Genomic DNA, 72089 nt, shown 5'->3' on the forward strand with positions numbered 1-72089 from the left:
TGCTTGAAGCATTGTAGGTTACTATCTAAAATGCTTTTACCCGCAAATAATGTCCTTTCTACATCAACAAATTAGGTAAAGAAGATGTTGACCAAGTTTGAAGTCGACTACAACATAAGACACACATGTATAAAGGTTGTCTTTTATATAGAGGTGAATATGAGAGCAAGGATAGATGCCCAAAATGTGAAACACCTTGTTATAAATATATGAGTAGAAAGACTTCTCACAATGTACTTTGGTATTTTCCATTGACATCCCATATACAACATATATTTTGAGCCCCAAATAACAACACTAATTGAATGGGGAGCAAAGAATATGAGAGCCAACATGTTCTTCCTCTTCTTATTGATGGTTGCCTAATGAGTGGTATTCGAGAACCAACATGTTCTGCCTCTTCTTATTGTTGGTTTCCTAATGAGTTTTATTTGAGATGTTACCATCTAGAGAAGCTAGAAAGGTATGCATGTCACTTGCACATGGTTATACATGTGATTTTAGTAAAGATTTCACATTATTCACTTCTATTTTTCTATAGATGGATCATATCTAAGGAGATTTATATGAAGAAAATATTTCAAAAGAAAAAGGAGTCCATTGAGCTCCTTTCCTTGTCAAAGAATCAGCTTCCAACTTCTCTTTTGGATATTCAAGTCCATATACTCATTCATCTAGTGGATGAGATATAGATTGCGGGCATTGTTAGCACTGTAAAAGTTACAGGGCAACAAATAGAATTTGAGCAAGAGATAAAGAAAGAGAGTACACAATAGATAAGATGAGGGGAAAAAAATCATTTAAATCCAAACAAATTGATACAATGTCCACTCGTATAGTTCCATAGCTTTCTCTTGTTTTGTTGAATGCTGAAATGACTTGGTTTTTTGGCTAATTTTTGTTGTTTCTGAGGCCTGAATGGTTGGTTTTTGAAGGATTTTGAGTGATGACTAGTTTTTTTGGAAGTTTTTAAGAATATTTTGGATGATATTGATTATGTTTTGAAAGATCATGATGATTTTCAATAGAGATATGAGGCTCTGTGATGTTTTAATAGGTTCTGTTGAGGTTTTGATTGGTTCTATTTAGCTTCTATTTTGTGATGTTTTTCTTATGTATGAAGCATGGATTAATGATTAATGAATTTTGAGGTTGTTTGAAAGCTCATTGAATGGTTTTTGCTAGTTTGGGATGGTTTTAGTATGAGTTATGTGGTTTTGATGCTCTCTGTTGACCTTCTATCAACCCTCTGTTGAGCTTCTATAGAGCCTCTATTCGTGTTCTATTCTGTTTTATATGCCCCTTTGTAAGTGTTTTATGGAATGCATATGTGACTTTGGGAAAGTTTTCTATCCTTGGAAAGAGGTGAAGGTAAGTTCAAAAGAGCTCAAGGAAGTGGAAGAAGTAGCTACTAAAGACTCAAGAGAAGACTGGAGTGAAGTGACAGTGATGAGTTATGAAGAGTCACTGTAGTGGCTCTAGTGACCTTTCATATCAGACACACATTTTCGAAGGGTCATCCACGACCAAAGAAGTATTATTATGAGTGATTATTGAGTATTATAGTGAGGAGATGATATACTATTGATTGAGACAGAAAGAGTGAGTCAGATATAGCAAATTCTATGTTAGACAATGTATCTATCCATGAGAGACTGTGAGAGAAAACTATGAAGACAATGAAGAAGAATACTATTGATCTTATTTGAATTCAAAGTGGTGTTTATTTTGTGTTCTCTTTATTTTTCAAAGAATTCTATGAGGAATATTAAGAGAATGATGAATTTTGTTGAAGTTAAAGCCATGGGAGAATTATTTCTATGATGCTGCATCAAGATTTCTTGCTAATGGTGTTATTTTCCTTGTTATGTTTCTCTAAAGAATGAAACAAAAGCTTTTTGATGTTACAAGATAGATTTTCTTGCAGTTGAAACCCATTTTTCCTTGGCGTCTCTCTTGGAGGTCCATGCTTTTGGTGCACAATCGGGGAAACTTGCTATCAACAAGCATTAGAAGAGGCTGAAAATGAAGGAAATGGCATTGACAAGAAGAGAAGAATTCAATGGATGTTTGCAAAGTTTTTTCTTCCACTAAAGAATTGGAGATTTTTATTATCCAAGCCACTTTCCATAAGAATTTTATTCCACAATGGTGAAAACATTTTACCATCATGATGTAGGCTCTATGTGGTGAACTATTTCCTCTTTCTGTTGAAGCAACAGAGATGTGCATCTTGATGGCAAATTGTTTGGGAACAAAATGAAGTGCAAAAACAGAGAGAATGACCATTTATGAAAGATTTGGCATTTACTGAGAAGTTTGTAGACATCATAAAGTAGGAGATCGTGAAGAAGCTTCAGGAGTCATGGTCAATGAAGGTTCACGAAAACAAGAAAGAAAAGAGTTAGAATTTGTTTGTAGATGCTCAATAGTAGGACACGTGGGGTGCCTGGTGCACTGGCAATCTCCTGTTTATCCAATTAGCAACCCATTTGAAGTTGGTGGATAGAGTATTCTTCACAATATACACTATTAAAACCATCAGAAGTTGGAATTATTACGATGATGGCACAACAACAATCCTCAGAAGAATGAGTTTTGATACCTTGAGAATTGAATACCTCCCTCTCTATAGTGGTTTGAAAGATGAATTCAAAGACGTAGAAAAGAAGGAAGTAAATGAGATGTTGGCTAGAGTGTCCTCCAGAGACAGAAGCCCCTTTGATTCTATTTAGTTGAGTACAGACTAATTGGTTGGAGTCAACCCCCTAATGAATGATGCAATCAAGAGGGAAACACTAGAACCAGTCCAAAGATACTTGAGAAGAGAGAAGGTAAAAATCAAGGCTGAGAACAAGCTTGCAATAGAAGCCTCCTTTGATGCCCTAAAAGCACTCTTTACAGAAGTCCTTTTGGCAACTCAAGGACCTCTTCCTAGTCAAATTCATCTTAGAAATATTAATGGTAGGCCAGCAAATGTAGTCCCAGTACCCCATTTTAAGGGAGAGTACAATGAAGATCCCGATCTTCATGTAGCATAGTTTATGGTAGCATGTGTGGCTAACAATGCTAGAACCCTTAAGCATTGGTTAGAAATATTCCCCGCCAATTTCAAAGGCGTGGCATTTCAGTGGTATGAGAGACAAGAAGCATGCAATTTTGGCGCATAGAAAAGTTGGCATTCCTCACTAAATTTAGGTATGAAGGTTTTGTAGAGCGGATGTGAGAAGAGTTCATGAACCTAAATCAGAACCTAATTCAGCCTCTAGAGAAAGAGTAGAAGCTTATGTCTCGCGAATGGAATCTATCCTAAAGAGATGGACCAATCATCATTTGGATAAAGGCATCCAGAAATGAGTGTTTCTCAGAGGCCTACAACCAAAAGTTTGCAAGTTCGTGGAATTGAGAAGACCAGTCAATTTGCAAGCTGCAATGGAAGGTGCAAGACTGTATGAAAAATTTGAAGCAAGGTTGTCAATGACCTTAGGAAGAGGAGTCTTGCCTCCTTCCATGCCAGGAATGGTATACCCACCAAATGCAGTTCCAGGGATAGTTCCCTACCCCTACTCCCAGATGCAAACAATGTCGTTGTACAATGCACCTAATCCACTGTGATCGGAAATGATGATGTCTCAAATGATGGTTCAACTACAATAGCAATGGTCTCAAATGGTTTCTCCAATGGCGACTCAACAACAGTGGAATCCTACCCACTAGAATCAACAACCCCAACTCTCAACAGGAGCTCTAAATCAAAATCAAAACACATGACCTCCTGGATTAACCCAACCAGTGTATGCAGTAATCACAGAAACTTCCCAAAATCCTACTTCAAGTAATCCACAAGGTGAAAATTTGAAGGATTACCTATCCAACTCAGGCAAGTATCAAGAAAGAGCTTATGGATGTGATTACTGAACAACTACAGACGGTGAAGGTGAATACCGCTAATATATCCACTACTGCGGGAGGTGGAAGAGATGTGATGCGTTCCAATACATGGTGCGGAAAGTGCCATCAAGCGAGACATTTAGCCTCTGAATTTACCTGAAAACCAACCATTCATAGAGTCTTTTGTTCATACTATTTGAGGAAAAACCATAAGAGGATATTTTCTCTCTGAAAGAGATGCACGAACAAAGAAAGAAAGATGAAGATGAGAGATTCAACTTGTTAGAATCCAAAATGACAACACAGGACATTGGACCAAAGCCTAGGGATTTTGGTCCTAATTTTTTGTCCAAGGAGGTTTCCCTCTCAAAGCTACAGAGGACGACAGTGTGGCACTGGTCATAGATCAGAGGTGGAGTGTTAAAAATGTGGAGAAAAGAGTCATATCTCACTGAACTATCCAAGCCCTAGAAGGTCTATGGACTACAAGCCCTTATGCAGTCAATGCAAAGGAGAAGGCCACACTACAAAAGATTTTCCAAGTCTAGCTCCTATGAAATCTACTCTTGATATCCAATAGAAAACCCAAGTATCTGCTTCCAATTTGGTGGAATTAGAAGTGGCTGCAATGACGGGGGCAAAGAAAGGAGAACCCATAGTTCCAAAAGAGAACATTCTCTCTACCAAAACTATGAAGTTCAACCTTCCTCAGGAAAAGTGGAATAATGCAGTCTAGAACAACCAAGTACAGAGTACTACAGAGCCACAGAGAACCACAAAGACAGTTGCAGAGGCAGAATTAGAGATCCAAGAGATAGAGGATACCGAAGTACCTCCTCATGAAGAAGAAGCACAGATGTTGCCACTCTTAGAAGAAAAAGGGAAGATAAAAGTGAGTGTGGCCCCATTTTTCAGCCGATTGGAAAAGCCTATGGATCCTATGAAAGAGTATGGTTTGGTCAAAGACTTAGACACTTTTAAACCAAACTTAACATTCCAACAATTGTTGATGTTGTCTCCTAACTATCGAAAGAAATTCAAAAGCATACTAACTAGAAGAAGAGGCTTAAGAATTATTCCCTCCGCGGCAACCAAGTCCAATAGAGCCTTAAAACCTATGAAGGAAGTAGATGTGCTTAGCGCCTTCCTAGATCTGAGAGATTGGCGTATGGATTGAAGGAGCTTTATTGCAGATGCATTGATTGATTGAGGCTCATCAGTAAACAGAATGAAAGATGTGACAATGAAGGATCTAGGCTTGCAAGGAATGCAGCCTATGGAGTGGCTTATTGGATTGGCAGATCAAAGTAGAATCAAACTATTGGGCATTCTCCCATACATAAAGACAACCCTTGGAGAAAGAGACTATTGGTTGACATATATGGTTGTCAAACCAAATTCTTACGGGACCTCATACCCTCTACTATTGGGAAGACCTTGGCTTTTTGAATCAGGAGCAAGGATGGATTGGTTCGAAGGAACCCTAACCCTAGGCAAAGGACCTAATAAAGTGGTGTTGAAGTTGTATGGATCATAAAAAGACAATGGATCCATGTCAATCAAAGTCGTAATTGACTCCTCCTATGAAATAGCAGATGGTACATCAGGAGAGACAAAGAGGCTATCAAACAGATCTTTCCCAAGAAAATAGAGGCATAATCCCTAATAGTGGGCACTGTAAGCTAACTACTGAAAGAAGCAAATTCCTCGTTCATGGGAGAATACCTCTTGGCTGAACCCGAATTGACTTCTAAAATCACCTCTGACAGTGAAATAGAAGCATGGATATACTGTTCTCCTTGTTACATGGTAGTCACAGAGACAGAGCCAGAGATAGAGACAAGAGTAGACACAATGACAGAACTAGAAATAGAAGACATAATAGAGAGCTCGTTCTTCTCTTACTGAGTCTCCATAGAGATAGAAGTAGAATCTAAAGCAGACAAAGGTAATAATGCAGAAGAAGTTTATGAAAGCAAGCTAGAAGGATCTATCCTACTCATAGAAGGCGAAGATAAGGAAGAAGTCCTTGAAGTTCCTAAAGCCTCAAAAGTAGAATATTCATTTCTTATTGAAAAAATGATTATGGTATCCTTTGGACTGATCAATGAATCATGTCATGAGCAAAGCCTTTACAAAAAATGGATTAAGAAGAATAGACATTCCTTCAACAGTGGCTCTTGTTTCCTTAAAGAATATGTCTTGCAACAGTGGCTCTTGTTTCCTTAAAGAATAGACATTCCTTAAAGAATATGATGATGATGAACCTTACCAACAATCCCCAGCCTTGCAGTTTAAATAAAACCTAGAAAGTTTCTGTTATGTGACATTCTTGGATGCATCTTCAGAAGATGAATCCTTGAGCTAAGAAACAATTCATCCCCAATCCAAACTTGATTTTACCTCCATGATACCCTTTCAGCCTCCCAAAGAGAAAGCTAAGCCTTCATTAAAAGACAACACTAGTTCTAATGCAATATCAGAAGATGAGACCACTCCCTTGAAGGAGTCGGATCTTTAGCCAGAAGCAGTCCGTGGGATATTTATTTGTGAAGTAGAAGGTGAGAGAAAATTGACGTTTGTGGATGTTGAGGTACTGAACATCACGTATAGGTGGGTCTAAATCTTCCAAAAGAGAAACTATTGAACTTGCAAGACCTACTAAAGGAGAACTTAGACGTGTTTGCATGGTCATACAAAGATCTAAAGGGGATTGATCCCACAATATGTCAACTCCACATAGACCTAGAGCCTGATGCTAGACATGTGAGGCAAAGATAGAGGTGCACGAATCCAAATTACTCAACCTTAGTGAAGGCCGAATTATTGAAGCTCCTTGAAGCTGAGTTCATTTATCTAGTGGCTAATAGTGAACAGGTTTCACCCATTGTGGTAGTTCCCAAGAAGAATGGGAAACTGCGAATATATGTGGACTTCCAAAAGCTAAATTCCAAGATAAAGAATGATAATTTCCCTATTCCTTTCACAAACCAACTACTAGACACAGTGGTAGGCCATGAGCTTTATTCCCTCTTGAATGGATTCAGCGGATACCATCAAGTCCAAATCGTAGAAGAGGATCAATCCAAAATAACCTTCACAAATGAATGGGAAACCTATGCATACAAAGTGATGTCATTTTGGCTCAGTAACGCCCCTGGTACCTTCCAATGAGTGATGATGGTTGCCTTTCAAAACCATCTACATGATTTCTTTGAGGTGTACCTTGATGACTTTTGTGTCTATAGCCTAATTCGTGAGCATTGGGGACACCTAGAGCAATGTTTTGACAAATGTTGAGATTATGGAATTTCTCTCAACCCCAACAAATGTATATTTGGCATCTCATCAGGAGTTCTTTTGGGCCACATTGTCTCTGCACAAGGGATAGCAACAGATCTTGCTAAGATTGAGAAGATTGCCACCTTAACAGCCCCAACTAACCTTGAGCAATTGAGGGGATTTCTTGGCCATGTGGGTAATTACAGAAGATTCATGCTTTGCGACGAAGGAAGCCCCTTTGCGTAAACTCCTGAGAAAAGATGCCGAGTTTACATGGATGACTAATTGTGACGAGCATTCAACATCGTGAAGTAGTGTTTGATTGAAGCACCTATCCTGCAACCTCTTGATTGGACAAAGGAGTTCCATGTGCACATTGATGCATCGGTTGAAGGCTTAAGGTGTAGTCTTATGCCAAAAGGGCCCCTCTAAGTTAGATCAACCAATCTATTATACAAATCAGAAAGTAACTGACAGAGAGCGAAATTAAATAGTGATGAAGCTTAGTGTCTGGCAATGGTGTTTTCTTTGGAGAAGTTTCGACATTATCTATTATCAACACCTTTCAAATTCTACATGGACCATGAAGCCTTGACTTGATGAACAAGACCGACGTGAAGGAAAGAATGATGCGATGGCTCCTTCTATTTCAAGAGTTCGAATTTGAAGTGGTTACCAAACCTAGTCACTCTCATGTTTTGGCTGATCACCTTTCGCAGATCCCTCAAAGTGATGATGAAGAAGAGCAAGATGATCCAGACCTTCCTGATGCTTCCTTGTTTCTAGTCCAAACAGCTACCCCATGGTATGCAAACATAGCCAACCTCCTGGGAACCCAATAGCTCGGGGAAGTTACTATCTGTATATCCTCTACATCATGTGCGTTCAAAGGCTATTTATCAATATCCTTATTTGTAAATTTTTATTGATTAAAGCATAACCCTTTTCTATTCAATCTATAAATAACCCCTTTATATTGTATCTTTCTATATGTAAAAAATATATAAAAGTGGTATTTTGAAAATACCTTACTTTGAACCCATGTGATGCACACATATATTCATGAATAACTTACTTGAGCCCAAAAGTATCTCCCTGGCATCTCAAACTGTGAGAGCAAGAAGCTTTTGTTGGAATCAACCCCCTATACCATGTTAGGAGGTGCTCTATACAAAGGCAAGGACCAAGTCTTGCGAAGATGTGTTGCAGGAGAACAAATTGGCATAGTATTGAAAGCATGCCATGATGAGCCCTGTGGTGGACACTTTGCGAGAGAAGCAACAACTAGAAAGGCCTTACTTACACGATATTGGTGGTTGACCCTCTATAAGGATGCCTATGATTGCTGCAAACGGTGTCAATGAATGGGAAAGCCTACCAAATCCAGTGCCATGACCCATTATTCCCTTAAAGTCATTCAATAAGTGGGGAATTGATTTTGTGGGCCCCATTCATTTGCCAACTAGAAGGAAGAAAAATAGATACATCTTGGTTTGTACAGACTACACAACAAAGTGGTGTAAAGCTAAGGTCCTGAAGCAGGACGATGGTAATAGTGTGGCATTATTCCTATACAAGAATATAATCACCCATTTTGGCAGTCCCCTAGAGCTCGTCAATGATGGAGGTACCTACTTCCTTAACAGGATTATGGAAGAGTTGATAGAACTGTATAAGATTCGTCATTATAACTCCACACCCTATTACCCCAGAGCCAATGGCCAAGTTGAAGTTACCAATCACATCCTCTGCTTGATTTTGACTAGAATGATAGCCGCACATTGGCGTGATTGAGACGATTGACTTATAGAGGCTCTCTAAGTGTATAGAATCTCCCATAAGGCGACTACGAGACAAACTCCTTTCAAGTTGGTGTATGGAACAGAAGTCGTCTTTCTTGTTGAACTCGAGCTACCCTCTCTACAAATGGCCATCAAGGTATGCTTGGGAGATGACGAGTCCCTGCAACATCGTCTCTTGCACTTGGAGTGTCTCGATGAGATTCGTAGGATGGCCCTATAGTGCATGGAAGCCGCACAAGCTCATAGAAAAATCTATCATGACAACTTCATCAAGTAGAAGGCGTTTAAGGAAGGCGGTTTAGTCTTCACTTATGATTCCCGATTTGGCAAGTTTCTAGGCAAGATTCAACAACACTGGATATGCCCTTATAAGGTACTTGCCATCAATCCAAATGGCTCGGTCCAAGTCCAGAAAATCGATGCTTCAGATGATCCCTTCATTAATGGCTATTACCTCAAGAATTATTACCGCTCCTAGGGATCGTGACAATCACCGTCGATAGCTTCCTCATTCTTTGCACAATGGTTGAGACGGCTTTACCTAATGCTCTTGATAACCCTCTTGTTGATCTTGATGATATGGTGTTGTCTTGATAGCCCCTTGCAACCACCTTCCTTCCCCCTTGGCTTCCTTTTTGTCTGATACAACAGAGGTGGCGTGGATGGCTTTGATACATGGCGTTCTTGCCATTCGACGCTTCAAATATAATAAGAAAAGAAAGAAGAAAATAAAATAAACATATATCCCTCACCCTCAAGGTAGGGTAAAAGAAAAGAAAAGAAGAAAAGAAAGGAAAAAATAAAATAAAGTACAACTGCTATGGGAGAAAAGTAAGCAATTCCTTGTCATAATAGGCCTCGTTCCAAGAAAAGGTGGCACACACACTTGGACGGGATGTTGGTTGTGGAAGAGATGGTAACACCCTGCAGTCCAAGATTACTGAATCTCTAGTTGAACTCTTGTATACAAAGTTTTTAAGCTGCCTTCCTTGGTGTGTTGAATCCTGTAACCTCTCCAGTGCTTCTGGTTCCAACAACAAACGTAGGTTCCAACATGTAATCCTAGTACTAAACTTGTTGGCTACCTCCTTGGGTGGGCTTCTTCATCAACAAATCTACATTGATACCATTAACCAAACGAAGTTGTTCTTCATCAACAAACTTAGAGCGTCGTGAGCTTTCATCCTAACCAGATGGAGATGTGAGTATAGGATACCCTATATGTTCCAAAACAAAGTGTGAGAGAGAGGGCGGGCTGAGTGACTAGTCCTTACCCTTGATATTCAACAGAGAGGTGAGATGTGTGAATGGAGCATTGCACGCATGCGATGGGCCTCTAAATGCACAATGCATAAAAGTGTTCATGTGCACAATACTATAAGGCTCCTTGGCCGTCATTCTTGCATCATATGTTGGCACATGGTGGGATGCATAGTTGCACCATCAATTGCGCACAAGGCATACACCCTTTGCACAAGTAACCATGAGGATTACATCAATGGGTTTCAGAAATGGGCTGCCCTCTTGTATCTATCAACGAAGCGTGAGACAGAGGGGGGACTGAGAAAAACTGATGTTTCCTCAATCAATTATCGAGTAGTGAGGATTGAGGGATATTACGACACACCTTGGAGTCATGTACATTCTTGTCTCACAATGCACACATGGGATGGGTTTCTACCATCACCGCATGATACGTCACCTTGTTTTGTACACTGCACAATAAGGCTCCTTGTCCTTTCTACTTGCACTTATGCCAGATGGGGTGGGAGGAACTAATGCACCATCAATTGTGCACATTGGCATACTCCCTCTGAATCATTTTTACCTTGTTTCATTCTAAATCGGGTGTGAGTTATGGGTTCCCATGATTTTTCATTGAGCAATGGGAGAGTTGGGGTGAGTGACTGTTTTTTCATCCTCTTCCATGAGCGACATTGAGCTAAATTTTAAACCCTTCATCATCACCGACAAAATTCACAGATAGAGCTACCTCCTTGTGTGATTCAGTGTGGTCCCTGCCATGTTGGACATGTGCTGTGAAGACACCTTGGTATCTCTTGCCGTCGACAATGATACATGATGTGACACTGATAATTAACTTTATTTTTCGACAACATGGGCCAAGTTTTTCTAACCCTACACTTCCTGTTTATTAGTGATGGTCATGTTTTAAGTGTGGGGACGTCAACGGTTGGTCTAATGTGGGGTCCCAGGTCCATGTTGCTTGGTTCACCCTTTCCATTTAAGTCTTAAGTGTGGGGACCCATCCATGCTCGTCTATGAGTCATATACTCATGTACATGCCGATTCTGATCATGTAGCTGTGCCATGTCCTAATTTAACCCTAATGGGGTCACTTCTCTCTCCACCCATCCTCTCTTACCCCACTCTTGCGGTTGTTCCTTTCCCATTTCTCTTTATCCCTTGATTTGACGTGTTCCTATGTGAATGCACTCTTCTTGATTCAAAACCGCTAATGGATGTGGCAACCCTGATCTATACCTTCCATTTGACATTTTTTCTTTTTATCGCCAATCATTTCGAGGTATGGTTTGTCTGTTATTAATTTTTGCGGGGTTTTGTGTCTTTTACATGCGTCTTTTTGTCTTTTTCCCATGCGAACTTGCCCTATTCTCATCGAAACTTTCTTCTTATTTGATAGCCTTGTCAGACCCTCCTTCCTCCTATTCTTCCTTTTTTTCTCCCACCCTGTTTTGACCTCCGGATTTTTTGTTATTAATTTTTATATGTGTATTTGAGCTTTGTTTTCTCGTTTTTCCATGTGCATGCCTCTTCCTGACCTCAAAAATTCGTTTTTCCATGTGCATGCCTTGTTTCTCACACTTGTCTTGATATTTTTTCTTTTTATTGTTTTTTGTTATGAGGTATGGATCTTCCCCACTTTATTTTCGCGCCTAGTTATCGATGCAATTTTCTTATTTTTCCCATGCGAACATGCCTTTTTTGCTTTTCAGACCAGCAATCTGATGTGCTAGTCCTACCTTGCCCCTTCCTCTTGACATTTTCCCTTCTTACCGCCCATCATTTCGTTGTACGGTTTGTCTATTATTAGTTATTACGTATTTCAGGTATTATTTCTACATGTTTTTAAAGTGTTTTTCTATGTGAACATCCCTTTTGGGCATTGGAACTATGTTTTGACATGATAGTCCAGTCAAGCTCATCTATTTGGACATTTTTTCTTTCTCATGCACTTTATTCTGATGACTAGATTTTCTAGTATTAAATTTGGTGTGTTTTACGTGCTTCGTTTTTTGTCTTTCGTGCGTGAATGTCTATGTTTTCAAATTTTTATATGTGTCTATGTGCCCATGACGTCGTCCTTCATTCACGTGTCCACTCCCCTCGCCATTTCGATATTGGCACTGCAAACTTTTTTACCCCTGTGCTCGCATTTGCGTGCGGGACGAGAGGGTCTTTTTTTCCTTTAAATTTGAGAAAAAAAACATAAATAATAACAAAGACATTCCCCCCTCTCCTGCTCCTAACCACCCCTCACCCCTTCCCTCCTCTCTCTCCTCTCTCTTTTTCTTTCTTCTCTCCCTCTCTCTTTCTCTCTCTTCCCCTCTTTCTCTCTCCCTGACACCCCTTCCTTCTTCCTTCCCTCTTTCTCTCACCTTCTCCCTCCTCTCTCTCCTCTTCTCCTTCTGCTTCTTCCTCTCCCTCTTTAAGTGAGTCAGGAAGTGCAGACAATATATATCGAGGAGCCGCTTTGTCACGACGAATCCAATCAGTATGATCAAATTTCCATTGTTCAAATAACAGGTCATTAGTAATCAGAGAATTATCATTCATCACATCAATAGGTTAAACTAGGCAAGACAGGTCGCCCAAAACAATATCAAATAATTCGTCACCTTCAAGAATTAGCATCATCTTTGCTTTCCACCCAGGAAAGCCTTGTCCTTGGAAGAAGGGAACCGAACGTTGGCCAGACGGATATCCGTTAACAATTACGCAATTGGCCTGTCGAGAGAAAAAAAATAAGATGAGATCGCAGAATCTGGAACATGAAGAACTCCTCTTAATATTCTAGTGGATGAAATAGTCCCCAGATATAAATCACCCACTCCTTTGACTTGACAAGTCGTATCATCCGCAAGGTAAACAAACTTCTTGACATGAAGAGAATTATCGAGAAATCATCAATGAAAGTTATAAAATATCGATATTGAGACTTTGAGGCAGGAAAAGGACCGCAAATATCGGTATGAACCAAACCCAAGAGAGCACAGGAATGTGATGAAGTAGAAGTGTGGAAAGGTGAACGATAGTGTTTTCCAAGTGCAGAGTACTCACATATTCCCATACGTGGATGAGATTTAAGATCCATACCTTGCAAAAGACCATGAGGATGAAGATCAAGAATTTTGGCAAAATCGGAGTGTGCAAATCGTTGATGCCATAATTTGCAATCTGCATCTCCAGGGGTAGTAACAACATTTTCAACTGTATCGTTCAATGATAGCTCAAATAGATTACCATGTCGAGGAGCCACTGCTATAGTATGCCCGTCTTTCTCTATACGACATTGATTATGATCAAAGCCAACAAACAAACCAAGATCAACTAGACGAGCAACAGAAAGAAGATTTCTTTGCAAATTTGGAACATGAAGAACTCCTCTTAATATTCTAGTGGATGAAACAGTCCCCAGATATAAATCACCCACTCCTTTGACTTGACAAGTCGTATCATCCGCAAGGTAAACAAACTTCTTGACAGGAAGAGAATGATAATTGTGAAGCCAGTGCGATTGGTATGTCATGTTCTAGTGGCACCTGAATCAACGAATCATTCTTTGGGAGCATGTCTTGTGTATTAAGAGGATATTAAGAGGAGTTCTTCATGTTCCAGATTTGCAAAGAAATCTTCTTTCTATTGCTCTTCTAGTTGATCTTGGTTTGTCTGTTGGCTTTGATCATAATCAATGTCGTATAGAGAAAGACGGACATACTATAACAGTGGCTCCTCAACATGGTAATCTATTTCAGCTATCATTGAACGATACGGTTGCAAATGTTCTTACTGCCCCTGGAGATGCATATTGTAAATTATGGCATCAATGATTTGCACACTCCAATTTTGCCAAAATTCTTGATCTTCATCGTCATGGTCTTATGCAAGGTATGGATCTTAAATCTCATCCACCTCATCATATACTCAAGCACTCCAAGATATTGATGGCATAATATACCACCAACCATGTTGTCATGGATTTGGATAGAAGATTACATGTTCAATATCACATATAACTGTGTCACAAAGAATGAATTTGTATTTTTGACTCTTTTATATTGTGAAAAAATTAACAAAAACGTTCATGCACCTATTAACAATGATTCATAAAGACAAATGTTTCATGTAGATCATTCCATCTTTTCTTATAATCTACCTCTAGGAATCTAGATGGGCCTCATCGAATGGTTGATTCTCTCCTTTTGATATCACTTTAAACCAATGTACATCAAATATGATCATGGAGAAGCTAGGATAATGTACTAAGATAGCACTTCCTAAGTTATCAAAATACTCCATCTTATCTGCTATAATATTTGAATCCATGGCCCACCATCGACTCTCTTTTTTCTGAAACTTTGCAATGACACCACTGTTTGTCATGTAGCATATTTTATCAAGGTGCTCAACTGAAAATGTCACCCATGTGACTATGTTGCATTGTAGATTTTATGCTATACATTGAAATAGCTAGGTTGGTTTTCATGTATAAAATCTAGATATGATAATAAAGAAATCATGTGGTCACCTTCAAACTACATCCTCTCAAGAATTCCAATTCCTCCCTAGAGATTTCTATCCCTTTATGCAAAGTTGCGGTCACTTCATGCAACCACCTCATAGGCATGAATCACGGCATCTCCTCCATGCCCTCAGGATATCAAATTGATCCATGGTGTATGCTATGCCAAAATTTGGATCCCACTCCCTCCCATTCTCTTCTCGCCTATTCCTACATACCGAGCCACTTCTCCATGGATGCATGGTGCAACATACAAAAACGATTCACACTCTCCTATGTAGATCCATCCATTACATTTTCTATCCCATTTTCAACCACCACATCTCTTGTCAATCTATAATTTTTGTTTAGTGTCTGTACCATACTCTTATTTGAATCCATCGTCGATAGCTACTTCGGAATATGCACTAATACCTCTGACACTAGCTAATTCTCAGACATGCTACCCTCTAGAAGATGAGCCCATTGTTGCACATTTCCCTTTAGGGTTTTCATAAACTGCTTTAAGAATAACATTCATGGGGTATAGACGAGTCCTACAATCTCCACTTTATCCATGAGGTACACTAGGAGGTGAGTTTATATTGTGAGCATACTCATGGGTGGGCAAGTACTTCTCAAAGAGACAAAGCATCTCCACTACTCGCCTTGCATACTCAATAGAGGATGTATTGATCTCCTTCTATGAGATCCATTGCACTAGATTCAATAATTTATAAATCCTTAAACACATCTCTAGAGTGAGACACCCCACTATCGTGATCAATAGTATGAACTGCTAGAAATTTAAAGCATTACAAACATTGAATTGACACAAAATAGTGAAATAATTATTGTACTTGCTATTAAGACTAAGATAAATATGGTATAGCTTGTGCCAATCACGAGATTTTAGTCATATTAGCTTGTCATCTTTACAAAAGGAAAACCTAAGATAACATATCATATCCATTGGGGTGTATATAGAACCTATAATTTGCTTCATTATGTGCTTTTTATTTAGTGGATAGGACCCAAGGAGAAAGAGGTAGTTGCATACAACCATTAGAGCTCTTGATTGTGGCCAAAGTGCCTCCATCTCTCCTACCTCCTTCAAATCCATATGTGCCCCTACAATGTCTCTACTTCTTGTGATACAGTTTCACAATAAGCTGCCCACATTCTTAAAAATATGCATGGGATCTAACAAATGATTGATCTGTAAGTGGGCTTGATATGGCAACTCATAGAAAGCTTCAAACAATTGCACTTTACTCAAAAGTGACTCCTCGTGGATCATTTTTCACTCATATCAGCTTTCGACATTCATTCATACTAGATGTCATCTAAGAAAACCTACCCTCAATCCAACAAGAAAGTGGTGGCTCCCTAATATACCATCTTATTCATGGTTTGTGACCTTCAAGATTCTAACTATGATTCACACAATGGACATGCATGATAACCTAACATGATCAAACTTGTCACAATATCCCTATCTAGTCAACAAAAATATAAATGAGTTATGTTAGATATTAGCAATGAGAAAAGAAGCGCATTTACCTGAGCACCCTTGAAATTCTAGAAAGTCATGCATGCTCCACATAAGAATGGCTTGTATATTAGCAGAACACTGACCAACATGCTTGCTCATGTCTTCCATAGCGATTCCCTTGTCCCACAAAATCTTGAGCTCATCAACTAATGAACATAGATAGACATCCATGTTCTTGACTTTATAATTTCCAAGAATGAGAAAGCTAAGGATTAGGTATCCCTTCTTCATAGAAAGCCATGGCAACATTGTAAGAAGTTGAGCAAAGACCGAATGGATGCATGTTATCCATAGCAAAACCGAATCAAAGATTCCTTTGCTCTCATGCAAAGCTTGAAAAGGTGGAGTCAATGTGACTCCATGCTCATGAATCTACTAGTATTTGTTGTTGGACTCCATCTATGGATCCATTTTGTGCATGTCACATTATCAAGCTTGCCATGCTTGACATGTGAAACATGTCACAAATACTTAGTATAAGTGAAAAGTGTGTGAGAACCTTATGAGAGACGGTTTGTCTTTGTAATTCATATTGATACCTACGAGCACCACACTTCGAGTATGTCCCCATAGTATCATAGTCTCCTCAAAATAGCACATAATCATTGATACATGTATGAATGTTGTTGTAGTCTATACTAAGCTTTTCTAACACTAGTTGTGTATCATCACAAGACTCAGGCATTGTGTTTCTAGGTGGTAGTATGTGATATTTTATCAACCTTAAAAAAGAACCCAAGCACCTTTGAAGGGTGTAAAAATGGTTCTTATAATGGAGTCAAAGACAAAAGAGTGTAGTATGTACTTGAATAACCTCGTCACACTCGCATTACTCCATTCATAATTTTCCTCTACACTTACGAGCACAAGTAGCATCTTTAAGCAAGATACCTAGCCCCCATCATATAATGGTATGGATGCCTCCTCTCTCAAAGGATCAAATGACATGGCATCCATGGGTAGTAATGCATCAATCATTGCCTCCATCCAGAGCTCCATGGTTAGAGAAAGGTCTGAAAGATCCACCATCTTTTGTGGTGTCAAGGGTGTAGTTAGCAGTGTGCCCTCTAATGGGTTGATTGACTTAGGCACTCCATCCACTGTATGTCCACGAACTTTTCTTATGGGCCCCAATAGATGCATTCCTTGGGATGAAATGACATCTCTCTATAGAAATTTTTAAGGCACATCTAATATTATCATATATCATATTCAATTATAGTTTGAATGCAGAGCATAATTGATACACACTTTTCTTATTGTTAACTCAAAGTCTAAGATTGATTGGTCAATGATTTCCAATTGAAACTTGACAAAGTGTTGCACGTTATCTATAGACAAGTGATATTTTCATCAAATTTCTAGCTTGGACTCAATGTAAGGACACATGATAGAGTGATTAAGATATGCCTCATGATCATGAATATTGCACCCATCCTCGTTGTCCATTTTGTGTATGTTATAGCACATAATATGCTTTTGTTTCCGTCATTGTTTCTCTTTCCCTATCTTTCTCTACTTTTTTCTCTCTCACCTATCTCTCATTCTCTTTTTGTTTCTCTATTTCTGTCCCTCTCTCTTGTTCTCTATGTTTATCTTTTCCTCTATCTCTCTATTTGTGTCCCCCTCCCTCTCTATCTCTTCCTCATCCATCTCTCTTTCCCTCTCCCTCCCTATGTCTCTCTCTATTTTTCTCTTTCTCTCCATCTCTTTATTTATGTCCCAACTCTCTCTCTTCCTTTCACTCTCCTCTCTCTTTTTCTTGATCTTATTTTCTCTCTCCTCCCTCCCTCTCCCTTTCTTCTCTCTCCCCTCTCTATTTTTATCTCTCCTCCCTCTCCATTTCTCTCTTCACCCCTCTTTCTCTCTCTCTTTCCCTTTCTTTGTTTCCCTCCCTTCCTCTCTCTTTGTTTCTCTATATTTCTTTGCCTCTCCTCTCTCTTTTTTCTATTTCCCTCCATCTCTCTATTCATCCCTTCCTCCCTCTCTCTCCCTTACTTCTCTCTCCCCATCTCTATTTTTATCTCTCCTCCCTCTCTATTTCTCTCCCTACCCCTCTTTATCTATCTTTCCCTTTCTTTGTTTCCCTCCCTTCCTCTCTCTTCTCTCTCTTTGTTTCTTTCTCTCCCTCTCTCTCCATAAATCCCCTTTCCCTCTACTTTTCTCTCTTTCTTTCTCATTCTCTTTTTGTTTCTCTATTTCTCTATTTCTCTCTTTCTCTCTTTCTCTCTATTTTTATATTTCCCTGTATCTCTGATCTATTTGTGTCTCCCTCTCTATTTCTTTCTCCTTCCTCTCTCTTTTCCTTTCTCTCCCTCTCTCTCTTTCTCTATTTTTCTCTCTCCCTCCCTATTTCTTTTTCTCTCTCCTTCTATCTCTCTATATCTCTCTTTCTCCCTTTCTCTCTATCTATTTTTCTCTTTCTCTCCATCTCTTTATTTGTCTCTCCCTCCCTCTCTCTTCTTTTCACTTGCCTTCCTCTCGTTTCCTCACTCTTCTTTTCTCTCTTTTCCCTCTCTCTCTTCCTTCTCTCTATTTTTATTCCCCCTCCCTCTCTATTTCTCTCGCTACCCCTCTCTCTCTTTCTCTCTTCAACTCTTTCTCTCGCTCCCTTCCTCTAATTTTGTTTCTCTCATGTTTGTTTTTCCCTTCCCCCCTCTCTCTCCCTCATTGTCTCTCTCCCACACCCTTCATCACTCCCCCTCCCCCTCCCCCTCCCTCTACCTCTCTATTTCTCTCTTCCCCTTCCTCCCTTTCCCTCTTTATTTCCCTTCAGCTCTTTCTCTCTTCTTCTCTTTCTCTTAATCCTACTCACTGCATATGATGGTCGATAAGCATGAATCCAACACCCAAGTATGTCATACAAACATCTGCCAGTGAGTAGGCACACTCCCCAGGCAACAGGGAAAAGTGTTCCTGCCACTACCAAAACTTGACACAAGTAGGTGTGAGTTCACAAAGATACGGATCCAAAACTGAGACTTAGCTCATAAGCATACAGTGAACCAAGACATATGATGTATCATCCCAAAAGGTAAGAAGTCCCAAAGTCTCAAGTATCTATAACAGCTCAATGGCATGTAACGGCTCAATACATAAAGGCACCGCCTGCTCAATATCTGATAAGCATTCAAGAATGCTCCCACTGGCACAAAAGTCGTATGTACAAGCTCAAGAGCTCAAGCCAAGGCAAGACAGAGTGTCAATGACATAAGTCCAAGACAATACATCAATAGTACATCCCGATCATGTAAGCCATAGGGCATCCGTATGTAGCATCCGTAAGCATGTAAGACATCAAATACATATCAATCCAAACTATGACAAGTCAAGTAACATCCAAGACTACTCCAGATAACCCAAAATTCATCCGGATTCAATGACAAGCTCAAAGTCATCCCTCGATGATCAATACATCATGCATAACCCATGACATACATCCAGAACCAATAGGCATATGTTAAAGCATGAAAGATATCTTCAGTCCAAGAGTATTCTACATGCATTTACTATTATAAACTGTGTATTTCCAGTCCCAAAATCAGGCCAAAATCATAGCATTTCATGTATCTTCAATCCCCCAATCAATCGGGATGCAATAGGCATCAAATCGGTTATGCAGTCATGCCCAAACAAGCATATGCATACAAATACATGTTATCTCAGACCTGAAATCTATTGCAAAAGATTCTTTCATCAGAATTTGGAAAATCCGACATCACTGTCATGTCTGGAGCATGCCAAAACCCCAACTTAGACTCTTACCTTGCCTGAATTGGGTTCTGAATGCCCGAGATATGACAAAAAGAGTGATTTTTGGGCTAGATTTTAAAACAGGCGCAAAAAAAAAACCATGAGCTGGCTGGGGGGGTTTGCTATCCCATGTGTCAACAATGGGGCCAAAGGGGGCACAAATGAGGGCCAAAGAAGGCCTATACTAAGCCTCAGCAAGCCTTGATAGGCTAGAAGCAAGATCCAGGTGAAGGAAGCTCTAAGAGGTGTGAGGTATGGCTGTCCACAACTTGTTTACAGCCTGTGAGACTTGAGAATTGAAGTAAATCCTGAAGAAAATGATCAAATACCTTTGATGTAATGCCCTGAAGGCTTCCAACAATGCCGGTATGGGGCTCAGGAAGCCGAGAAGTGATGGGAACTCGAAGGAGTCAGATATGAGACCCAATGCAAGTAGGGAGTCGATGGGATGCTGAGAATGCCACGAACCAAGCTCAAGAATCGAAAAGCAAAGCTCTGATACTAGTTGAAAGGGGGCGACGGATCAAAGGTTGGACTCGAGAGCTAAATTGGGCCATGTGGTTAGCTCGGTTGGTATCAAGACTAACCTAGAAAAGATAAAGGCTATAGTTGCTATGAGTCTGCCACGCACTCCAAAAGAGGTACATAGCTTTCTATCATCAATGGGATATTATTGGCGATTTATTGAAGCATTGGAAGAAAGAAGGTTGCCATCGATGAAGTTGTTGTATTTTAATTTCTTATTTAATTGGAGTGAAGCTTGTCAAGTATCCTTTGAGGATGTGAACCAGGTACTAGCCAAAATGCCAATCTTAAAAGCACCCAAAAGAGGTGAAGTTCTTTATATATTTTCTATATCAACCATGCATAGTATTAGATGTTGTTTAGCCCAAATTTGAAAAGACAAATGGTATCATCCAATAGCCTTTGCTAGCCAAAAATGGGGGATATCTAGAGTTAACTATACTTATATGGATTGTGCCTTGGAATGTTTAGGCGCTATATTCTCTATGAGAAGGTGGTATTTTCTACAAAGGCAAAAGAACATAGATTATTAATGAACAAGTTGTAGCCGCCTAATTGTTTAATAAAGTGGTTAAGCACTTTGTAGGAGTTCGATTATGAGATTACGGGTAAGACACCAAAGCTGCATGGTATTCTGTAATGTCTTATGGATTTTTAGGAGCCAAAAGAAAGTTCGGCTAAAGGAAGTGGCATTAAAGGAAGAATGTCTTATGGATTAAGCCAAAATAAATTTGAGAAGTAAAAGATTAAGCAGCAAGCACTATTCTTTTCAATTATAGTAGTTTCTTGTATCAGAAAGGTATCGATGAGATTTATCGTCGATGTGTAGTGCTTGATGAGATACCATTTACTCTTGAGGGATTCCATTATTCAGCATGTGGGGGACATTTTGCTAGTGACTTACTTCCCAAAAAGCTCTGTGTGCTAGATATTGGTGGCCATCAAAATTTTCGGATGCTTTCAATTATGTTAAGCACTCTGATATCTGTCAAAGACATGATGTTAGGGAGAATCGTAAGTCGTTGCTATACCCTATTTTAGTTACGTTACCCTTCAAAAAATGGGATATTGATATTTTTGGACCAATATACCCTTCATCGACTATGCGAAAGCATTATATCATTGTAGCGATAGAACTGTTTGTCATTTTGGTCCTCCTAAGAAGTTAGCCTTTGATAAAGGAACATACTTTTTGAATAAGGTTATAGTAACCTTGATGGAAGCTCTAAAGATCAAGAACAATAAAACTGCCCCATATAATCCGCAAGCAAATTGTCAAGTTGAGAGAACTAATAACCAAATTGTAGGAATCTTATCCAAGAAAGTGTTTGAAAGTAAACCACATTGGAATAAGAAATTGTATGTGAGATTTTGGGCTTACAATACAACATTCAAAAGAGCTACTACAAGCCACATCCCATTCATATATGGGGAAGACTATGTTTGCCATTGGAAATAGAGCTACCCACTGTGAGATTTGCTCTCTATCATTCATTGGGTGAGCTAGAAGCATTGCAAGAAAGATTTATTTCTCTTGTGCATCTTGATGAAATTCCATTGTAGGCTTTATTACATCAATAGGTAGGAAAAAGAGAGTGAAAGCACTTCACGACCTTCAAGCTAAGAAATATAAATTTGTGAAGGGTCAGTTGGTGTTGTACTATGATGCTCCTCATGAGGTATTTCTTGGTAAACTAGAATCCGAATGGGATGGGCCGTATAAAATTATACATATAGGAGAGAATGACTATATAGTCCTTTTAGTAGAATTATAGGGGGTAAAGTTTAAAAATAAAGTTAACTTTAATAAGTTGAATCCTTACTTCGTGTAAGGGTTGATGTTGGGATGACTCGGTGCTTGTGCAGGACCTTCATGATTCATCTTTAACTTGCAATAGGTATCAAGACAATCGGATGGAAAGAATCATTCCTTATCTTGAGCATCCGTATCTAGAGCAATGTTACCACTGTATCAAGACAATCGGATGGAAAGAATCATTCCTTATCTTGAGCATCTGTATCTAGAGCAATGTTACCACCAATAAATCGAGGGGCATTCCCTTTGTCTGTGCTTATGTGGTATATCACACCGATATGTATAGAGACTCCCTCTAAGGAGTGTGGGAAGGGTTATATGTTGGATTACAATCCATACAAGCAAGAAGTCCTACATTAGATGTTAGGGTAGTTTACCCCTTAGTCAACGATCTTGGCCACAAGGCCATGTGGGGTGGTTTGGATGTGTAGTAGAGGGCCAGCTACAAGTACCATAGAGCTAATGTCGCGCTCGTTTTAGGTCCCAACACCTTTTTTCCTCTACAACCTATCTTGGTGAATATTTTATGCAAATTTAAAAAAACCTAGGATAAGATCATGCTTGATGTTAAAAATGATGCTTGATCATTCTTGTTTTTTACAATGTATCCTTAAAGTCTATGAATGCAAGCCAAACACTCCATGTTATTATGCAAGGTTTTTATGTTTTGAAAAGAATTGTGCCTAAAACCCCTTGAAGTGTAAGGGAAATGTACAGCAATATAAGCAAGTTCTTATCTTTTATCTCTCCCTCACCTCTCAAAACTAATCAATCTCCACTTACCAATTCACTCAAAAAAACATGGCCACATATGTTGAGCCACAATGAAACCCTTACAACTAAATGTGTCCTTCTTAACCATCACTCTCCCATCCTCCCAACATCTCACTCCTAGTTCCGCAGCAAAGTTTTCATTAACAAAATTACCATTATCAACCTCTTTTATACTCTTAATAGCCTTAGCTTCTACCAAAGAAAAAAGATAATCAATAGCTCTTAGAGTATAAACCTCTCCTTTTGATGTATGAAGTAGTAGACCCATATCATTGATACGCCATTTTTCAAAAAATGTCATATGCAAGTAAGGTTTTCCTCAATTTGGGCTTCAACTCTCTCTTTCCCATTCTTTGATATTCATGGCAAGTGCCACACCAATTGTTTACATCCTTATGAATACTAGACCACATATATCCTTCATTCAAGATCTTTTGTAAAGTGACCTTGTATGTAGAATTTCCCTCACATGATTACTAGACTCTAAAATGTGGCAAAATTACACCTACCAAATGAACTTTCCAAAGGATTAAATTTCTCCCCTTTGCAAAAAGAAAGTCTCTAGTCTCATAAATCCATATTTTCTTTCGTTAGCCTCCAATGTTGGCATTTTTTTCTATCAAAAGGAATTCCAATCAAATCCAATCTCTTTTCACTCATCGGCAATGTCTTCCCCTTTGACAATTCCATCTCTGGTATGATTAAATAATCGTGAAAGAATAGATGGGGGTTCAATCTTTGTAGATTTTTTACCTCTTCATATTCATTATAGGTTGAAAACTTCATGGTACTCTTCAACAAATCTTTCCATACACTATGACTTGTATATAATAAACATTAAGAAATTATCCCATTCTATGGCTAAGACCTTGTGAGGAATGACCTTGCTGCATAAGACCTCATCTTAAAGTATAAGAGAATCTTTGACTATCCATCCCTAGTAGGAACATCCTTGTCTACATGCTCAGGGTACTCTACAAGGTAGTATGTGCACTCTCCAGGTAGTCATTCCTCTAACATGAAACCCTTTAGTTGCACTCTTTTTGGTGAACAAGGCCCTTTAAAACTCCCATGAATCTCTCAACCTAAACATCCAAAAAGTGCCAACAACACTTGCAATATCTATCTCATGCACTATATTGATGAGTATATGGACTTGAATATTTAAAAAAACAAGTTTCTAGCTCCATCTCTACGAAGCAAAGTATATCTCAATGTACTCATTTTTGTTTGTAGTATTGACCTCATATCAATCTCCTTAGATGTGATCCATTTGTAAAAGAAATAAGTGAATAGTGTGAAACCTTTATTAAAACTTTATGTGTAACCATGTGCAAGTGATATACATATGTTGATTGCTTCTACAACCGATAGGCAATGTCTTGAATACCACTTGTTAGGAAGCCATCAACAAGAAGAGTAATCACATGTTGGTACTTGCATTCTTTGCTCCCCAATCCATGAGTCTTGCTTAATCTGAGGTCCAAAACATAGTTGTATACTGGATGTGTATGGAAAATATAAAGGTACATTGCGAGGATTCATTCCACTTGTATCTTTATAAGGAAGTGTTTCACATTTTGGACATCTCTCCTTGCACTCATATTCAGCTCTACACAAAATATAATTATTGGGATATGCATGCATTGTGTTGTGGTTGAGTCCAAGCTTGGTCATCATCTTCTTCACATCATCTCTTGATGTAGGAAGGACATTGTTTTCTTGAAAAAACTTTTAAGATAGTAACCTATAGCCTTTCAAACAAACACCACATTTAGATTTAAGTATTAAAACATTTCAAAAAAATCAGTTTTGAGATAGTAACCTGCAACCTTTCAAACAAACACCACATTATTTCGATTTAAGTATTAAAACATTTCAAAATAATGCAATTAACATTGACAATCAAGAATTCACTTACATTAATAGTGCTAAAACAGATGCATTATGCGAAGCATAATGATTTTGGAGGTTAAGAATAAGCAGAGTTGTGCTTAGCCATGTCAATTTTGGGCCTTCCTAGATTTGATCGGAGCAATTCAGCCCTAAGAAAACTTTCTTTATTATTCATGCCACTTTCTCCATACCAATCATTAATAAAGTCATCCATACCATCATCATCATCAATGACATCATCCTTGCCCTCAAGTAGAGAGTCATATAGTTTCTTCCATTTGTCATAACTACTTGGACCATTCATGTAGAGGAGTGGCATGTACTCAATTGATATACGAGAGATGCCATGAGAGAGCAGATGTACATCATTTCCAAAATCACAATTTGAAACCTATCACATCGCCATGATTATGAGATTTCAACATTGCATGAAACAAATGTACCCCACTATAAGAATCCAAAACAATAAAGATGAGAATAGGGAATAGTAAACGTAGGCTAATTTTGGTGTGCAAATGTTGATACATGAGCATAAACACCCCAAGAAGACTCATATGAGTAGCACTAATGTCACAAACTTTGATGTAACCATCAAGATCTATCCCATCATAGTAGCATGACCTCCATGGCTATAATATGAAGGTGATGGTGTACAAGCGGAATCAGGATCTATACAAAAAATAGAGGTTAAACTCCAACACACTCTGCTTAAGATTACTTTTAAAACACTTTTAACAATCATCACATTGTGTCAACATTGCATTGAATTTGATATCACTACTAGTACTAATAAAATGTATATGGGTGATAAATAAAAAACTAACATGCTACATTCTTTCTTTTTGTATGGATACAGATAGCAAGAATGCTATGGTCCTTGAAAATAAGAAACCTTTGGGATTTCATGAGGATTCATGGACCTTCTTTTGATAAGAGATGTGGCTATGAATGACATTTTTGCACTAGAGTGTATGCTTTTGTCACTCCAATAAGTTACTTTGCAATCTAAATATCTTATGAATGTGCAATTATATGTAATCACATCTAATGTAGCTTTTATATCATTTTGATTTCTTCTCAATTGATTTAGGAGGTAGCATAGTCTCGATTGCCACATCTCGCTTGGGTCACATGAGGAGACATGGCTTCATAGCCACTTTTGTAAGTATATGCTCACAAATTCTCATCGTATGGAAATACTAGCTATAGAATCTACAAAATGATAGTTTTGGATCTATTTTTGTATAGAACAAAGATTATGGTCATGCCCCACTCAAACAAACATCCAGATTGCCACATATCAAGGACACAAAGCCCTACAAAGGACACTTCCATTGGTAGACCCTTTTCTCAATATTATCTGTAACATTTAAATATATTTTAAGCTAAATGATTTTTAAAGTACTTTTTAATTTTCAACTAGTTAAACTTCACTCTTATTAATATAGGAGATTTGTGGAAGGAATAGGACATGGTGACGACAATGACAACAACTATGGCAGTGGTTGCTAGTAGTAGCTATCCCTTGGCGGATTTTGTTCATATTGTATACATACAGCCATACAACTTTCTATTAGATTACACACACACACACACACACACACATATAGTACATACTAACATTGTATAAATATAGATTTATATTCACATATTCATTCTACGTTAGTTATTCTTGTCCACCAATTTTTTTATTCAAGCTTTATTTTTGAAATGGTGAATATTAATTAATTTGTTAAAAAACATACCATAATAATCCATACTTTTGTTTTTGTTTGATCATCATTGTTTGGTCATTGATTACCTTTTGTTGTACTACATGTAGAACTCCTCTAAGTGTATATTGTATGTTTGTTACCGTGTGTCGAGAGAGTGAGAGAGAGAGTGGGAGAGAGAGAGTGATGCGAGGAGGCATATTTCACGGTGGATTCTGTGCCACGGTGGATTCCGTGAGGTTTTATGGTGGATTCCGTAAACTTTGTTGACCGGGGCTCATACACAAAGTGGATTCTTTGTGCGAGAAGTTGATGGGGACGCCTATCCTTTTCGGGCGTTTCATTAATTTAGTGTTTACATGGGTGATTCCGCAAAATACATATTAAATTAATAAACGTTTCTGAGTTTAGAGTGCGCCCTCGTGATAAATTAAGGTTAGGATTGATTTCTAACCAGTTGATTTATTTATGTAGCTGAAGACTGCTAGGTATTCACTTTTGTCGATTTAATTGTATTATTTTACTAACGATTGTGAATGCTTCAGTTGATGTGTAGAGATAGCAGTAGTGGCGGAGGAAAGCATTGGAGGATAGCGTGTATTCGAGTTATCACTTTTATTTTGATGGGCGCATACCTTAGGCATGGCACCTATATTTTGTCGCGCCTATTTATTAAGGCATTGGATATTTATTTATTATTTTGTATGCGCATGGGCACACGATTATGATATTTGTATTTGGACATTGTATTGGATATGCCTGACTCTTTGGGCGCCCGCCCATTAGCTTTATTTCTATTTTGTGCTAAAGCAAACTCAAAAGCCAAAAGCGTGCTATTTTGTAATTTGGGCTATTATTTGAGCTTGAAGATGATTAATACATAAAATACATGCTTTATGGAGCGCTCACACAAGGCATGGGGGGAGATTGTATCCAATTGGTCTCTTGTTCATGTCGTGCATGCTTTCTACCTTGAGTTTTGTGCAAAAAGTAGAGTTCTTTTGTTCTTGGGGACCTTCCGACGCAAACTACGCAAGTATATAGCATCCGATCTGTGCACCAGTGGTATCAGAGCGAAGCGGAGATCGAGAGCTTCCAATCGCTACCCATCTTGCGCGAAGGCGGAGCTCCTGGAACGATCGAGCTCTACAGTCAGTTTCATCGCGAACGGTCGATACGGGTGGATTCCTAGCGGTCAAGAACCTCTGTCTACAGTCTCTAATCGCGAAGGACCGGCCTGGGGAAGCGGAGGACCACGTCAATATCTCCCTACTCAAGTCGTTTTTCTTAGACAAAACAGATAACCTTCATCTCCTTCATAAAGCTTAAAAGCTTAAAAACTAAGCTTTTTAAAAGCTTAGCATCACCAATTTCAAAATCGGCGGCTTCAGGATGGGTTCGCCGTGATTTTAGGCGTTGAAAAACGGTCCCGCCCCTAAAATTCGTCGTTTTGTTACAGATTAAGCTCCAAGCTTAATCCACTAAGTCTTAAGTTACAAAAATCTCCAAAGTTTAACAAGTACTTTAAGTTCTGTAACTCTGCAAGTTCTGCAAGTTAGCAGAGGTCAAAACTGACTTATTTCAAAAACTCCCATAAGGATTATTCCTGCGTAGAAGCACTGAACTGCAAAGTTGTTCCTTGGAAGACTCTGTTCACATAGGCAAACTTACTGAACCAGTTTCAGTACACGTAGAAGGTCATACGCAGATTTTATGAAGACTTCAAATCCCGCAATGTCAAAAGTCGAAGACCGTAAAATCCAAACAAAAATCTATAAGCCTTGTACACCCGATTTTGAGCTACGCTCATCCCGCTAATTGGATTTTGAGAGTGTGAGGTCTTTTGAATTTTTACTGGATGAGGAACAAAATATGGATGATTTAATGGCTGAAGGCGATCTTCCTGAACCTACGATGGAACAAAAGTTGGATTTAATTATGATGTAGTTGAATGAAGAACGAAGAGCCCGGTAAGCCTTGCAAGTTCAATTGGCCAATTTACAACAATCGACTACCAACAAAGATGGACCACAACCCGAAGATCTTATTCGACGAACCATTGATGCGACTCTCGAAGCTCAATCCATCCGTAAAGAAACAAAGATAAGTAAAAGAAATTTCAAATTTCGTACTTTCAATGGTACTCGAGATGGAAAGACTGTTCTTGCATTCATCAGTCAGTTTGATGATTACTTCCATGAAGAGACATACACTGAAAAAGATAAAATTAAGTGTGTCACTAATCATTTAGTGGATCGAGCATCTCTTTGGTGGACCGTGGTTTGTAAGAGCATAGATTGTCCCACTACCTGGGAGAGTTTCAAAAAGAAGTTTATGCGGAATTTCCTTCCTCCTCAATTCCATGAAAAAGCCATAAAGCAATGGGACCTTCTTCAGCAAAGAGATCGTGAGCCTATTTCCCAGTACACTGAACGCTTTTGGAATGCTTTACTCCAACTACGCATGCTTGAAGACATACCTGAAGCGACTCACAAGCGCAAGTTTATGTCTGGATTACTTGGGCATTACTATGTTGAAGTCAATATATTCAAGCCTGCAACTCTTGAAGATGCAATTTCTTTAGCTCATGACACTGAAGACAAGCTTCGAGGAAGAGACAAGCGTCCACAACAATTTCAAGAAAATGGTAACTATGGTTCAAAGCAATTCAATTCAAATTTTAGAAGATTCAATCAAAGTCAATTGCCTTCATCATCTTTACGTAAGTCTTGGACAAAACCACCTCCTTTGCCATCAAATACCAATCAAAACCCTAAGCCATCCTCACAGCCAAATCCTAATATTCCTAGACTTCCTGCCATTGCAAACAATGTATCTAAAGCCAAACCTATAGTGTGTTTGCCATCAACTTGGATATCTAGCAGCCAATTGCCAATTGAAGAAGCCACCTCTCCATATCAACTATCTTGGAGCAATGGAAGATGAAGAACATGAGGAAATGCCTGACTTTACGGAAGATGAGGACGACATTGCTACTCCTTCGGATACTTTACCAGGTATGCCAACTCCACATTCTTTGTTGACAATGAAATGTTTAGTGCATGGAAAATAAAAGATTATTTTGTATGATGATGGTAGTACACATGATTTTATTTCTGCAAAGTTAGTGAAAGAATTGAAATTACAAACTGTTCCTATGCATTATCGCATTAAAGCAGCATTCTTAGGCACAAGGTATAATGGAACACAAGAGGTGCATGATTTAGAAATTCAAATTGGTGAATACACTGAAAGAATGAATTTTCTAGTTGTACCATTACAGTCTAGTGATATTATCCTAGGTATGCCTTGGCGTCATCAACATAATCCTGAGATAGATTATTCCACGCATTCAATTAAAATTTATTTTCAAGGAAAACACATTACATTGTATGGTATGCACGCATCCAATAATTTTCCACTGCTTACTCATACTCAAGCTAAACGTGCATTACGCAAAAGTAATAAATCTTATCTAATTTGGGTGAATGAACTTCAAGCTAAAGAAAAACATATGCACCCTAGTCATAAAGAATTCCTTGCACAATTTAAAGATTGTTTTGCTGAAGATTTGCCACCTGGACTACCTCCTTCACGTCCTGAAGATCACAAAATAGATTTAATTCCTGGTACACAACCACCATGTAAAGCACCATATAGACATAACTAGATTGAACAGAAAGAAATTCAAAATCAAGTTGAGGAATTATTAAACAGAGGATTAAATAGACCTAGTAGTTCTCCATTTGGCGCACCTGTTTTGTTGGTAAAGAAGAAGAATAATACTTATCGCATGTGCATTGATTATCGTGCCCTAAATAAGATTACTGTAAAGAATAGATATCCAATTCCTAGGGTAGATGATCTTATGGATAAACTATAAGGTTCTGCCATATTTAGTAAAATAGATCTTGAATCTGGTTATCATCAAGTGAGATTAGATAAATCTGACATATTTAAAACTGCATTTAGAACACAATTTGGTCATTATGAATTTTTAGTGATGCCTGTTGGATTGACTAATGCACCTGCTACATTTAGTAGAATGATGAATCACATATTTTTGAAATATCAGCATTGTATTATAGTATTCTTTGATGATATCTTGGTATTCAGTAAAAATGAGAAAGAACATTATGAACATCTGTCTTTGGTTTTCAAGTTGTTGAAAGATAATCAATTGTATGCTAATCCGGAAAAGAGTGAGTTCTTTCAAACGTAAATTGAATATCTAGGTCATATTGTATTATCAGAAGGTATTAAGGTTGACCCTAAGAAGATAGAAGCAATATTGAACTGGCCTATACCCAAAAATGTGCATGAGTTACGTTCTTTTCTAGGTCTTGCTAGTTTTTACAATAAGTTTGTGCGAAATTTCTCATTACTTGCTTTGCCTTTGACTAAAATTTTAAAGAAAGGTATTGTTTATCATTGGTCTAATAATTAACAGAAAACTTTTGATTTATTAAAACATGCATTAACCCATGCTCTTGTATTACAACTACCTGATTTTAATAGACCATTCTTTTTAGTAGTTACTGATGCTAGCGGATTTGGAATAGGAGCCGTACTTATGCAAGATAATCATCCCATAGCTTATTCTAGCTGTAAACTGAAACCATCCGAACTTAAATATTCCACATATGATAAATAATTGTTAGTTGTTGTACAAGCTTTAAGACAATGGAAACATTACTTAATGGGTTTTGAGTTTATGATTATGACTGACCAACAAAGTATTAGACATCTCCTTAGTCAACCCCAAATCTCTGACCGACATATCAAATGGGCAGCTTTTATTCAGAGTTTCATCCCCTTATACAGTATCAACCAAGTAAAGAAAATGTAGTAGCTGATGCTTTAAGTAGAAGATCGACCATTCATAATATCTCTTTCATATCATTTGATTCTCTAACCCCTATGAAAGATTCTTATTATCAGGACATTACTTTTCATATTGATTGGAATAAATTAGTTGGAAATAACTAGATTCCTATTGATTCACTGTCTTACAATGATGGATTCATGTTTTATGAAAAGAGATTATGTGTTACAGTCCCATTTAGATCTTTTGTTTTGAATGAGATTCATTGTCCTCCATATTAAGGTCATAGAGGTATCATATCTGCTTTGCATACATTGACTGAAGATTTTTATTGGCCATATATGAACAGTGATGTATCTAACTTTGTTTCTGAATGTTTGGTTTGTCAAAGAGTTAAGAGACATCATGGTAAATAGTATGGTTTACTTATGCCTTTATCTATTCCATCAAGACCATGGGAACAGATTTCTATGGACTTTATTACTGGTTTACCTAATACTAAAGCTAACCATGATATGATTTGGACTGTTGTAGACAGGTTTAGTAAACAAGCATATTTCATTCCATGCAAGAAAACTTTAACAGCATCTCAGGCAGCACAATTGTTTTTGAAAATTGTTTTCACTAATCATGGATTACCAAAAGTTATTATTTCTGACCGTGATTCTAGATTTTGTAATAACTTTTGGATTACTTTGTTTGCTAACCTAGGAACAAAAATGGATTTTTCATCTACATTTCATCCTGAAACTAATGGACAAATAGAAGCTACTAACATTACTATTTTAGATCTTTTACGTGCTTACACTATTTCTAAACCACAGACATGGGATACACATTTACATTTACTGCATTTTGCATATAACAATACACCACACACAGCTACAAAGAAAGAACCGTTTGAAGTGATTTATGGTTATAGATTGTCTACACTTGCTGCATCTTTATCAAATAGAATTCAAAGTGTTGATGATATTGCTAACATGCACGCTACTATTTTTGATGAGGTTAAAGACATGATTGGCAAAGCCCAGCAATCATATACAAAACAAGCCAATAAGAAAAGACAGGCCATGAATTTCAAAGTTGATGACTATGTTTGGTTAAGAATAGAAAAACGTAGATTACAAAGTGTAGATAAACACCCAGTTGTGAAATTAGCACCTAGATTCTATGGACCATTCAAGATCATTCATAAAATCAATGACAATGCATTTAAGTTAGAACTACCACCACATTGGAAAATTCGCAACACTTTTCACATCAGTTTATTATGACCCTTTAGAGGCCAATTACCTATACACCCTGTTTATGAAAACCCACCTTTACTAGATGAAGAGACTGAAATCCTTGAGCCTGAAGCTATCATAGATATTGACTTTATGACCACTAGAACTGGCCGTAGATATTCTAGATATTTGGTCAAGTTTAAAACCATCCTGTTGAAGAGGCCCAATGGATGCACGCTAGAGACTTAAATGCTTTCCCCACTCTGTTAGCTCCATATTGAGCTAATAGCAATTGAGGACAATTGCTATCCCACCTCGGGGGTAAGATGCCAGGAGGCATATTTCACCGTGGATTCCGTGAGGTTTTACGGTGGATTCTGTAAGCTTTGTTGACCGGGGTTCATACACAAAGTGGATTCTTTGTGCGAGAAGTTAATGGGGACACCTATCCTTTTCGGGTGTTTCATTAATTTAGTGTGTACATGGGTGATTCCATAGTGGGTGATTCCGCAAAATACATATTAAATTAATAAACATTTATGAGTTTAGAGTGCGCACTCGTGATAAATTAAGGTTAGGATTGATTTCTAACCAGTTGATTTATTTATGTAGCTGAAGATTGCTAGGTATTCACTTTTGTCAGTTTAATTGTATTATTTTACTAACGATTGTGAATGCTTCAGTTGATGTGTAGAGATAGCAGCAGTGGCGGAGGAAAGCATTGGAGGATAGCGTGTATTCGAGTTATCACTTATATTTTGATGGGCGCATACCTTAGGCATGGCGTCTATATTTTGTCGCACCTATTTATTAAGGCGTTCGATATTTATTTATTATTTTGTATGCGCATGGGCGCACGATTATGATAGTTGTATTTGGACATTGTATTGGGTATGCCTGACTCTTTGGGCGCCCGCCCATTAGCTTTATTTCTATTTTGTGCTAAAGCAAACTCAAAAGCCAAAAGCGTGCTATTTTGTAATTTTGGCTATTATTTGAGCTTGAAGATGATTAATACATAAAATACATGCTCTGTAGAGCGCTCACATAAGGCATGGGGGGAGATTGCACCCAATTGGTCTCTTGTTTATGTCGTGCATGCTTTCTACCTTGAGTTTTGTGCAAAAAGTAGAGTTTTTTTGTTCTTGGAGACCTTCCGGCGCTCACTATGCAAGTATAGAGCATCCGATCTGTGCACCAGAGAGAGATTGTAGAGAGAGAGAGAGAGAGAGAGAGAGAGAGAGAGAGAGAGAGAGAGAGAGAGAGAGATCAGATCTTGAGAGAGAGTGGAAGAGATAGAGCTTTGATTTATAATTTTCTTTTCCTTTTTTAATAACCAATGAATTGTATAAGCAACATGTGAATGTAAGGCATGACATAAGTGACACTCATTAAATTTTTTTATTTATGTCACTTAAGCAATGCTTGTTGTTGCTTAAGTGACATAGTAAACAACACTTAGTTGTCTCTTAAGCGTTGCAAACATTGCTTATATGACATGACCATAGTGACACCCATAACAACATGTGATGCATTGCTTAAATGAAAAAAATTGATGTGGCTACGGTCATCCCCTCTACTAGTCAGTATGAACTAGAGGATGGATCCAAAATTCTCAAGATGACTTGGTAACTCAGCTCTAGGATTTCTTCATTATGATTTGGTAACTAGGCTCTAGGATTGTCTTCAAAAGACAAGAAGAAACCTAGAAGACCCTAAAATAAAAGTGAGAATGAGAAGCTCTCAAGATCTAAGTATGCATAAAGACTTATGGATGAATAACTTTATGTATCAAAATGTTATGTATTCAAGTCTGGATTATACTCCTTGATTGAAATATGTTGGAAATTTCTACTTGTGAAACATATAGTGGGAAACATTTTAACTTTATCAAAACATTTTAAGATATAACTATGCTTTGGAAAGGAGATGATTTCCTAGTTGAAGATAGACTACTTGCCTTGTTTTTTTTTTGAATTTTGAGAACTCCCTAAAGGAGATCTAAACTCAATCTGAGAGATTATAGGACAATTGCTTAATTCACATGTGGATCACCTCCATGATCACAGTGTTGAAAGAGATGCAATGAAAAAGACTTAGAGGGGTACTCCTTGGTATATTAGCTAAAGATCAACTGGTAAGAAGGCCATCATGGAAGGGAAGGTTTAATCCTACAATAGTATATCAGTCAAGGAGGCTTTAGAAACCCTATATTAGGGTTAGGATGGAGATAGAGAACTTTAAATGGCCTAATACGTATGAACGTGAGAAGACACTATTCTAGATAAAGGGTGGATTATATTTATTGTGTTCATAAAAGTTAGATATAAATACTTTAGAAACAAATTCTAGTATAAGAGGTGGAATGCCAGTGTAGCATTGCACTTTAAAGAATAAAATTTTTGAAACTCATTTTAAGAATATTATTTGATATTTTCTTTATTTTTTGCCTAAATCATATAAATAAATGTGTTCTCATGGATCCAATTAAGGAAATTATTTGTATATGTTAAAGGAATGTGATAGTAGTTCACAAACTAAGCAAACACAGGCATGAATGGGAAAGGGGAGGGCGAATCCCTAATGTGTTTATCATATGATAGAGTCGTGTTAATTAGTTAAGAGATTTCCCACAAGAATACATTTGATTGAAAATGTCTAAGAAGAGTCAAATAGTGATTGACTTAGAGAATCCTCTTAAAGCTTGACCTAGTATTGTTTTAGGGACTAGAGTGAGACTTTATCCTACGAATAGAGGGGCCTATGCATCTAGCTCCTCCTTGTTTCACTCACTCTTTAAACAAAGTGTGATATCAGTTGGTTTCCATTTAGGTTGTATTGTGTAAGCAACTACCTGTTGCTAGAAACTATGTTTAGAGACCTTAGAGTTAATTAGGAACCTTCGTTGTAAGTGAATCCCCCTCATAATAAGATGGGGCTTCCCATGCTGGTATAGACTCAAGTGACCCTAGGCCACCAAGTTTAGATATTCCCTAGGAGTCTTAAATGGAGTCTCTTATGCATATCTCTTAATGGACTACCAAATTTTGCAATCAAGATTTCGTTACTTAGGCACATCACACTTTAAAAATATAGTACACATATGAAAACCAAAGAAATAAAGCTCCATGCAATGACAAAGATTTTACCTATAAATACTTGTTCAATAATGAATCCAAATATATCCATCGAAAAAGGAAGATGAAAATGAGTTGTTTTATCTTATCCCTTATTAGTTTTTGGATGAAAAATACAGATCATAGTACACATAGAGTACAAATGAAAATTTGGAGTAGATATTAAGAACTTGTTTAAGAGATGACTTGTCAGAGATTTAGTTGTGCATTTAGTTTACTTATAGTGTCTTTTACAATCCAAAGAAGTTTGGTTGTGAAATCTCATATATATGATATTAATGCTTTTTGACTTATACATTTTCTTATTTAGGGGTCATTTTTGTCACAACAACCTGGTGTGATTCTCAATTGTTTTCAAGGTTTCTTCTTCATATTTTTTGGTTACTATCCCTTCAATACATGATTCAACAATATAGCATATTATAACATCAATGCATCCTTCTTATGATCTTATGATAGATTGCATGATCACAAGAGGATTAGAATTACATTAATGTGCATAATTTTGAAGCCTAATGCAATTATGTGGACAAGATATGCAGAAGTTTTTGCAAGTGTGTTAATGCAAGATACACATACATGAACAACTCATGATCAAATACAGTCTAACAATACACGGGTCCGGATGGCCAATTATCTTTAGAAAGTGGAGAGGCAAGTGACCTCTATAATATCAAAGCCCTTTAGAAAGTTTGAAAAGCGTGCACTACAGTTATACAATGTATGTGTTCCACTATAAGTGCATATCTTAAAAGTGATGGTGCAACTAACATACAATCGGAGAGCAGTGAAGGCAAATCACCTTTAGGAAACCACAATTATGATATCACAAGGTTATCCTTGAACAGCGTGCCACACTAATGATACTTACGGATGCCATCTAATCTTCACACAACCTGTCTGCGTTAATAAACAAACTTCACAGATTTTGTGGAGCACACATATTATATATAGGGGAAATGTTTGCATGTGCAAACTTCAGACTAGTAAGATGTTTACAAAAAATTTAAAAATAACTGCAGTAAGGTCCTTTCAGAATCACCCAAATCTCAAGATTTTTACTAGACCGTCTCCCGTTTTGTCCGTCTACTATCCTGCCGACACACGTTCAACGCGGGGAACTTGATTCCTGCCCGCCGATCGAAGCTGGCCGGCGACTGGTGATGCATGAACGTCAGCTGTAGGCAGCTGATATCTGCACACAGGGCAAGAGTTGCTCCAGCAAGAGAGCCAAGGTAGGATACAGGCTTTGTGGAAGAGGTGCAGGCAGGGAAGTTGAGTTAAGTCGACGGAAAGGCCGGTAGCGGCCGGCTGCGCATCCAAGCAAATTGAGCACATTGTACGTACATCATCGGGTGCGCAATGCTCATCTTGATCATGCCAGCCAAGATTTATTTGGGCTGGGTCGATGCTGGGAAGCGCGTCGATAACACACCTGCAGGCGACCCGGACCGGAGGACGAAGACGCGTCTCGTACATAATGGTCAATGCGTTGTGTATCAGGAGCACAAGGCCTCTGTCCCTCTCGGACTGCGCGGGCAATGTAGCAAAGCGCCCCCGCCTTGCCAGATAAGCCAAGCGCCCCACCGTCCGACGGTCGCCATACAGCCTATCTGCGAACTTCTGCAGAAGGCTTGGCTCCTGCAGCAGCTGCTCGTCGAATGTGGTGGTCATCAGAGTCGCTGAATACTCCACAGCGTTGTCCTTTATTATCACATGATCGACGACCACGGCCTCCTCTTCAAATCGCGATCTCAGCTCGTCCACGTGAGGATCAGGTGTCACTAGGGCATCCACAAGTTCCAGCGATGGAAGGTGTTGGGGCTGCGGCTGTTCCATCAGGTATTTGTGGTTCACTGCCTCAGTTGAAGAAACGCAATAATGTGTTGACTAGACGTAGCTGCGAAGGCCTTGATTAGAGACGAACAGTAGGCCGTCTGCGTGGTTTCTGGCTCACGCTTATAGATCGGTGCCGACTGACCTTGTTAATGAAAAACAATTTCAATTTAACAAGTGATAACCTAAAGAACTTATCATAAGGCCTAACTACTTTAGAAATCTATTAGTACATAAGTAAATAAATGAGAAAAATAGGATCTATACGTGAAATAGAGCATGTAACTTTGATTACACAGTCTCTTTTCTTATCGATGAGGGAAGCCAAAGACATTAAAATTAAAGGCATTATTTCTTTGATAATGATTATATGCAAATTTCCAATGTTTATTCCCATGATTACATGGGAATATACCTGGCCACTTGTGAATTATTACAAAATTCCATTGCAAGCACTCCAAGGAGGAACTTGCATGACACTATAGGACAACCAAACATGTAGCATAGGATACTTTCACCTTAGTTAGTCTCGCATCTTGCACTAAAGCATGATCATGCAACCACTATAATTCAAAATCAATAGGTTGAGTGACCTAACAAGTTTAAACTAAAACTACTTGATGTTGTATAAAACAATAATGAGAATTGTTGCTTAAGCAATGATACTACAAGAGATGAGGGGAATAACAATAAGAAGTTTCAATGCATGTTTCAAAAAGAAGCCTTCCCTAACATTAGTGTCTACTAGGTGTTCCACACCTAGTATTGTCCCGATATTGCTTCCTGCCAAGTCTGGTGTTATGCGCCAACTTAAGTTTGGTGCTTTACTATTGGTTAACACATTTCTCGCTTTGTGCTCGTGTTGTCTCGGTGCGGTGCACTAAAGATCAAAGGATCTCTTTCTCTCCCTTTGTCTCTGTCTCTCTCTCTGCACCCCCCTCCTCCCCTACAAAACCATAAGACCAGATATTTCATGTATTTTTAGTTTTATAATTTGAACTTCAAAGAAATTCTATGCATTCTCAATAAAAGTGGTAATAAATACATTTGTAAATGATGAACATTTCTTCTCTTCCTATTGTAGATTGAGTAAACTTTACATATAATGTTGTCTCCAAAGATCTCAAAATCTTCATTGATGTTTAAGTTTGTCCATTGGAAATGATACTAGGTAATGTGTTCATAAGGACTGCAAAACATACTCAAAGGTAGTGCAAATACACATACAAATGGTTTGGAATAAGAAAGAGCGTGGGATAATTAAATATACAAGGCTACATCATGACATTTAAAGGAAGGATTGGCTTCATGTCCAACTTACACGAGAGTATAAAAGGTAGAAAGAAGCAAATCATTAAAGAGTGTAAAAGAAGGAAAGAAGGGTGGTTTAGGCAAGGTCAACTCATGCACGATGCCTCTTGCAATATCTTGTCCATGATCAAGGAATGCATGATGCCTCTTGCAATGCCTTGTCCTCTATCAAGCCACTGAAAGGTGTAAAACAAGGAAACAAGGGTGGTCTATCCATGATACCTCTTGTAATGCCTTGTCCTCTAGCAATCACATGTATAAAATAGGGCTGACATGAAACACTACACCATCACCTCGTTGATAGGGAAAGAGTGTGTGTGTGATAAGAAAGAAAGAGAAAGGGGTAGCAATGAGACCAATGCTTCAAATAGAGGGCCATACATTGATAAAGTTGACACACATATAGGTGAGTGCTGGCACAATTGTTGGCAAAGGAGAAAGAAGGAACAACCTGTATGAGCTAAGTGCTCTTACAGCCACCGTTGGAGTGGGCACAAGTAAGCTTTGGCATGAAAGGTTTGGACACATCGGATATGCAGTATTGAAGGAGATGCAAAAGCAAGGTATGGTTGCTCATCTACCTACAATAACTGAATTGAAGGAACCATGTGAAGCTTGTATGATGGGCAAGCAACAAAGAAAGGCATTTCCACAAGAAAGCAAAAATAGAGCACATGCTCCTCTAGAGTTGGTGCATGCTGACTTGTGTGGTAAGATGCCTACACAGGCCTTGGGGGGATCTTCTTATTTTATGTTGATTGTCGATGACTATAGTAGGAAGATGTGGGTGTACTTCCTTCCACTACAAGGAATTGGGCAATTAGCGACGTGGATTAGCGACGGCGGATATCGGCATCGCTATCGGCGCCGCTATTGGCGTCGCAACTGGCGTCGCTATTTGCGACGCAAATAGCGAAAAATGCGACGCAAATAGCGACGCCGATAGCGACCCCGCAAGGAAAAAAAGGGTGGCCGAAACCAGAGCGCCGTTTTCATTTTCTTTTCTTCGCCTTTTGAGAGAGAGAGCGAGGGAGAGAGCCAAGGATTTGTGAGAGAAGAAGAGGAAGAGACTTGCTGCCGCCGCCGCCGCCGCCACCGCCACTGCCGTTGTTCGCGAAGGAGAGGAGGAGCCCTCGTTGCAAAGAGAAGCCGCCCACGCTCGCCATATCTCATTGGTGAGTCTCCCTCTCTCTTTCTTTTACTTGTTGAAGGTTTGAATCATTCTCTTTTGTTTGTTTAGGAGAGGAAATGAAAGGGAAGGAGAGGGAGAGGGAGAGAGAGGGAGAGAAAGAGAGGGAGAGGGAGAGGGAGAGGGAGAGAAAGAGAGGGAGAGTGCATTCTCTCTCTCTCTCTTCCTTTTGCTTATTTAATGTTTAAATTACTTTCTTTTTTGCTTGTTTAAGCGAGGAAACGAGAGAGTAAGAGAGAAAGAGAGGGAGAGGGAGAGGGAGAGGGAAAGAAAGAGAAAGAGAAAGAGAAATAGAGGGAGAGGGAGAGGGAGGGGGAGGAAATAAGAGAGGGAGAGAAAGAGAAAGAGAGGGAGAAGGAGGGAGAGTGCATTCTCTCTCTCCCTCTCCCTTTTGCTTGTTTAATGTTTGAATCACTTTATTTTTTGCTTGTTTAGGAGAGGAAATGAGAGAGAAAGAGAGTGAGAGGGAGAGGAAGGGGAAGGAAATAAGAGAGGGATAGAAAGAGAAAGAGAGGGAGAGTGCATTGTATCTCTCCCTCTCCCTTTTGCTTGGAGGATGTTTAAATCACTTTATTTTTTGCTTATTTAGGAAATGAGAGAGAAAGAGAGATAGAGAGGGAGAGTGAGAAAAAGAGAAAGAGAGGGAGAGGGTGAGAGAAAGAGAGAAAGAGAGGGAGAGGGAGAGAAAGAGAGGGAGAGGGAGGGGAAGGAAATTTAAGATAATATACTTATTGATAATGGTATGCAATGTGCTTTGCCATGGGCCACGTACTTCATCAAAATGAACCCAAAATTATTGTTATAGAAGAAGAAACCCTTAAATTGAGTATAGGATAATTTCTCTAAGGTCTTATGACTATGAGTAGAATTGATTGAAATAAATTTTATTACTATAGTTATAAAATTTCATAGATGGCGCGCATTAATTTTAAAATGGATTACTTATACTCAAAGCCGAGATATAACAAATAATTATCTACCGGGACAAACAAATCGTTGAGCATGATACAAGGCCGAGATATAACATCGGAAAATCTCTCGACTACTATATACAATGCAAGGTTTATGGTCAACTTGCAACTTGACGTACATCTCCATAAAGCTATCCATTTAAGCCTCGTTTGTTGTAATGTAGATAAGATGGCAAACGAAGAAGATCTTATTGTTCAAGACCGCGAGACGTATCTTAATCAGCGTGTCCCATGTCCTTGCTCTCAATGCAAGTTGGCAATTAGACGAAAACGCCGATTGTCTATAGAACACATACGATGATTTGGCGAGTTTCAATCTGAGATCATTGATCAGGTGATTGCAGATTTTCAGCAAACGGTAATTTGAAGTTAGCATTTTTCATGCATTGTACTCTCAAGCTAATTGAAAACCATACACAATAAGATTGGGTCTTGTTGGCAAATTTTGTATCCAAGGGGGTGATGTCTCGACCCAAGGGGGAGTGCACCCTTTGCAGCCAATTAGAAGAGTTCGTGGACGTGCGATGGATGGATTGCAGGAGCCAATCGACCACTCGCAAGGCCCATCTATACCGTCAATGCCAAAGGAGACATACAACATTCCCGACTTGCCTACAATCTTGGAGCCTGAGATGGACTGTGGTGTCATGGCAAGGTTTGAGCAAGAGAGCCGGCGACGAGCAACGGATCCGAACACGGTTGTGGATGAGATGGAGTATTTTGGGAACTTGTAAAGTATTATTATGGTGGATTACCGTAGCTTCTCCATGATAATATTCGATATGCAGTGGTTCAAAGTGATACTTGGAGGAGCTAGCGCAACAGTTCGACGAGGTCCATCTGGATTTCTCGAAATAGATTCCGAAAAAAAATGGATGGATTTGCGCGACACCTTTGTGTTGCCGGCCCATTGTGAACAGGTACAAATAGTCATTTGCTTGCTAATTGTAATACGACATGGTTTATGTCACAATGGTTTGAAGCCGCTTTGTAAGTGTTTGTGAACAGGTAATCTTCTATCCAAATCCCCAACAACCTCGATGGTGGTATGTTATACCTTCAACTCCTCGAGGTGCGAGAGTATACGATCAAAGCGATGTTCCAGGAATAGACGAAGAAAATATGCAAATAGAGGGATCGAAATTACAAGGGGTGGAGGCCACCGCAAGCATGGAGCCCACATCAACTAACAATGATGGAAATACAAAAGTCGTAGAATTTTTTGAGAACGAGGCAGACTCGTTCTTTTGTGGTGACATGTCTATCGACCTTCCAGTGTATGCAGAGTTGTGTCAGGAGATTAACATGGGACCATAGAATACTTCATTCTTGGAGAATTGTATTACTCAATTCGTTGTTTAGATCTTCCATAAAGGTAGATAAGATATGCATTTTAAGAGGAATTTTTCAAAAATGATTTATATTAATGTGCTTTGTATAGTTTAAACTGATTATTCTAACATCATTTTTTATCTGTGCAGGTATCGACATTTTCAGGATGAGTCGAGGGATGAGCGATGAGGAGTTTCAGGACATGATGGCACGCATGTCTCCAGATCAGCTCGCGAGATTCAGAGAGATGACAGATCAGGAGCTGTCTCGTTCTTCGTCAGGGTGCTCTGCTAGATCAGCTTCAGCGCGATCAGATGCTTCAGCTTCGAGCAGACGATCTCGACGCTCGTGACTTGGGCCAGAGGGAGGGACTGCAAGTGCAGGAGGATCAGGGGGGTGTTGCTGTGGAGACACGAACGTAGTGTCTCCGTCTCGTCGTTCAGCTGGAGCTGCGTCACCTCCAGGATTTGTCACACCTGTGGGGACGTCCACTCCAGTTACGCCAGCTTTTGCGCAGCCATCGGCAGATGGCATGCCTTTTGGTGGCACTCCTTTTGGTGGCACCCCCTTTGGTGGCACCCCCTTTGAGTGGCACTCCGGGAGAGGATACCCCCGTCGGTACACCGGATGTACAGGGGTCTCCTGGATATGCCCAGGAGCGTGGACAGAGATGGGAGAGGGCCCATCTTAGGCATACTCCTAGGGGTTATGGATACCTAGTGGATGGCAGGTCAGGAGCCATCATCATGAATGATGAGGGGAGGAGGGTGACGGCTCGCATGAGGGAGTTGTGCCAATAAGTTTTTCGGCACAACGTCCTGGATCATTGGAGGAACATACCGGAGGGGAGCAAGGAGTACATAGTAGCATCCTTGCACGAGGAGTTCCCGGTGCCAGCCGTAGTGGATAGATTCTCTACGGGCTGGATGATGGATTGCATGCGTGCATACATGTCACATAAACGATTCGATGCACGCAAGGCAATCAAGAGTGGGGCTCCAAAGCCCGAGTGGTTAGATGCAGACGACTGGCGCCGAGACTGAGGGAGGAGGCTACAAACTCACTAGGACATTGGAGTCAGCAGCGGGAGGCGGCGAGGGCATGAATCGAGGCCGGATCGGTACATCATCTTGGGAGTGGCGGCCACATGATATATTTGGAGGACTTTGTAAGTTTCTCTTTTGTTTTGCTTATTTGTTTTTTTAAGATATTCTTTGTACTGACAATCATGTTTCTAATAGTTAGCATTTTGTTTTCTTTGCAGCACTCCATTACAAATCGCAATCCGCAAGGCCTTGAGACTCGATATGCAGAGAGGCATAGTCTCAGATCATTGATCGACCGATTGTATAGACGCGGCGGCCCAGTAAGTCACTCATCTTTCTTGTCCGTAGTTACCATGAGATATTTGAATGCATTATTGTATGGTGGATTGATATGTTGTTTCTTTTTCTGCAGAATCCGTTTGATGCTCCTTTGTAGCGGAAAGAGATTTCGGGGGACGAGGATTTGTAGCTCGCCCTTGGATCCTTAGAGCTCACATATCTTTAGTTTTTAGTTGCCCGATCTATGTAGACATTTTCTATGTACTAGTGATATTGTTTTATGATTGTACCAATCGCATTTTATGCGATATCATGTATTTAATTCATCTATCAGTTTTATGATTTCAATATACATTCTTTTTGTTTGCAAACGCTTTGTATGTAGCAGTGCAGAAACTATTTTGTATGGCTCTCATATAGCACACAGTGCTATATGTGGCAGGGCAGCTTGCTGCCCTGCCACAAATTTATTTTTTCTCTGTTACCGTCGCTATTTGCGTCGCAAATTTACTGCACGTGTCACTATTGTCGTCGCTATGAGCGTCGCAAATTCTCTGTAACCGTCGCTATATGCGTCGCATATGCGACACATATAGCGACGATTCTATGGCGTCGTCAATAACGACGCTTTTTGCGACGAGGGCAAATTTTGTTGTTTGTATTTTCATCGCTTTAAACATCGCTATAAGGTCTATATCTTGTAGTGTCGTGGACTTGCATAGCTCATTAAGTTCAAGCCAGTCGTCATTGTCTATAGTTTCAGGCTGCTCCCCACTCAACCGAAGTGGCTTAATCTGAGATTTCTGCACCAAAACCTGCCATATTTGACTCTTCTAGGTAAGAGTAGTTGGTACCATCCAACTTTGTAATGTTAAAGATGGCACTATCATGCGAAGATGACGCCATTATGCTGGCTGGAAATGCCCAAATAGTCCAAAACTGCTTGCTGTTTTACTGCAGAAACTGCCCAAAAATGACCAAAACGGGGTCCAAAGGGCGAGCAAAGTGTGCCAAAAGTTGCTGTCCACTTAGTACTAGGTGCGGTACACCAAATCAGGATATTTCAGCATGAAAAATACACCTCAATCCACCAATAACTGCTTGCTGTAATAAATTACAGGTATGCAGTCTAGAGAGCAAGCTGTCCCAAAATAGGATCCAATGTCAAGCAAACAATGCTAGGTCCAAAGCCGGCATGAAACGGATATAAGTAAGGCCAATGACAGTGAAAAGAACATGAGCTCAACACCGAAGCATGTCAAAATAACATCTGCCAGTGAAAGGCACACCCCTAGACACTCTAGGCAAAGTGTTCCTGTAACTGCCAAAACCTGACACAAATAGGTGTCTGCTCAAAGAGAAAGATCCAAATATGAGACTCAGCTCATAAGCATCTTGTGAACCAAGAGTACACCAATGCATATCCATAAAGATCGGAGTATGATCCCAAAGTCTCAATGCGTATGTAGCTACTCAAGACATAAACTGCTCCAAATACATGTAAGTGCTCCAATAGCATGCAACTGTCAAAGGTCAAGCAAGCATGTAAAATGCTCCCACTGGCACAAAAGGCGTACAAAGTGAGCTCAGAAGCTCAAACAACCCAAGAGAAAGCACCAGTGATAAGTGACCCTGTCAATGCATCAAGCACATCCAAGAGAGCATGACATACATGAAGCACCGGTCGTATTAACCATGAAGCAATACATAAGCCCAAATAGGCTCTCGGTCAACTCAATGACATCTAAATAGCAACCAAGATCAGTGATCAAGTAAGCCGGGAATGCTCAAATACATCCAAATCCAAGCTCCAAATGTCGGTATGGCATACACGAACCAAATAGCATATGTCACGAACCAAAGCATGTAATGCAAAAGCCTAACTGTCAAGCAGAGACATGAGGCATAGGCGGTCCACGAGCATGCCAAGTCGGTCCAAATGCCAGTGAAGACGGAGCTAATGCAAAGCTCAAAAGCATCCCATAATCTCATACATATGCTCCAAGTCGTCCCCAAATGTCAGAGACATCATGCCAAAGCTCAAAGCATACATCCGGTATCGGTAGGTAAGTGCCAAAGTATGTAAAGTACCTTCAGCCCACTATTATTCCAGCATGTATTTACTGTTCTAAATAGTAGATTTCAGCCCCGAATTCAAGCCAAAATCATGGTCAAACCAAATGCATACATCCCCAATACATCCGGGTAGGAAGTAGACCGCATACGGGCATCAAATAGCTCCAATGGAATGAGGCATAAGCAACAAATGTCAGTGTCAGGGCCCTGTTTCTAGCACTGTTATGCAGTGAATGACAGTTTCAAAACTGAGAATGATCAGCTCCCAACCTCAATGTCAAGCCAAAGCATCAAAATGACATCCAAAAAATGGCTCAAATGCCCTCCAAATAGGCCAATGATGAGTGCTCCATGAGCAACAAAGCATTCAGCTGTAAAACGTGGAGGTCAAAGTCTGAAAATGGGTGCCATATTCAGCGTGTTGAGGCCTAGAGTGCTGCTTTAATCACATGGCTGAATGTTGAGTGTGGGGGGGCTCAATGATGGCCCAAGGTAGGCACATACCAAGCCATGAAGGCCCAATGCAAAGGGGAGGGAAGATATGAGCTATGGAGCTCAAGAAGAGTGGCTGCCCTTTTTTCCTGCCCTGTTTCAAACTGAGAATACACTCAAATGCCTGCAAATGCTGAAGCAATATCTCAAGGGAAAGGCCCTGATGAAGCTCAAGAAGGCCGGGATGGAGCTCGGGAAGCCGGGGAGAGTCGGGAGCTCAAGAGGTCGGCTATGGCTGCCGGGATGGAGACCCAATGCGTGAAGCGAGTTGATGGGAAGGTCGGGAAGCACCGAGTCAAGCTCGAGCAAGATAATGCCAAGCTCTGATACCAGTTGAAAGGTAAGAAGGATCGAAGCTTGCACGCAAGCTATGGCGGGAGAGCAAGAGCAAGAAAGAGAGAGATAAGAAATGGGAACTCCAACAGTCACAATGTGTGACTGGGCCTTCCTTTATTCAAATTGTCACTAAAAGAATAAAGAATAAAGTGACGTGACGGGCGCCCGCCACCTGCAGTGTGCAGTGGCGGGTACTGTCAGTGTAGTAATACACGGGGTGGCACGGCGGAGGCGCCTTTACCCCCAATAGGCATGACAGGCACCTAAGTCCTTTTCTCCCATGACCGATATGTATATTTTTTTCTTTTTCTTTTTTTTTTCGATTTAAGCAAGGGAATGGTGGAAATACCATGTGTCAGAACCCACCTCGCCACTACCGCTGGTGGAAAATAGAGGATAAGAGATCAAGGCTGGAAGGTGAGGCTGAGGGGACAGAAGGTTGCGTCCACCTCATCAGAAGTGGCTGAAGAATGGCTATCAGAAGTAGCATCATAAAAGTGATAGTGCCACGCCAACGAGGGAAAGGATCAGGTGACCATGATTGTCAAGATCCCCAAGGAGGGAAGTACTTCTTGAGGCGATACCCATTGATCAGGAAGGGATCATCAAAGGCATCAACGGTCTTCACTTGGACAGAGCCATTAGGGTTGACAGAAAGTACCTTATATGGGCCCATCCACCACTGTTGAAGCTTGCCAGGAAACTTGCCAAATCGTGAATCATAGGCTAGGACCAAATCACCTTCTTTGAACTCCTTGTGCTTGATGAAGCTATCATGGTAAGCCTTGCGTCGAGCTTGCCTGGCTTCCATGCACTGTAGAGCCATCCTGCGAGTTTCGTCCAAACATTCCAAGTGCAGGAGAAGGCATTGCAGTGAATCGTCGTCCCCCAAACGCTCTTTGATAGCCACTCGCAAAGAGGGTAATTCCAGTTCAACAGGGAAAACAGCTTCTGTACCATACACTAGCTGAAAGGGTGTCTGTCCTGTTGCTGCTTTATGGGAGATTCTGTATGCCCAGAGGGCCTCTGTAAATCGATCATCCCAGTCACGATGATGTGCGGCAATCGTCCTTGTCAGAATCGAGTAGAGGATGCGATTGGTGACTTCGACTTGGCCGTTGGCTCTGGGATAGTAAGGAGTGGACTTGCGATGGTGGATCTTATACAACTCCGTTTACTCTTCCATGACTTTATTAATGAAATGCGTTCCTCTGTCACTTATCAACTCTAGGGGATTGCCAAAACGGGTGATGATATTCTCGTACATGAACAGGGCCACGCTGTTACCATTGTCCCACTTTAGGGCTTTAGCCTCACACCACTTGGTGACATAATCCATACATATGAGGATGTATCTGTTCTGCTTCCTTCTCGTAGGAGGATCAATTGGGCCTACGAAGTCAATCCCCCACTTCTCGAAAGGCTTCAAGGGAAGAATAGGTTGCAGTGGCATGGCACTTGTTTTCATGGGTTTCCCCATTCTCTGACAAGCATAACATCTTTTACAGTAATCATAGGCATCCTTGTGGAGGGTCGGCCACCAGTATCCTGTAGCAGAGCTTTCCTGGCTGTGGCTTCTCTTGCAAAGTGGCCCCCACATGGCTCGTCGTGGTAAGCCTTCAAAACAATCCCAATCTCATCTCCTGCAACACATCCTCTGAGCACTTCATCTTTGCCTTTCTTGTACAGTGCGCCGCCTAACAGGGTATAGGGGGCTGATTCTAACAGATTGGCAATGTCTGCATACGAGGGAGTTACAGTTTCTACTAGGAATAGGGAAGCATCAGGGAGGTTTGGATCATCCGGCTCCTCGTCTGCAGTTTGTGGGAAACGAGACAAATGATCAGCCAGAACATGGGAACGACCAGGTTTGGTAATTATCTCAAAGTCAAACTCCTGGAATAGAAGGAGCCATCTCATCATTCGTCCTTTCACATCCGCTTTGTTCATCAGGAAGGACAAGACCTCATGATCCACATAAAATTTAAAGTGGGTAGATAGGAGGTAGTGGTGGAACTTCTCTAGGGCAAACACCATTGCCAAGCACTCCAGCTCTCTCATTGTATAGTTCCGTTCCCTATCAGTGACTTTTCGGCTTGCGTAATAGATGGGTTGATCCAGCTTTGAGGAGCCCTTCTGGCAAAGAACTGCGCCTAAGCCTTCAATGGATGCATCACTGTGTACATGAAACTCCTTTGTCCAATCAGGAGGTTGCAGAAAATTTGCACATGTGACTGTGAGGATTACATCAATGGGTTTCAGGACATGGTTGCCCTCTGTATCTATCAGCAGAGCGTGAGACAGAGGGTGGGCTGAGTGTGACTAGAGTTTCTTCAATCAATTACCGAGAGGTGAGATTGAGGGACGTTACGACCCTTGGAGTCAGGTATGTTCCCATTTCCCTATGCACCCATGGGGTGGGTCTCTATCGTCATCACAGGACACATCACCTTGTTCTGTATATTGCACTATAAGGCTCCCTTGCCTTCCTCCTTGCACTTATGCCAGATGGGTTGGACGCACTAATGCACCATCAACTGTGCACCCTGGCATACTCCCTCTGCACCATTCCCCTGTCGATTTCTAAACCGAGTATGAGATATGGGTTTCAATCATTCTTCCTCGAGTGATATTAGTCGTGGGGCAAGTGACAGTTCTTTCATTCCATTTGAGTGATTGTGAGTTGAGTGCAACATCCCTCATCATCGACAAATTTCCTGCGATTCCTTCAACCAGCTACCTCCCTGGGTGCTACTGCGTGGTCCCTGCCACGAAGGATGAGTGCTATGAAGATGCCTTGATACCTCCTACAGCAGCCGACAACGACACAGGACGTGCCATCGACAATCAACCTTGATTCTCAACAATATGGGCCAAGTTTTTCTAACCCTACACCTTCTATTTCTTAGTGACATTCATGTTTTAAGTGTGGGGACGTTAGTGGATGGTTTGTGGCGTGGTCCTAGGTCCCTGTTGCTCGGTTCACCCTATCCGTTAAGGTTTTAAGTGTGGGGACGTGTCCCTGCGCGTCTACATTGCATATCCTTTTGCAATGCCTCCACCTGCTAATGCCTCTATGCCATGACTTGCTTTTACCCTGATGGGGTCCCTTCCCACCCACCCTCGGGGCTGTTTTCTTACAGTTCTCCTTAATTCTCTTATTTTGTTGTATTTTCATGTGAACGCACCCTATGTTCAGCAGACTTCCCATCTGGCTTTACCAACATGTTTCTCCCTTTGAACTGATTATTTTTCCTTTTTACCTACCCCTGTTCTGGTGCACGGTTTTCAAGTTATTAATTTTTGAAGTATTTGGGGCAAATTAGCCGGTTTTCCATGTGAACGCGCTTTGCTTGCTTCGGAACCATGCTTTGACATCATAGCCCTAACAAAAAATTTCTCCTTGAAATTTTTCCTTTTTACTCCGTGTCATTTTGATGCACGGTTTGTCCAATTTTCATTTTGCGGTTTTTCAAGAATTTTTCGTGCGTCTTTTTGACATTTTTCCATGTGAACCTGCCTTGTTTGTATCAGAATTCCAATTTGATTTAACAACCGTGTCCCCCGTGCCTTCCCCCACCTTTTTCCTTTTTTCTCCATCCTATTTCCACTTCTGGATTTTTAATTATTAATTTTTAAATGTGTTATCGGGTGTATTTTTTGTGTTTTTCACATGTGAACCCCTCGTACTTCTGCCGGACCTGCGTTTTGACATGACAACCCTGTACCCCCCTTCCTGCGGACATTTTTCCTGTTTAGTACCTGTCATTCCGGCGAGCGGTTCGTCCAATATTAATTTCCGATTCTATTTTCAGGTCTTTTTTTGGGTTTTTCCCACGTGAACGCATCTTTTCTTAGTCGGAACTATGTTTTGACGTGATAGGATTGTCAGGCACATCTTTCTGCACATTTTTCCTTTTTGCTGCCCCTCGTTCCGCTGCACGGATCTTCCGCTATTAATTTTTAATTGCGTTTTTTGACCCTTTTTTACATTTTTTGCATGTGAACGCCCTGTCTTTCCCCCAAAACCCCCGTTGCACATTTTTCCTGTCTTCCCCCTACCGTCCTACCAACTTTTTGTTTTTACGACATTTCGTTTTGATGACTGGCTTGGGAGATATTCATTTTTCTTTATTTTTTTGTGTTTTCGTGCGACTCGTCCCGCGCGTGAATGCACCTATTTTCAATTTCACGCTTCTCCATGCGCCCCGGTCACGTCCGCGTGACCCATATCGCCATCCGGGTGCTATTTCGATCCCGTCACGGCAAATTTTTTTACCCTGCCCCGCGCACGCGCGCGGGACGGGGGTACGCCTTTCTTTTATGGCTATCATGGGCCCCCCACCCATCCCATTCCCACCCCCGCGCGCCCTTTAAACCCTACCCACCCCGCCCATTCTCTCCCGTGGGCACCCCCCCACCCTTTCCCCAACCCACCCCGGGTGCCCTTTCCCACCTCCCATCCCATGGGCTCCCCTACCCAACCCTCCCCCTACCCTTCCCCTCGGGCACCCCCCCACACCCTTCCCCATCCCCCCACCCCACCCTTCTCTCTCCCTGACCCCTTCCCCCCAACCACCTCCCTCCCTCTCTCCCGCTCCCTTCACCTCCATCTCCTTCTCTCCCTCCCCTCCTCCTTTCCTTCCCCTCCTTTCCCTCCCTATTCTCCTCCTCTAACAGCGCCCTGCCCCGTGGCCTCCTGCCTTCCGCCGCCTGCCTCCAGCCCGTGGCCCTCTGCCCCCTCCTTGTGGGCCTTCCCACCTCGCCATCCACACCTTGCCCCACGCTGTCGACGCCGCCGCCGATTGCCGCCGTGGAGTCTTGGACGCTGCCCTGCCCGACGAGTGCCCGCCACCTCCTCCACGACGCCCCTTCCGCCCTGAGGCCACCGTGAAGCTCGCGGCTCCTCCCCGCTGTGCCCCGCTTGTCCGTTGCCGACGGCCGCCCCTGTGGCTCCTGTCCACCTGCCCTGTCCGCTGCTGCCACGTAGAGCTCTGCCGCCCACGCCCGCCCTCTTCACGCCTGTGGTCCTCTGCCCCGCCCGTTTGGCCTCCTGCCATGGCCTCCTCCACGTGCCCACCCCATTACCCTACCTAAGCCCCCCTTCCCCCCCCACAATCACATTCCCACCCACCCCTCTATAAGCCCCCCTTCCCACCATCCCACCAAACACCCTACCCCCCCCATCTAAGCCTCCCTTCCCACAGTCCCACCACACACCCATTACCGCACCTAAGCCCCCCTTCCCCCCAAGCACACAAACCCACCATTCCCACCCTCCAAGCCCCCTTTCCCCCCCACAGGCACACCAGCAGAAAATCACCCCCCTCCTAGCCACTATTCCCCCATAGACCCGCAGAACACCAGAAACCCCCCCCCCCCCCCCCCCAATAAGACCCCTTGTCACCCACCGACACACGAAGGTTTTCACACTCTACCCGCGTGTTCAAGGAATATGGAAGCCCAACACTCCATTTTAGTCCAAGGGTGTATTCAAGCAGCCTAAACCTGCAGCTACCATTTTCAATCCACGATCACCCGCAAAGGTGTGACTACGCAGGCGTGGCTGTTCATGTGGCTGTTCGTGATTGCTCATGTTCATGTGCGGGAGACCGCTAATGAATGTTCACGCGCAGGGACGCGTGTTAGCTGGTCCATGAGGTGGTGTGCAACCGGCTGTTCATACATAGCTGCCACGTAGTTTATTACTGGGTATATTCCCAAATTTTTAATTCCAAAACTCGAAAACCTTCAAAATATATTGCAAATTTATTTTAAAAATCATTAAAAAACACTTAAAATTCACAAAAATTACAGACAAATCTTGAAAAATCCTCAATCATTCTGTAACAAATTGCCATATTTTTCTAAACTGAACATTTCAGAGAAAAAATAATTCAGACCATTTTAAAATTAAAAATTATTTTAAAACTACCCAAAAAAATAAAAATAATTCATTAAAAATGCTAAAAATTTCCAAATTAATTACAAAAAAAATTCCTAAAAATTTTATTCATATTTTTACTTATTTTTGGCATATTTTCTAAGCTGTAAAAATACTTCATTAAACACCTAAATTAATAAAAAAATCATTTTTGATTCAAAATACCAACTGAAAAATCTAGAAACAAATCCAGATACCTTGGTTCTTTTTGGATTGCTGATCTCCATTTGGGATTGAGAAGTGTGCATGCATTGCATTCACATACACCCACTACCAGGTATTTTTTTCTTTTATTTTTTATTTTTTTTCACTATCCCAAAACTCACGATTAATTTTTAAAAAATGAACCTTAAACACCACCGTGGCAAGCGTGCTCGCGCCAAACACACCATTTTTTAATAAAAATAAACCAACCGTTTACTTAGCATGCGCTAAGTACGCTTAAGGGCACTTTAATATTTTTAATTAAAATGAACCAGCCGTCACAAGAGCACGCGCTGGCAAAAAAGCGCTCCATATCACCTTAATTTTTAATAAATGAATTTGCATTTAGAGACCCAGTCTGGGTTATCGAAGTTTGGGGTTCGAATTAAAGCACCGCTCTAACCTAATAATTGGTAATTAAAATTTTAAGAAGGGACCGCCGTTTTCTTGATAAGGTTTATCACTTAATTAAAAAATCACCCATTTCTTAATAATTCATAAAATGAACCTTTCATTAAATTAATTTCCATTTCACTGCACTTAATTCCCCTTTTTAATAAACTCGTTTCGTGGGATGGATACGCGGAGTCTTCGGAGTTGTCTCCATGGTCAAACCTGATGATCAAAGTTGTGGTCTTGATATGTGAGGGTTATTGTTATGATTTGGTTCAGTTTCTTTGTTACGGTTAAGGGTACGATGTGTAGTTTTTTTTTTTAAATTGCCTGATACGGGGATTTGGGTGTTTGCATATTGCATAGCATGAAGCTTTCGGTCGCATATGTCTAGAGGTCATGCTGAATTTTTTCTAGGCTGTGGTTTGCTTGGGGATAGTTGGCCGAGTCACGTTTTACCATATTGGTTGATATCTTATCCTTGGTTTTTGTCTGTTGCTTTGCAGGCATTCTCCTTGTTTGTCTGTGTTTGTGGTGTGTGTGTAACCATCTGAATGGCGCCTCACGATCCTCCCCCTATCCAGTATGTCCCACTAGTCAGTAGGGATTACTCTTCCCTACTCACTTTTGAGCCTCTCACGAAGGCGGGACTCGCCACTTTCGTGGCTGCCTCCTTTCCATTGCTTCCAGAGGATCCATCGATGTGTGACGAGTTTCTGGCCTCCTACAGCAAGAAGTCGGGACTAGTCCAGGATACTTCCATGACTTTGACACCTCGAGGCCTCGGGAAGGCTCTGTCTCTTCCCTCCAAAGGTGAACCCTTTGTTACAACTCGCCAGCTTTTCTCTAGTGAAGAGATTTTGAAGTTGTTACAAAAACAGACCAGGAAAATTCTGGATGTTAAGAAGGTGATCAACACTTCAGGAGTTTCCTTTTCCATGATCATTGATCCTGTGTGGAAGTTGGTCTGCCAGTTTCTCCAAGACAGGTTTATGCCTACAAAAACGCTATCCCATTACTTGTCCAAAGAGCTCTTTATAGCTTCAAGGATGGTGTTAAAATGAGTAGCTTTTGATTGGAGCACTTACCTACTCACTAAGATGGATCAACATTTCGTCAAAGTCACCAGGGGCAATGTTACCAATGTCACCTATGGATCGTACTTGTCTGCCTTCTTGACCTACTCAGGTTTACAGAAGAGTGTGCATCCACCTCCTCCATCTGATCTAGTACCTCCTCCTCCACCTTCAGATGAGTCAGAACCAATTGATAAAGAGGATTTGGATTCTCCTCCTCCCCTGGTCATACAACGCAAACGCTTGAAGCGGGTAGCAGATAAAGCTCCTTCAGTTCTTTCTTCCGTGCCCATTCCTGCTACCTCTGGCAGTGATCTCCCTGTTTATCTCACATGTAATAACCTGTTCAGAGCACATCGAGAAGGTTCGTTGGACATATCGGTCCCCTCATTGAACAGTCTCATCTCGGGAGATGCCATTCCTTTCCTATGTAAATACATTCAGAGTTCCATTGAACTGTCAGTGTCAGCCTGTGTTCAACAGCTGTACGCTTCCTTCTACGAAGAATTGATGCAGTCTACGGACCAGTTGCATAAGGTAACATCCGAGTTAGCCTTTGCTAAGGATACCCTAGCAGATTTGTTTAAGCAGATGGAGCAACAAACCCAACTGATTGAAACCCAAAGAGATGAGATATCTTCTTTGAAGATTCAGTTAATAGGGGCTCAATTAGAGGTTACTAGCCTCTCCGAGGAGAAGGAGAGGATGTCCAAAGAAGAGCAACAGTTCCAAACTCTTTTAGATGTCAAACTTTCAGCCTTACAGACTGCTCATGACACAGTGGAATCACAAGCTTCCCAAATCAAGCAATTGCAAGATCAACTGGCAAAGTCACGGTCTGTTCCTCCAAGTCCTAATGTTCCCTTGATCCCTTCTCTCTCACAGCAAGACTTGGCAGCTCTTCAGAGACAGGCTACCTTGTGTCCTCTCTTCCAAGATAAAGTGGAAAGATTGCAGTCCAGGATGGATCTGCTATGGTCTACATTTGAGCAATTCTAGGAATATGTTCCTCCGGACCATTCTTTCTTTGTCCACTATCAATTACAGAAGTTGGCCTTTTACATGAAGCTTTCCACGATGGATCTTCCTCTTCCAGAGGATGGTTGGAGTGGGGCTTGGTCTCCTGAGTTGCTGACAGAGGTGGTCTGTATGGTGTTTGAAGATTCTGTCATGACCGATACCATGTTGATGTCATATATGTATCTACGAGGAGACTTGTTGATTCGAGATAAAGTGGATATGGCCTGGTATGTGGGAGACGTGGTTTTACAAGCTGTTTTGTATGTCAACCATTTGGAGTTGCGAATATATGACATGTTCCAGAGTTACTCCTCCAAAGTGGCTACTTGCCCTGATAATTCCTGGCATTCCATGATTAATTCTGTGGTCCTGAATCAAAGACAGAACACAATCCCTATCTATGTACAAAGCACTAACCAACTGAGGGTAGATCTCTTAGCTTATCTTTCAAAACATAATCCATTTGATTCTACCTTTTTTGATGCCTATCAGAGAAGATCTATCTTAGGTCCTTCTGTTCCTACCCTACTGTATTACCAACAAATGGCTCACCGTTATGATATATATATTTCCCTCTATCAAACCAATTCCACAACCATCTTACCCCTTCTTTTCCAACCTCAATCTTTTCCTCAAATTCCCATATTTACATACTGTTCTTTTATCGAGGATAGAGTATTTTCCCCTTCTCCACCATGTCCTTCTCCATCCGTTCATGTACCTTCTACCTTTCCTATTTATCAATTAACACCCTTCTTAAGTGATTCCCTAAAATTTTCAGCCACTCCTTCTTTAAATTATTCCTCCTTTTATGATTTTGCCTACCCATCCCTTCATCCACTTTTACTTATTCCACTTCCATCTCTTGCCACTTCTATCTCTCAACCACCTCAGTTGGTTAGTGAATATGATGGGTTTGATCATCAGATTTCCAGAAGACGGGGATGGAGCTCGAATGATTCTCTTAGAGGACCTCAGATAAACTGGCCAATAATTCCAGGAGATTGGACAACTGCCAGTCAAGCATACCAGAACTATATTCATTTTGCTCACCAATATTCACACTCTTTGGATCCTTCGGTGAGATTGACAGCTCATTTTGCTTGGTACCCGGCGTATATGCATAGGCATTCTCATAATGATTCAAAGCCTATTCCAAAGTTGTGCATGAATGTCAATGTGAGCATTGATTCCCAGCAACTGGATGTATTGTTCATGCCCTTTGTTTGCCTAGCAGATACCTTGTCTTATTGAAAAGGATGTGCTGCCTTCAGTTTTTTCAGAATCCTCCCAAGACATTTGTAGATGAATCCTTATCCATGGATCGTTTCCGAAATCACCAATCTTTCAAGAGGAATCATCTTCATTGATACCTTTGCCATATATGGTGGATGATTTTTAATGATAAATCTCTCTTTTTGGAGGAGTCATTCAGATGGTTGTGTTGTGTGTAGTGTTTGTGTTGTAGGTTAATTTATGTATTCAGATCATGGTTGTTGCCTATTCGATTGGCTTTCGTGTGAGCTACATTTTGAAGAATTGTGGTGATGGTGTTACTGGTTGGATAGTTGAAGTTGCTGATGAAGAAGAAGAAGAAGAAACCTCTTATATCCTTTACTAGTTTGTTGTGATTTCCAGTTTGATAAGAAGTATTAATGTATAAAGGGTTTTCCTTTCGTTGTATTTTTTATATCAAATATAGGTTATAAGTTGGGGTCATGGTTGGATGGACTATTTTTGAAGATTTATTGAAGATCAAAGTTGAGCTCTTGAATGAACTTGTATTCCCTTTTTCCTGGTCCCGCGAGGACGCTTCCTTATTAAGTGTAGGGATATGTTGAGTGTTGAAAATGACCTATTTTTTGGCTGATTTTTGTTGTTTTTGAGAGCTGAATGCTTGATTTATGAGATGATTGATTGGTTTGGAAGTGGTTTGAGAGTTTTTTGGATAGGTTGGAATGTTTTTATTGAGCTCATGATGTTTATTAGTAGAGATATGAAGGTCTGATGATGTTCTGATATGTTCTGATTGGTCCTGATAGCTTCTGTTTTGTTTTGTTTTGTTCTGTTTTGTTCTGTTTTCTCTCTGTAATGAGGGATGGAGTATTGATTGATAGGGTTTGAGATTGTTTGAAAGCTTATTGAGTGATTTTTGATGGTTTGGAATGATTTGAGTATGAGTTATGAGGTTTTGATGAGCTTCTGTAGACCTTCTGTCTCTGCTCTGTCTCTCTCCTGTAACTGTACTATAGCTATTCTGGTGCTGTACTGTGATTGCTCTGTATGCTTTTGTATGTGTTCTATTGGATGAGAGTGTAGCTTGTGAAAGTTTTCTAGCCTTGGAAAGAGGTGAATACATGTACAAAAGAGCTAAAAGAAGTGAAAGAAGTAGCTGTTGAAGACTCAAGTAAAGACTGAAGTGAAGTGATAGTGGTGAGCTATGAAAGGACACTGTAGTGGCTCTGGTGACTCTTCATATCAGACACACCTCTTGGGAGGGGTATCCACGACCTAAGAAGGATTATTATGAGTGATTATGAGAGATTGTAGTGAGGATATGATGTACTATTGATGGAGAGAGAGAGAGAGAGTCAGAGATAGCCAATTCTACTAAAACAGAGTGATTGTATATGAGAGATTGAGAGAGAAGACTATGAAGATATTGAAGATGAATACTATGTGATGTATTTTCATTCAAAGATGGTGTATTCCTTTGCTTTCTTTGTTATATTGATGGATTTTGTAAAGATATTGAAGAATATGGTTGATTCTATCAAATCCGTGGGAGATCTACATGATGTTGCATGAAGATTTGTTGTGTCTGGTGTTCTTTTCTTCATTGTGATCATATAAAACCTAATAAAAAAGATTGTTGATGTTACAAGATATATTTTCTTGCAAGAGAATTCCCTTTTCCTTGGTGTTCCTCTTGGGGCTCCATTAAGAGGTCAATTCCTTCACTTACAACCAAATAGATCACTTGTTTTCTCATCAAAATGGACAAGAAGAGTGGGTTCCCATGTTTATGACTAGTTTTATCAGTCCAAAACAGCCCATACACCTCTAAAATTCTCCCCTTTGCTTGCCCCAAAGTCACTCAAGTACTTGGGTACAAGATGGGCTTCATTGGAACATGAATATGGTAAGAGAATGGAAGAAGACGTACATAAGAGCAGGCTGAATACTTTTTCTCAGGTTTCCCCCTTTTATGGACAGTCATACCACTCATTTTTGTCATACCAAATGGACGAGCAAGAAGAGCTCTTAACTTCTTTGTTTGTATCTCCTTCTTTAGCTTCAGTTTGCCCTGAGTTTGCATGCTTTGGAGCATGCACCATAGCCTTCAGCTCACCCTCCATCTACCACATGTATGTAGACCCGAAATTTGCGTTGAAAAATCGAGTTGCAGTCCCTTCAGCTCCCACACTATAGTTTGACCATTTAGGTCACTTATAAGTCACATGAGTCCATTATTCCAGGTCCCATACAAACCTAGTGGACTTTTGGCACTTTTCTTGATTTCCACGCAAATATTCCTCTTGAACCAATGTGACTTAGTCTGCAGACTGTCAATTACCTCCAGTTGATCAAGTTATGGATTCCCATAGACTTAATTTTTGTCAATTTACATGGTACTATTGAAAATTACATGATAGTACAAAAGAACTTATAAGATTAAGTGATATCTAAGTCGGATGTTGGGTAATAATGACTGAATTATGTATGAAAGTTTCTCATGTGAATTCTAATGAAGTTCTTCTGCAAACATAAGAACTCTATGATTTATATCATGAACATAAAACTCTTTGACATTCACCCCCTCCTAACCTGCACATCCTCCGGTATGTGCCATTTCACAAATTTGCAGGTTAAGGAGGCTCTTCTTCTGATATATCTTCATCTTCATCCTATCAGTCTTCTTCATTCTCCTTGTCTTCAAGTAGATGGCTCACATCCAAGTCATCAAGCTCATAAGTAGAAGACTCTCTTCATTTGAAGAGCTTGATACGTTTTCTAGCTATTGGTACCTTGACCATGGTTCCATCCATTTCAGCCAAAGTATAAGTAGCATTATCATGTACTACTTTCACCACATATGGTCCAAACCATCGCTTGGCTAGCTTCTTATGAGCACTATATTGATTGTCCAGGCTGTCGTCATAGATAAGTACCCAATCATTCTCTTGAATAGCTCTTGGACGGAGTCGATGATGCTTGTCAAACCTTTTCTAATTCTTCAATCTTGCCGCCTTCAGCCTTTCAATGACTGTCTTGACATCTTCTGGCCTTCTTTCAAGCTGCCTTACGCGTAAAATCAGCAGCTCTTCTCTATTTTATCCTTCATCCGGCATAGTAGGTGGCTGCCCATATATTAGTTCAGCTGGCATATAACCTGTTACTACACTATGGGTAGTTCTATCAGCCCATAATGCGAATGGAAGCATTCTAGGCCATTCTCTCATCTTTCCTATGCAAGATTTTGCCAATGCTTTGAGAATTGATTGACGACCTCTTTCACTCTTGCCATTGCCTTCAGGATTGTAGGCTGATGTAAGAGATAGCTTGATTCCCAATTGAGCAAAGAAATGGCGAGCCTCATCGGCATCCAATTCTCCTCTATTAGTAGTTACTTTGGCAACACAGCCATACTTGCAAAATACTTCTTCAAGTAAAAATCTACAAACAACTTGAGTGGACTTTGTTATCAAGGCTTTTCCTTCCAGCTGATTTGTGAGATCTATAATCAACTTTCGCAGGTTGACTGTGTGGGACTGACTGTCTGTAATACCCTGCAAAAACTCCCTCAAGGAGCAAGAACTAGATATCTCATGTTCCAAATTTCTGTAGGCATGGTTACTAAATTAACAACCCATTTGTAATGAATAGATAACGGAAAGGTAGGCTGAAGCCCATCTCTATGCTTAACCATAGAGTACATTTGACAAACATGACAAGTCTTGACAAAATGCTCAATGTCTTTATATATGTTTTGCCACCAAAATTTCTCTTTTATTTTGGCAAAAGTGCCCCAAATGCCTCTATGGCCAGCCAATAGGCTTCCATGAAATTCTTTCATGACCTGTCTTTCAGTCTTCTTATCTCCTAAGACACGAACATGCGCTCTTCCTTTCTTTTTTGCATGCCTCCAAAGGTAGCCATCTTTGAGAAAGAAGCCATAAGCTTTTCTTCTGATTCTCTTGAATTCTTCATTAGTCCAATCTTCCTTCTTTGTCATAGTGCTCAGAAATTGGCCAATTTTTAGCCAATCACTTGCATAATTTTATTCTTTAAAATGTGAACAAACCAAAACAAAACATTGAGCATGCTGCCTTACAGCTGCCCATCGTCCTTCCATGGTTGTTTCTTCTATCTTTGTTGCTGTAAATTTTGTTACAACAGTTGAACTTGTTGTACTTGTCGTAATTAATGATATACCTGCATTTTTTACAGCTGTACCATCATTAGGAACAACTGTACTTGCTGTTTTCAGATCTGAACGTGCAATTATAGCATAATTTTTAGCAAATATAGACTATGTTTCTTCCTCATCCATCATCTCTTCTTCATCCTTATATCTGGCACGCGAAAGCATGTCAGCAATTGGATTATCTCTTCCTACAATATGTTTCAAATCAGGATTTAAGGATTTAATATAGGCTATCTATCTTAGCATAACTATGTCAGGAGTGGAGCAGTTGGCAATCATGCCCAAGAGTGGAAGACAATCTGTTTCAACTATTACATGTGCGCCCATGAAGTACTCCCGATCACACTTCAATGTAGTTACAACTCCCCAAAGTTTTCTTTTAATTTGAGCATACCTTCTTTGACGTTCATTGAGAACCTTCTCTCCAAAGCGGATTGCATATCTTTTGCCCTCAAGATCATCTTGACCGACTGCCCATCCTATCCCAATAGAACTTGTATCTACTGTGAGTATGATAGGCTGTCCATTAGAGTAATTATCCCTCTTTAAGGTGGGGGTAGAAATTAGCAATTTCTTCAATTTTCGAATAGCTTGTGTATACTCTTTTTCCCATATACACCTTTGGCCTTTTCTTAACAGTTGATAAAGATTTTTAGCAACATGAGTGAAATGTGGGATCCAAATAAGATAGAAAACACATACTCCAAGAAATCTTCTCACCTCCGAAACATTTGTGTATATTTCTCGCATTTTGCTGATAGCATCAATCTTTATTGGAGAAGGCTTTCGGCCATATGGACCACACATATGCCCAACCACAAGAACTTCTTTGACTCCAAAAACAGATTTAGTACCTGAAAGAGTAAGATGAACTTCTTCCAATTGAGACAAGATTTGAGCACAATCATTAATATGATGGGAAACAAACTTGTGGCATCCAAGCTCATTCAGTTCTTCATTCTTCTCATGAATTTCACATCCTTTGATTGGTACATCATCAAGGAAAGGAAGAGTTAGTTGGGGAATATAATCTCTCAATACTTTATGCATGGCATTCATCATGTGAGCTATTGAATTTGTAGCTCCTTGAGGTAGAGTACACATGCGGACTAAACCAAGAGGCGTCTTCATTGTGGTAATGTCTCAGCTCTCCAAAGCAAGCTGAAATTGGTCATAACCCGAATATAAATCACCCATGGAATAAATTTCTCTACCTGCAAAAGCCTCAACAAATTTATCAACAATTGGCCCCGAACCAACATTTCTAATAGTGACTTTATTGACAGGCTGTAAATTTTGAATGAATCGCAAAGATCCATTCTTCTTAGGCACAGTAAACCATCGCTTGGAATACGGAGCTGAAGATCGCTTCAATATTCGCATCTTTATCTTTTCATTTAAAAGCTCCAGTAACTTAGGCAAATGAGCCCTTGGAACTAGAATTGGTTTAAGATTCCAAGGAACATGTGGGACCGTGAAAATCACCATTGGTGCCGCAACACTTGGATCTACACAGCCAATTTCATGAGGTTGAAATGAAAAAGCTTTTCCATGTTTCTTTAATATCTGCATAAAGGCTTGCTTTTCAGCTGGCAGGAAAAAATATTTTTCACCAATTAGAGCCCAAATGGAACTTATATGACATAGTCCACCATGGGTAGTGTAGTTTTAATGGCCGTCATGGCAATCATGGGTAGCATGGCAATGATGGCCACCATGGCTATAATGGGAAGCATGAAATAAATGCACATGGTATGTATGGATAGCAAGGTATGTATGGCCATCATAGTATGTATGGATAGCAAGGTTTCCATGGACACCAAGGCCCTCATGATCTTCATGACAAGATCCTTCTCACTAGGTATGATTCACAATCTCCCTCATCACCATCCGACTTGGAAGAATAGACATCCAAGTTAGAGTCCTACCTGAATATCTATCCCCGCATGGATGATCAAAAAATTATCTTTACCCCTCTCCCATTGGAAGGATTTTCCCAAACATGGTGGCACTATATCAATGGGGAGAATCATTAGTTCATTGATTGGGAAGGCTTTGAAATGCATATGGTTCAAGCATTTGTATCCTCTTGTGAAAAAAGAGCGTTTGGCAAGATAATGGTGTACTCTTGACCAATCTAATATCACTATACAAGAGTACACAAATCAGTTTATGAACTTGACCATGTATGTGGAGAGCATTAATAATGATATCAAATTACATAAGTAGAACTATGGATTGGAACTAAGCCTATCACTGGATGTCATGGCTCAAAATCCAACCAAACTATTTGATACAATTAAATTGGATGAAAGATATGCAAGAAAGTATCATAAGAATGAGAGTTTTAAGCAAGGTTATGGACAGAGTCCCATCCCCCATTGAGTTCAGTCCCATATGGGGGTGGTTCTTAAAGCAACTCTATACCTAATAGCAAAACCAAAATACCCACTTACTCCCACTTCCATGTTGAAAGAAAACAATGTACTTTTGGGACAACACTTGGATCTAAGGTTGAGAGCAAATATGCTGAAAATAGACACTCCACTACATCACCCTCCAATGGCTCAAGTTGCCAAAGGTTTATTTCCTCAGATGTTGTGAAAACGAAAGCAAAAAGGCATGTGTTTTAAATGTGGGGATAAGTACACTGTTGAACATGCCTCCAAGTGCCCTTAGAAGATAGCCAAGATCAATGTTCATAGCACATATGTAATAGAAGATTGGCACAATGATGAGGATGAATTAACTATTGACAATGAGGATCATGCTGAGGATGTGGACCACGAGAAATTCTATGACTCGAAGGGATGGGTTCTCCTTTAACCCACATGGTTGTCCATCCTATGCACTTGCTTTGACATCCCACCTAACTACTGTTACAACTATATATATCATCTCTCACTTGACTTGGGTCTCACCTATATATACTAACTCTACATCAATATGAATCATTCTTTGGGAGCATGTTTTGTGTATCTCTCTCGTACTCTCTCTCTCTCTCAACATGGTATCAGAGCTATGGATGCGTAGCAACAACAAGGAAGATAAGTTGTTTCATTGTTTATACTTGATTGAATTCTTTGCACAAGTGATGATTTGATACATGAACTTGTTCAAAGTAGAAGTATTAGTTAATTTTGTCTTTCAAAACAAAACATGTCTAGGTGTGTAGCTCTCGTCGTGCTCTCGAATCCTGTCAAAATCGCTTGTCAATCGGAGTTCTGGATCAAAAGTTATGACAGTTCAGGATTCAAGATAGCAATTCTGCTCGAATCTGCGATTCTTTATTTAAAACTTTAATTCTAATTACAGTTTGTTAATCCCCAATTACAGTTTGTTAATTGCTCATCTTCGTTAATGATGTTGATTATGATAAGCAAACATCTTGCTAATTTTAGCGATGTTTTATTATCGTTCACGTTCTTTGCTCGACCGAAATAGTACTTTTCTTATATGCGTCATCTCGTCTTGCACGTTACGCCTCTCTATTTCGGGCTTTCTTTTTAGTCACTCAATACTTTTTGTCGTTCTTACGTGCATATCCCTATTTTGATTGTCATGCATCTCAACTACGCTCGTCTTAATCATGGTTTGCAGATTCTGCGATCTCATCTTATTTGTTTTCTCTCGACATACAGGCATGGCCAATTGCGTAATTGTTAACGGATATCCGTCTAGCCAACGTTCAATTCCCTTCTTCCAAGGACAATGCTTTCCTGGGTGGATAGCAAAGATGATGCTAATTCTGGAAGGTGACGAATTATTTGATATTATTATCTACAGAAACTGTGTAATAGTAGGGTTTTGGGTCATGGATCTTCAGGAATCGGTAAGTCATTGGAAGTTCAAGATATCCTTTCCGTTGGAATCCATACTTTTGATGGCAGCCCGACACTTTAATTTTGTTAGCGGGGACTACACGAGTTACTTCCTCATATACATATGAGTTCATCTCAACCCTCCGACCTCGAATATGTAAAGTCGAATTTACGTGAGCTTCCACAAAAACGAACAACTTCACGACTTTCAGGTCTTCCAACCACTTGATCCTCTTTAGGTTGGTCTGTAGATAAGCAAACCGGTGGGTGGCTATATAGTAGATTCCTGAAGCACCCAACCATCTTCGTTCCATGTACAAAGGTGATGGATTATAGATCTGCTCCAGGATGTTCATCATCTTAATTCTTTGTCTATAAAGCGAAGAATGCATTGTAGTCATAAACATGACTCGAAATACCAAGAACTTGTTCCACGCTTCGTAATTCTGCAAGACAGTATTGAAGGTAAGGAAATATTTGGACAGCAACAATTTCTTTACTTTATTTCATTGAGATTTCATTAAAAAAATTCCGTTGTTGGTCGGCTCTGATACCGACTGTAACGTGTCCACTAGTATCATCCAGGACACGTCTTAGCAATCCATCGGAAAGGATGTCTAGAAAGCTCCGCCCGGCACTCCCATGGAATGTTACAGGGTTTGCGATCTAGGGCTTTCCGCGTTTGCCACGTAACGGAATTATTCTGGCCGTTCCCACTTAGGATCGACCGGAATTTGGGTTTTCTTGATTGGTCATTTCCTAACAGCAACTAGCGTCAAACCCAAGCGAACTACTTTACGCAGAAACACCAGGTCCGAAGCGGATTCATGCCGCACTTGGTTCAAAGAGAATGGAAAACGAGAGGGATACAAAGCTCAACCTCTCTGCCATAAGCCATAGTCCCATTCCGTTCCCCTAAAACAGCGTAAATCGGTTAAGACATAACTCTAGGTCAACGCTTCTGTTGTTCGTGTCCTTTGACGATCATCCTACTGTTCTTCGAGATTTGAGAAAAGTTCCCGGCCAACCGGGACCACCCAATAGTAGGACGGACCCATGGCCCATCCTCCGCACTTTCCTCGGTTTGTTTTAGTTAGGTAATTATCTAACACGTTAGTTGGACATGTAACAATCAGCTTCTTTAATTAAACCGTTAAGCACTGGTTCCTTCACGTAATATTATCACGTGACATAGAAAAACAATATCAAAAAAATTCTTTCTTAACATATTATCATATTTATCTTTGAAATACAAAGAGTTCCACTCGTAGGCTTGTCCATAATCCACCCGAAGGCTATCCAGTGATCCACAAGGATCACTATTCCAAGTTTCTGCCCGTAGACTAGTATGCGGGCCTCAAGATCCAATCCCGAGTCACGTTAGTCTCTTGTGCAAGACCCGAAAGGCGAGGGATTTACGGCCAGAGCCCCCCTTGGCACCCAAGCGTCCTCCTGCTCCAAGTAGAGCTCAACGGAGAGATCTCTCGCGATGGGTTCGGTCCACGTTCCCGGTGCGGTCAACAACCCCCTTGGTTAGGGTCAGACAGGCAGTCGAGGGTAACTGATACTGCCTCTTCCTTCAGGCCTTCAACCTGAAGTATAGATATTCATTTAATTTGTAATTCATAAATCAAACAATGCTCTAAAATCTCTAGCAAGCACAAACATTTCCATTAATCGATCTTGTTGTTGACAAACTGCTAAGGAAGGAATCTTTCCTTTTGAATGCATCTGGCACTCGATTCGGGGTACCTTGCAACTTGGCAAGATCCTTTATATTCTGGGTTAGGGAGTACCCTATTAACCCAACTTGGTCAATCCTAAAGTTCATTGGATACTTTAGTTTCCGGTTTCAAAACCTCCCTTTTTAGAAGGATATCAAAGAATACATCCTTTTGCAAGATAACTTGCATAAGGATCCGCCATCCTTGTTGAGGGTATTTAACCTTTCCTCTTGTGAATCAATCGCAAGACCATATGACTTCGTACTGCGCAAGTCCTGCATCATAATATGTGATGAAACAATCCGTTTCAGTTTCTTTAAGCTGACGTTTGTCAGACCTAGGGTCTCCTTTTTTATTTTCTTTAAGAACCTGAGGGACAAACCCTAGTTCTTTTACGTTAACGATTTATTGACCCTACAATCAGGGAAGGTGGGCAAGTATTTAAGGTATAAAGGTTTCTTGGATTTTAAATCATTCCCAATGCATATTTCGCAGCATAGGTATTTCTAAGTTTATATTAACTCGGTTAACTTTTAGAAGGTAATATCGAGATCACCTCGGCTCGATTTCTTATCCATTTGACAATTTATTTTTCAGTCCTAAACTTTATTGCTTTGAGGTTAGGCAAATTCAACTAATCTTCCTTTTTCCTTGCGAACAAAACTCATGCCAAATAAACAATCTTTTCTTTGCTAAGATATGCAGTTAGCAATGATAACTTCCTAGAGTTTAAGCAACGTAAGAAACCTTTCATGAATTTCATCTTCTATGATGATTTGTTGTAAAAGAAATAGGAGTTAATGGTGCAAGATGAAGTTTTTATACCTTCAAGATTTAGCTGAAATATACTACTTTAGTAGGTAAATAATCTTGCTCATAATTCGTTTCAATGCATAATGCTATTTGAAGAAAAACTATATTTTATACATTATCCATTTTGCATGTTCAATTAAACTAAATTCCTTCATCGTAAATAACTAGGAAAAAATATATAGTGTCCCTAACAATTCATTTTGCATAATTGAATTAAAACCGATATAAAATCAAGGAAAAACCTAGTTTTGGGGTGAGATATCCACATGGATATCGGGAGATGACCCTTCCGCAGCTACTCCTTGGACTTTCATAGGCGACATCGTAGTTGTAATCCTTCGAACGTGAAAGCAGTTTTACCTCCTTTTCGGAATTCCACCGTCACTTCAATACTCTTCTTCTCTCTTTCGAGGCAAGGAATAGTTAAGGGATTAGCCATGAGAAAGGGGTAACAAGACCTTTAAGGTCTTAGCTTCTTCAGAGAGGAAAAGGTTTATAAAGCCTAAAAGAAAAGGGTCTATAGGGTATAATCACGGTGAAAAGGTTGTATGTGAGTGTGGTTTCACAAACATATATGAAGGGACCTTGGGAGATCTTTGGGCACGGGAGTGAAAGTATGGGAAGGGGGATCTTGAAGGGATTTTTTTTTGGACACGGGGGTAAGTTCCAAACCAAGGGAAAGGTGAAGGGTGAAAGGGCTTTATAAAGGTCAAACACGGGGGTGAGAGGGGGAAATTTTAACACCAGGGGATAAAAAGTGTGTAAAAAGAAAAGGGCACGAGGGGGGGGTGAAACACGGGGTTTCAAAAAAACACAAGAAGGGGCTTATAAATTTAAGCACGGGGGGGAAAGGGTAATAAGGCTTTTCAAGCCTTAGTTCATTTTGGGGATTCCATCCATGGGAAGGGTTTTATGGGGCTCCACGGGAAGGCTTAAGGGTTCCACGGAAAGGGGTTAAGGCCTCCACGGGAAGGTGCTTTAAGGGAGAAAAGGGCTTAAGGGTTTAAAAACCGCAAGGGGAGGGGGGGAAGGGTGAATAAAAAGGGATATAAGGGGGTGAAAGGGGGCTTAATTAGCCCCCCCTTAAGAAGCTTCTTCAAGGAAGCTTCCATACTCCACGTGGCAAGCTCCCTCACGAGAGTTTGGCGTTGGCATCTACCTCACGGCGAGCAGGCTGCAGTATTTCCGTGTCTTCAGTGCCTCTCCCTCCTTCGTACCCATTAGCCTGCAGCCCTCCCTCATTTATATAGGGGAGGGGAGGGAATCCTCCCTCTCAAGCATATCACTATGCATGCCTGTGGAGCCGAGCAAGCTCCAGCGAGGAGCTTGCTGGCTCCTCTATCCCCTTCCCTCCTTCCAACACGATGTGCGACTGAGAAAGGGAAAAATAATAATATCTGAAATATTACACCACTGCGATTGGTATGTCATGTTTCTAGTGGCACCTGAATCAACGATGAATAGAGAACCATCATGAACATGAAGTACCTTTTGTGGAGAGATATCATGATGGGTGAAATTGGGCTCCTGATGAGTATGATCATCATCAGTTGTAGTTTGTTGAACAATATAAGCTCGAGAACGTTCATCATCATATCTCCGTTTATAACAACGACGAGATGGATGATCTGTATGTGCACCATAATCACAAGGAGGAAAACTTTTGGACGAGTGAGGTTGCTTTGTAGTAACTCCATGCTTTTGATCATATTGACGTGCCCAGCAATCAGAAGCCACATGGCCTTTCTTATCACAATAAGAACAATGTTTGTTAGGATAAGCAAGATGAGAAGATTTACCACCTTGATTAGGGCGTCCACCCTACTGAAAACGTGAAGCAGGATACTTGCGAGCAACAGAAGCAGCATCAAAATCCCTTTGTTTGCGAGTGACCAAAATAGCATTAGATTTTTCCAAATGATGCTCATGATGTTGAGAATATTCAATAAGAGATATACATGCTTTGTCAAAGTGGATATCATCCTTGTTAGACAAAATAGTGATGATATTGTCATATAAAGGATCTTTGATGGTATGAAGAAGTTGAGTAACAATCTGATTTTTAGCAACAAGAGCGCCGAAAATACCAAGCTGATTGATAATGTCTTTAAAATCCTCGATATGAGAGTGCATAGAAGTACCAACCTTATATTGAAGATTCTTGAAACGAGTTTGGAGATATAAAATTTCGGTGACTGATTTCTTCTCAAACGTTGAGATAAGATACTCCCAAACAGCATGAGAGGTTTCCAGATGAAAGACATCCAACATAGGTGAGTCAAGAAGTGCAGACACAATATATAACGAAGAGCCGCTTTGTCATGAAGAATCCAATCAGTATGATCAATTTTCCATTTTTCAAATAACAGGCCATCAGTAATTAGAGATCTGTCAGGTTGAACTGGGAAAGATAGGTTGCCCAAAACAATATCAAATAATTCGTCACCTTCAAGAATTAGCATCATCTTTGCTTTCCACCCAGGAAACCCTTGTCCTTCGAAAAAGGGAACCAAACGTTGGCTAGATGATATCCGTTAACAATTATGCAATTGGCCATGACTGTATCTCGAGAGAAAACAAATAAGATGAGATCGCAAAATCTGCAAACCATGAACAAGATGAGCATAGTTGAGACACGTGACAATCAAAATAGGGAGATGCACGTAAGAACGACAAAAATTATTGAGTGACTAAATTGTAGAAATTGTTATTTTTAGTGATGTTTTATTCTCGTTCACGTTCTTTGTTTGACAAAATAGCACTTTTCTTATACGCGTCATCTCATCTTGCACGTTACGTCTCTCTATTTCGGGCTTTCTTTTTAGTCACTCAATACTTTTCGTCGTTTTTACGTGCATCTCCCTATTTTGATTGTCACGCGTCTCAACTACGCTCGTTTTGTTCATGGTTTGCAGTTTCTGCAATTTAGTCACTCAATACTTTTCGTCATTCTTACGTGCATCTCCCTATTTTGATTGTCATGTGTCTCAACTACGCTCGTCTTGTTCATTGTTTGCAGATTCTGCGATCTCATCTTATTTGTTTTCTCTCGAGATACAGGCTCGGCCAATTGCGTAATTGTTAACGGATATCCGTCTGGCCAACATTCGGTTCCCTTCTTCCAAGGACAAGGCTTTCCTAGGTGGAAAGCAAAGATGATGCTAATTCTTGAAGGTGACGAATTATTTGATATTGTTTTGGGCGACCTGTCTTGCCCAGTTCAACTTGGCAATTCTCTGATTACTGATGGCCCATTATTTGAACAATGGAAAATTGATCATATTGATTGGATTCGTCGTGACAAAGAGGCTCGTTGTTATATATTGTCTGCATTTCCTAACTCACTTATGATGGATGTCTTTCATCTAGAAACCTCTCATGTTGTTTGGGAGTATCTTATCTCAATGTTTGAGAAGAAATCGGTCCCCACCGAAATTTTATATCTCCAAACTCGTTTCAAGAATCTTCAATATAAGGTTGGTACTTCTATGCACTCTCATATCGAGGATTTTAAAGACATTATCAATCAGCTTGGTGCTACCGGCGCTCCTGTTACTAAAAATAAGATTGTTACTCAACTTCTTCATACAATCAAAGATCCTTTATATGACAATATCATCACTATTTTGTCTAATAAGGATGATATCCACTTTGACAAAGCATGTATATCTCTTATTGAATATTCTCAACGTCATGAGCATCATTTGGAAAAATCTGATGTTGTTTTGGTCACTCGTGAACAAAGGGATTTTGATGCCACTTTTGTTACTCGCAAGTGTCCCACTTCACGTTTTCAGTAGGGTGGACGCCCTAATCAAGGTGGTAAATCTTCTCGTCTTGCTTATCCTAACAAACATTGTTCTTATTGTGATAAGAAAGGCCATGTGGCTTCTGATTGCTAGGCACGTCAATATGATGAGGAGCATGGAGTTACTACAAAGCAACCTCACTCGTCTAAAAGTTTTCCTCCTTGTGATTATTGTGCACATACAGATCATCCATCTCGTCATTGTTATAAACGTAGATATGATGAAGAACATTCTCGAGATTATATTGTTCAACAAACTACAACTGATGATGATCATACTCATCAGGAGCTCAAATTTTTCCATCATGATATCTCTCGAGAAAAGGGACTTCATGTTCATGATGGTTCTCTATTCATCGTTGATTTAGGTGCCACTGAAAACATGACATACCAATCGCAGTGGCTTCACAATTATCATTCTCTTCTTGTCAAGAAGTTTGTCTACCTTGCGGGTGATATGACTTGTCAAGTCAAAGGAGTGGGTGATTTATATCTGGGGACTGTTTCATTCACTAGAATATTAAGAGGAGTTCTTCATGTTCCAGATTTGCAAAGAAATCTTCTTTCTATTGCTCGTCTAGTTGATCTTGGTTTGTTTGTTGGCTCTGATACCATGTTGAGAGAGAGAGACAGAGAGTATGAGAGAGATACACAAGACATGCTCCCAAACAATGATTCATATTGATGTAGAGTTAGTATATATAGGTGAGACCCAAGTCAAGTGAGAGATGATATATATAGTTGTAACACACAATACCTTGGACTTAGTTTCTTGCACTCTCCTAAGAATAGGGAACTCTTTTTTGGGCGTACGCGAATGAAGTCCATGTCTCCTTCCTCGAAGGTTCTATCTTGACGTTTCAAATCCGCGTATGCCTTCTCTGTATCCTTGGCGGCTTGCATGTCTTGTCTTATTGACTTCATTTGGTCATCCATATCTTCCAGCATCTGCCGTGAAGCTTCAACCCTCAGGGTTGGATCCGAGAAGTTTAAAGGACTTCGACAGTCATACCCATACAATGCTTGAAA

At 40.2% G+C, this 72089-nt stretch overlaps 1 protein-coding gene across 2 annotated transcripts; it reads left to right on the forward strand.

The window, feature by feature from the left end:
* The first annotated feature begins 36960 nt into the window (after positions 1–36960).
* Positions 36961–44197, forward strand: LOC148011406 (uncharacterized). Of its 2 annotated transcripts, XM_087670281.1 has the most exons (4): positions 36961–37803; positions 42750–43768; positions 43865–43966; positions 44059–44197. In XM_087670281.1, exons 1-2 carry the CDS (start codon positions 37623–37625, stop codon positions 42950–42952), a joined length of 384 nt encoding a protein of 127 aa, XP_087526407.1. In that variant the 5' UTR covers positions 36961–37622; the 3' UTR covers positions 42953–43768; positions 43865–43966; positions 44059–44197. The 2 variants fall into 2 exon arrangements, with proteins under 2 accessions (XP_087526407.1, XP_087526406.1); XM_087670280.1 differs by lacking the exons at positions 36961–37803; positions 43865–43966; positions 44059–44197 and adding exons at positions 41463–42188; positions 42277–42643 and having other exon boundaries at positions 42750–42881.
* Positions 44198–72089: the final 27892 nt, after the last annotated feature.

Source organism: Lygodium microphyllum, chromosome 28 (genome assembly GCF_053477565.2).
Source record: "Lygodium microphyllum isolate KBCC chromosome 28, Lygodium_microphyllum_v1.1.10, whole genome shotgun sequence".
Classification (NCBI taxonomy): Eukaryota; Viridiplantae; Streptophyta; class Polypodiopsida; order Schizaeales; family Lygodiaceae; genus Lygodium; species Lygodium microphyllum.

What these genes read in the sequence shown, in the direction of transcription:
- LOC148011406 (XM_087670280.1), top strand. Translation starts at nt 42,012, where the DNA reads ATGGTGGATTACCGTAGCTTCTCCATGATAATATTCGATATGCAGTGG. An exon ending in TGCCGGCCCATTGTGAACAG is followed by an intron (nt 42,189 to 42,276) that starts GTACAAATAGTC and finishes GTTTGTGAACAG; the next exon opens with GTAATCTTCTATCCAAATCC.